The 67,612-nt window shown below is 44.2% G+C and overlaps 3 protein-coding genes and 1 long non-coding RNA gene across 4 annotated transcripts in view; 1 reads left to right on the forward strand and 3 right to left on the reverse strand.

The window, feature by feature from the left end:
• Positions 1 to 528: 528 nt before the first annotated feature.
• On the reverse strand, positions 529 to 8,823 carry LOC139582274 (galectin-3-like). Its single transcript, XM_071412286.1, has 5 exons — positions 8,818 to 8,823; positions 7,837 to 8,577; positions 7,630 to 7,718; positions 7,160 to 7,331; positions 529 to 687 (listed from the first exon to the last, which is right to left on the reverse strand). The coding sequence occupies exons 1-5, from the start codon at positions 8,821 to 8,823 to the stop codon at positions 529 to 531; spliced, it is 1,167 nt and encodes a 388-aa protein (XP_071268387.1).
• A 14,118-nt stretch (positions 8,824 to 22,941) lies between these two features.
• Positions 22,942 to 25,539, reverse strand: LOC139582275 (galectin-3-like). The gene is made up of 5 exons (XM_071412287.1): positions 25,534 to 25,539; positions 24,690 to 25,262; positions 24,133 to 24,221; positions 23,659 to 23,830; positions 22,942 to 23,487 (listed from the first exon to the last, which is right to left on the reverse strand). The coding sequence occupies exons 1-5, from the start codon at positions 25,537 to 25,539 to the stop codon at positions 23,329 to 23,331; spliced, it is 999 nt and encodes a 332-aa protein (XP_071268388.1). The 3' UTR covers positions 22,942 to 23,328.
• Positions 25,540 to 40,549: 15,010 nt separating this feature from the next.
• On the reverse strand, positions 40,550 to 45,641 carry LOC139582352 (uncharacterized). Its single transcript, XR_011676324.1, has 3 exons — positions 45,434 to 45,641; positions 44,542 to 44,680; positions 40,550 to 40,975 (listed from the first exon to the last, which is right to left on the reverse strand). It is a non-coding gene; the product is annotated as an uncharacterized lncRNA (long non-coding RNA).
• Positions 45,642 to 56,292: 10,651 nt separating this feature from the next.
• LOC139582695 (serine/threonine-protein kinase PAK 5-like) overlaps positions 56,293 to 67,612 on the forward strand; it is a 123,286-nt gene continuing 111,966 nt past the window's right edge. Inside the window, exon 1 of the mRNA XM_071412930.1 lies at positions 56,293 to 56,487. The gene's annotated coding sequence lies outside the window, so the exon portion shown is untranslated. The remainder of the gene's footprint in view (positions 56,488 to 67,612) is intronic.

Genomic DNA, 67,612 nt, shown 5'->3' on the forward strand with positions numbered 1-67,612 from the left:
GGTCAAGTCAGTCTTGATATTGCTGATATTGAGGTCTGATACAATAAAAGATGTAAAACTTCATTCAATTTAATGATTTTATTTCATACGATTTTTGTTATTTACTACCCTTGTAGGGCACTGAATGCCCTCATATGGAGACCTTCAGTGAATCAGTGTATTGCACGGTATCTACTGATACCTTGAGTCAGAAAGGCATCATAAGCATAAAGTATGTTTATTTACATAGACGTTCAACAGAAAATAGATATAAAATATTATACACATTTAAATGAAATGGCATTGCTTAGTTCTTAGTCCTTCATACCTTGTAAATTACACACATTTGCAAAAGGATTGTTTTTTTTGTGGAGTTAGTGGGCATTAATGCAGTATTATGTTTGCAGCTCGTCACTATCATAATCATCATCACCATTATCACCATCATCATAAAAAAGTTGCAAAGACTTTAACTGCAGATTGATACCATGTTATGCATGTAGCCTATGCTCAGTGTTGTATAATATAGGGATGTCATGTGTATGGTTGTCATGGTATCGTGTCTACGTTGACAGAGGTGAGGATGACATCATGGAGGATATTGATGCGATCGATCTGGTTGAGTTCTCTGATGCGGTGTTTAAACTGAAACAGCTGAGTTCCGTTCACAGCCACCTTAAACTCGCCGGACGTAACCAAAATCTTAATCTGAAACACAGGACAGACAAACACTGGTGGCCAGATTGTCTTTGCAAAATAACCTGGTTAGATAAAGGTCTGTGAAAGCTACATCTGACCACCTCTTGGACACTCAACTGTACATGGACTCAGCAAAAGCTTTCATCAGAAAAATACAAATGCTTGATGTAGAGGATATCCGACAGTGCTGATCTATAACCCACTTCAACTACTTTATCCCTGTATTCACCATTACTAGTAGAGATAATGAAAAAGACAACTGGCCATTGGTAACATTAATAATAGAGTTGTTAGTCAGTACATAATAAGTTGTTAGTCAGTACAGTATAGGTTAAAGTTGTTAGTCAGTACAGTATAGGTTGTTAGTCAGTACAGTATAGGTTAGAGTTGTTAGTCAGTACAGTATAGGTTAGAGTTGTTAGTCAGTACAGTATAGGTTGTTAGTCAGTACAGTATAGGTTAGAGTTGTTAGTCAGTACAGTATAGGTTGTTAGTCAATACAGTATAGGTTAGAGTTGTTAATCAGTACAGTATAGGTTAGAGTTGTTAGTCAGTACAGTATAGGTTAGAGTTGTTAGTCAGTACAGTATAGGTTGTTAGTCAGTACAGTATAGGTTAGAGTTGTTAGTCAGTACAGTATAGGTTGTTAGTCAGTACAGTATAGGTTAGAGTTGTTAGTCAGTACAGTATAGGTTGTTAGTCAGTATAGGTTAGAGTTGTTAATCAGTACAGTATAGGTTAGAGTTGTTAGTCAGTACAGTATAGGTTGTTAGTCAGTACAGTATAGGTTAGAGTTGTTAGTCAGTACAGTATAGGTTGTTAGTCAATACAGTATAGGTTAGAGTTGTTAATCAGTACAGTATAGGTTAGAGTTGTTAGTCAGTACAGTATAGGTTGTTAGTCAGTACAGTATAGGTTAGAGTTGTTAGTCAGTAAAGTATAGGTTGTTAGTCAATACAGTATAGGTTAGAGTTGTTAATCAGTACAGTATAGGTTAGAGTTGTTAGTCAGTACAGTATAGGTTGTTAGTCAGTACAGTAAAGGTTGTTAGTCAATACAGTATAGGTTAGAGTTGTTAATCAGTACAGTATAGGTTAGAGATGTTAGTCAGTACAGTATAGGTTGTTAGTCAGTACAGTATAGGTTGTTAGTCAGTTCAGTATAGGTTAGAGTTGTTAATCAGTACAGTATAGGTTAGAGTTGGTAATCAGTACAGTATAGGTTGTTAGTCAGTACAGTATAGGTTAGAGTTGTTAGTCAGTACAGTATAGGTTAGAGTTGTTAGTCAGAACAGTATAGGTTAGAGTTGCTAGTCAGTACAGTATAGGTTGTTAGTCAATACAGTATAGGTTAGAGTTGTTAATCAGTACAGTATAGGTTAGAGTTGTTAGTCAGTACAGTATAGGTTAGAGTTGTTAGTCAGTACAGTATAGGTTAGAGTTGTTAGTCAGTACAGTATAGGTTAGAGTTGTTAATCAGTACAGTATAGGTTAGAGTTGCTAGTCAGTACAGTATAGGTTAGAGTTGTTAGTCAGTACAGTATAGGTTGTTAGTCAGTACAGTATAGGTTGTTAGTCAGTACAGTATAGGTTAGAGTTGTTAGTCAATACAGTATAGGTTAGAGTTGCTAATCAGTACAGTATAGGTTAGAGTTGCTAGTCAGTACAGTATAGGTTAGAGTTGCTAGTCAGTACAGTATAGGTTAGAGTTGATAGTCAGTACAGTATAGGTTAGAGTTGTTAGTCAGTACAGTATAGGTTAGAGTTGTTAGTCAGTACAGTATAGGTTGTTAGTCAGTACAGTATAGGTTAGAGTTGTTAGTCAATACAGTATAGGTTAGAGTTGCTAGTCAGTACAGTATAGGTTAGAGTTGTTAGTCAGTACAGTATAGGTTAGAGTTGTTAGTCAGTACAGTATAGGTTAGAGTTGTTAGTCAGTACAGTATAGGTTAGAGTTGTTAGTCAGTACAGTATAGGTTAGAGTTGTTAGTCAGTACAGAATAGGTTAGAGTTGTTAGTCAGTACAGTATAGGTTAGAGTTGTTAGTCAGTACAGTATAGGTTAGAGTTGTTAGTCAGTACAGTATAGGTTAGAGTTGTTAGTCAGTACAGAATAGGTTAGAGTTGTTAGTCAGTACATTATAGGTTGTTAGTCAGTACAGTATAGGTTAGAGTTGTTAGTCAGTACAGTATAGGTTAGAGTTGTTAATCAGTACAGTATAGGTTGTTAGTCAGTACAGTATAGGTTAGAGTTGTTAGTCAATACAGTATAGGTTAGAGTTGCTAGTCAGTACAGTATAGGTTAGAGTTGTTAGTCAGTACAGTATAGGTTAGAGTTGTTAGTCAGTACAGTATAGGTTAGAGTTGTTAGTCAGTACAGTATAGGTTAGAGTTGTTAGTCAGTACAGTATAGGTTAGAGTTGTTAGGCAGTACAGTATAGGTTAGAGTTGTTAGTCAGTACAGAATAGGTTAGAGTTGTTAGTCAGTACAGTATAGGTTAGAGTTGTTAGTCAGTACAGTATAGGTTAGAGTTGTTAGTCAGTACAGTATAGGTTAGAGTTGTTAGTCAGTACAGAATAGGTTAGAGTTGTTAGTCAGTACAGTATAGGTTAGAGTTGTTAGTCAGTACAGTATAGGTTAGAGTTGTTAGTCAGTACAGTATAGGTTAGAGTTGTTAGTCAGTACAGAATAGGTTAGAGTTGTTAGTCAGTACAGTATAGGTTGTTAGTCAGTACAGTATAGGTTAGAGTTGTTAGTCAGTACAGTATAGGTTAGAGTTGTTAGTCAGTACAGTATAGGTTAGAGTTGCTAGTCAGTACAGTATAGGTTAGAGTTGTTAATCAGTACAGTATAGGTTGTTAGTCAGTGCAGTATAGGTTAGAGTTGTTAGTCAGTACAGTATAGGTTAGAGTTGCTAGTCAGTACAGTATAGGTTGTTAGTCAGTACAGTATAGGTTAGAGTTGTTAGTCAGTACAGTATAGGTTAGAGATGTTAGTCAGTACAGTATAGGTTAGAGTTGTTAGTCAGTACAGTATAGGTTGTTAGTCAGTAAAATATAGGTTAGAGTTGCTAGTCAGTACAGTATAGGTTGTTAGTCAGTACAGTATAGGTTAGAGTTGTTAGTCAATACAATATAGGTTAGAGTTGCTAATCAGTACAGTTAGGTTAGAGTTGTTAGTCAGTACAGCATAGGTTAGATGATTTGCTAGTCAGTACAGTATAGGTTAGAGTTGCTAGTCAGTACAGTATAGGTTAGAGTTGCTAGTCAGTACAGTATAGGTTAGAGTTGCTAGTCAGTACAGTATAGGTTAGAGTTGTTAGTCAGTACAGTATAGGTTAGAGTTGTTAGTCAGTACAGTATAGGTTAGAGTTGTTAGTCAGTACAGTATAGGTTGTTAGTCAGTACAGTAAAGGTTGTTAGTCAATACAGTATAGGTTAGAGTTGTTAGTCAGTACAGTATAGGTTAGAGTTGTTAGTCAATACAGTATAGGTTGCTAGTCAGTACAGTATAGGTTGCTAGTCAGTACAGTATAGGTTAGAGTTGTTAGTCAGTACAGTATAGGTTGTTAGTCAGTACAGTATAGGTTAGAGTTGCTAGTCAGTACAGTATAGGTTAGAGTTGTTAGTCAGTACAGTATAGGTTAGAGTTGTTAGTCAGTACAGTATAGGTTAGAGTTGCTAGTCAGTACAGTATAGGTTAGAGTTGCTAGTCAGTACAGTATAGGTTAGAGTTGTTAGTCAGTACAGTATAGGTTAGAGTTGTTAGTCAGTACAGTATAGGTTGTTAGTCAGTACAGTATAGGTTAGAGTTGTTAGTCAGTACAGTATAGGTTAGAGTTGTTAGTCAGTACAGTATAGGTTGCTAGTCAGTACAGTATAGGTTGCTAGTCAGTACAGTATAGGTTAGAGTTGTTAGTCAGTACAGTATAGGTTAGAGTTGCTAGTCAGTACAGTCTAGGTTAGAGTTGTTAGTCAGTACAGTATAGGTTAGAGTTGTTAGTCAGTACAGTATAGGTTGTTAGTCAGTACAGTATAGGTTAGAGTTGTTAGTCAGTACAGTATAGGTTAGAGTTGCTAGTCAGTACAGTATAGGTTGTTAGTCAGTACAGTATAGGTTAGATTTGTTAGTTAGTACAGTATAGGTTGTTAGTCAGTACAGTATAGGTTAGAGTTGTTAGTCAGTACAGTATAGGTTAGAGATGTTAGTCAGTACAGTATAGGTTAGAGATGTTAGTCAGTACAGTATAGGTTGTTAGTCAGTACAGTATAGGTTAGAGTTGTTAGTCAGTACAGTATAGGTTAGAGTTGTTAGTCAGTACAGTATAGGTTGTTAGTCAGTACAGTATAGGTTAGAGTTGTTAGTCAATACAGTATAGGTTAGAGTTGTTTGTCAGTACAGTATAGGTTGTTAGTCAGTACAGTATAGGTTAGAGTTGTTAGTCAGTACAGTATAGGTTGTTAGTCAGTACAGTATAGGTTGTTAGTCAGTACAGTATAGGTTAGAGTTGTTAGTCAGTACAGTATAGGTTAGAGTTGTTAGTCAGTACAGTATAGGTTGTTAGTCAGTACAGTATAGGTTAGAGTTGTTAGTCAGTACAGTATAGGTTAGAGTTGTTAGTCAGTACAGTATAGGTTGCTAGTCAGTACAGTATAGGTTGCTAGTCAGTACAGTATAGGTTAGAGTTGTTAGTCAGTACAGTATAGGTTAGAGATGCTAGTCAGTACAGTATAGGTTAGAGTTGTTAGTCAGTACAGTATAGGTTAGAGTTGTTAGTCAGTACAGTATAGGTTGTTAGTCAGTACAGTATAGGTTAGAGTTGTTAGTCAGTACAGTATAGGTTAGAGTTGCTAGTCAGTACAGTATAGGTTGTTAGTCAGTACAGTATAGGTTAGAGTTGTTAGTTAGTACAGTATAGGTTGTTAGTCAGTACAGTATAGGTTAGAGTTGTTAGTCAGTACAGTATAGGTTAGAGATGTTAGTCAGTACAGTATAGGTTAGAGTTGCTAGTCAGTACAGTCTAGGTTAGAGTTGTTAGTCAGTACAGTATAGGTTAGAGTTGTTAGTCAGTACAGTATAGGTTGTTAGTCAGTACAGTATAGGTTAGAGTTGTTAGTCAGTACAGTATAGGTTAGAGTTGCTAGTCAGTACAGTATAGGTTGTTAGTCAGTACAGTATAGGTTAGATTTGTTAGTTAGTACAGTATAGGTTGTTAGTCAGTACAGTATAGGTTAGAGTTGTTAGTCAGTACAGTATAGGTTAGAGATGTTAGTCAGTACAGTATAGGTTAGAGATGTTAGTCAGTACAGTATAGGTTGTTAGTCAGTACAGTATAGGTTAGAGTTGTTAGTCAGTACAGTATAGGTTAGAGTTGTTAGTCAGTACAGTATAGGTTGTTAGTCAGTACAGTATAGGTTAGAGTTGTTAGTCAATACAGTATAGGTTAGAGTTGTTTGTCAGTACAGTATAGGTTGTTAGTCAGTACAGTATAGGTTAGAGTTGTTAGTCAGTACAGTATAGGTTGTTAGTCAGTACAGTATAGGTTGTTAGTCAGTACAGTATAGGTTAGAGTTGTTAGTCAGTACAGTATAGGTTAGAGTTGTTAGTCAGTACAGTATAGGTTGTTAGTCAGTACAGTATAGGTTAGAGTTGTTAGTCAGTACAGTATAGGTTAGAGTTGTTAGTCAGTACAGTATAGGTTGCTAGTCAGTACAGTATAGGTTGCTAGTCAGTACAGTATAGGTTAGAGTTGTTAGTCAGTACAGTATAGGTTAGAGATGCTAGTCAGTACAGTATAGGTTAGAGTTGTTAGTCAGTACAGTATAGGTTAGAGTTGTTAGTCAGTACAGTATAGGTTGTTAGTCAGTACAGTATAGGTTAGAGTTGTTAGTCAGTACAGTATAGGTTAGAGTTGCTAGTCAGTACAGTATAGGTTGTTAGTCAGTACAGTATAGGTTAGAGTTGTTAGTTAGTACAGTATAGGTTGTTAGTCAGTACAGTATAGGTTAGAGTTGTTAGTCAGTACAGTATAGGTTAGAGATGTTAGTCAGTACAGTATAGGTTAGAGATGTTAGTCAGTACAGTATAGGTTGTTAGTCAGTACAGTATAGGTTAGAGTTGTTAGTCAGTACAGTATAGGTTAGAGTTATTAGTCAGTACAGTATAGGTTGTTAGTCAGTACAGTATAGGTTAGAGTTGTTAGTCAATACAGTATAGGTTAGAGTTGTTTGTCAGTACAGTATAGGTTGTTAGTCAGTACAGTATAGGTTAGAGTTGTTAGTCAGTACAGTATAGGTTGTTAGTCAGTACAGTATAGGTTGTTAGTCAGTACAGTATAGGTTAGAGTTATTAGTCAGTACAGTATAGGTTGTTAGTCAGTACAGTATTGGATAGAGTTGTTTATCAGTACAGTATAGGTTAGAGTTATTAGTCAGTACAGTATAGGTTAGAGTTGCACTGCTATAAAGATTTTTCCCACTGACCTCGAAGGACTGTCCGGCCATGAAGTGGAAGCCTCCCTGTGTGTGCCTCTCCTCCTTCCCCCAATGCTCTCCCACCTTGTGGTTCCTCACCACTGCCTGCTTGCCCCCCTCATTGAACCGAGTGTTGAGGTGGAAGGCGATGTCATTACCTCGCAGGAAGTTCACCGTGAACCTACACAAGTTAGGATAAAAACAGTGTAATTGATCATATTGATAAAAACACAGGTCAAGACATTAGATAGTGAAAAACTACAGTCATCAGGTTAATAGGCCCAGTCTTCCAGGATCGTGATGTATTGAAAGCAGCTGATATTCAATATAGTAAAATGACTTATTACATCAGTTGTATTCAAATAACATACTGGTAATGTGTACTGTACATCCAATGCTTCCACTGGGTATCTCAGGGATCGTATTCATCCCAGTAGACAATAAAGACCCTAGTAGACTATGGTGGTTGATGAACTCACTGCTTAGCCTTTGGTTTGATCTGGCCCATGATGGTGAGCATCATCTTGTCGTAGAGGCCTCTTTGTAGGTTCAGGTTGTAGGGCACATTCTATACACCAACACAACACACAGACATTTAGTATATGGCACTATCTTCACATAAACACAATGATTATGACAATTCCTTTCCTCCATCCACTGACGCTCCTTCCCTCCCTTTCTCTCACCTGTCCAGTTGGTGTCGGATTCCACTGTGTAGCAGGTGTGAAGCCACCTGGGTCCTGATCAGGCCAACTAGACTGTCCACCTGGGTCCTGACCAGGGCCGAATGGCCATCCAGACCCTGGGTTAACGCCTGGGTTAAAGCCTGGGACTGGCCACCCTGGGGTACTGGGCTGGCTGGGGCCCTGGGCCTGGGCTTGAATTGGGGCTGGAGGTTGATAAGGCTGGGGTGCAGGCTGGGGCTGTAATTGGGGAGGCTGGGGCTGGGGTCCAGGCCAGCATGGCTGGCAGGGATGGGTTGGGGCTGGTTGGGTATGTTGTGGTTGAGTACCAGGCCAGTTTTGGGCTGGAGCTGGGGATGGTTTGAATGGTTGAGGACCAGGCCAGTTCCAGTTTTGGGCTGGAGCTGGGGATGGCTGTGATGGCTGTGGCCCAGGCCAGTTTTGGGCCGGACCTGGGGCTTGTTGGGATGGCTGTTGCCCAGGCCAGCAGGGGGTGTTCGGGTGCCCAGGAAAGCAAGACATGGGCTGAGGTTGAGCTGGGGCTGGTTGGGATGATTGAGGACCAGGCCAGCAGGGGATGCTGGGCTGCTCAGGCCAGCAGGATGGGGACTGGGGTTGGGTGGGCTGTTGGCTGGGCTGTGTCGGCCAGACAGGACCCCCTGGTTGCTGTTGACTGGGCCAGATACTGTTGCTTCCCTGGGGGGTAGAACCAGAGGACGGACAGCCACACAGAGCATCAGAGAGCTGGGGGGACAAAATAAGTACACACACATACAGTCAAAGATACACACATTCATACATGCACACTGGCACCGACACGTTTGCACACACTCCCATACACACAGACACAGACAAATAACACAGAATGAGACACATACAGAGACAATTTCCACACAATACTTCAAGACTACTGAGCAAGTTCCTGTCATTGAGTTCTCAGTTGCTAGTTGTCAGTGTAGAGGTTGAAGGAGGGGAGGTACTTACTTCCATTGTATCTGTAAGTAAAGAGAGAACAGCATCACTACGCTTTTTCATCTTCATCAGAAACGGAAGCATTAGAACCCCTAACAAAACACAAATCACTATAGCAACTCACCACTGTTGGATCACAGGTTAAGAAGATTTTCACTTTAGGAACTTGTTTGCTCCAGTTTCATCCCTGATTATACCAGCTGATACTGAGGGACATTAGAGAGGGACAGCTGAACAGTGAATTACCTCAGCCAATTAAAATCGGCTCACTCCCTTGATTATTATAGACCAAGTCCCACACTACTCAGTACTCATACACAGAGTATGACGGTAGAAGGCCATGTCATATGGAACATAATGCATAATAAAGCCCTTCGTAAGGAATGTGTATGGAACTGTGAATCTGTTGTCTGTAATCATTCTGCCACAGTCACACAAGTGTGACTGTCTTCTCTTAGCACAGCAGATTGTACAGATAGCTACTCACCAATAACATCATTACCTGATTACCTGCCCTCAGTCTGTATAGCCTATATGTTGTGCATGGTCTTTATAGACAATACATGATGACTCTGCAATGTGCCTCCTAACCATACATGTTCTAAGTACCCACTATTAAAAGCAACAATTCGGTGTAATACATTTGCTCTGCATATTTCTTTCTTTGTCATTCAGAATGGAATATTCAAGCCATAATGTCTAAGAGTTCTTAGGCCTAGATTAAGTCCGGTCTGCGGTAGATTTGCATTGTGTGATTGACATTTAAAAGCTAATTTTCGATTGCAGAATCCGCGAACACTGAAATATTGCCTTCAAAAGGGGGTTGATGTCTAGATGGGATACAGCTTTTGTCCAATTTAACGTCAAATCAAATGTTATTGGTCACATACACATATTTAGCTGATGTTATTGCGGGTGTGCGAAATGCTTGTAAAGAAAATACTGCAAAGTTGCTTAGGAACTAGAAGCAGAGCTGCCATATCTGTCGGCGCCATCTTAAACAACCATTGTCAACGTTTTTTGTGTGCATTTTAGCTAACCCTAAACCTAACCATTTTCCTGACCTTCATTTAATTCTAGTAACCTGCTATGTTAATTCTTCCAACCTGCTGCGTAAGTTCTCCTAAAACCTGCTAAGAAAAGTCAGTTCTGACAAAAGCTGTATCCCTTCTAGACAGAACCTTCAAAAGGTGCATAGCCCAAAAGGGGTTTGGGATGCAGCTAATGGCAGAAGTGACTTTCAAATCAAATCAAATTTTATTTGTCACATGCTTTGTAAACAAGTGTGGACTAACAGTGAAATGCTTACTTACAGGCCCATCTCAACTATGCAGAGAGAAAGAAAATATAGACGTAATAGAAAAGTAAAACAGGTAATAATAAAAGCAGGCACAATGAGCAACGATAACTTGGCTATATACCACGAATACCAGTACCAAGTCCATGTGCAGGGGTAATTGAGGCAGAGATGTAGGCTATATAGGGAGAACTATGAATAAAGTGACAGAGAGTAAACAGCAGCAGAAACATACAGTGTGTGATGAGTCAAAAAAAGTGAGTGCAAAAAGGGTCAATGCAGATAGTCCGGGTAGCTATATGGTCAACTATTTAGCAGTCTTATGGTTTGGGGGTAGAAGCTGTTCAGGGTCCTGTTGGTTCCAGACATGGTGCATCGGTACCGCTTGTCGTGAGGTAGCATTGCAGCCAGCAGAGAGAACAGTCTATGACTTGGGTGGCTGGAGTATTTGACTATTTGTAGGGCCTTCCTCTGACACTGCCTGGTATAGAGGGAAAGGGGGATACCTAGTCAGTTGTACAACTGAATGCATTCAACTGTAATGTGTCTTCCACGTTTAACCCAACCCCTCTGAATCAGAGAGGTGCGGGGGCTGCGATAATCGACAGCTACGTCATCAGCGCCCGGGGAACAATGGATTAACTGCCTTGTTCAGGGACAGAACGCCACAACAGATTGTTTTCCTTGTCAGCTCGGGGATTCAATCCACCAACCATTCGGTTACTGGGCCAACGCATCTACCCACCAGGCTACCGGTCCTGGATGCCAGGGAGCTCGGCCCCAGTGATGTACCCTCTGTAGGTTCTGTAGCTCCTCGTTGTGGTCCAATGCCAAGCAGTTGCCATACCAACCAACTTTTCGTAGCAGGTTAGGAGAATTTACATGCCAGGTTACGATAATTAACGTTGCAAATTAGGAGAATTAGGTTAAGGTTAGGAAAATAATTAGGGTTAACTAAGATTGTAAAATTCTCCCCAACGTGACTCAAACATGCTACTTTTGACATCTTTGACATTAGCTGCATCCCTTCTAGCCATGACCACCGAAAAGTGGTGATCGGATTGAATCTAGCTTTCCCTCAGTAAGTGGCCTACTTTTGAACATCCCATAGACCAGCAATATGCAGAACATGTCAAATCTGTCTCATATAAAATGTAGGTGGATCATCGTACAATGAATTATCCTATTCAGCCAAAATGTAGGTTAGTGGAAGATACACTCTATAAGCCAGGGCTTTTCACACTGCAAAATGTTGGTTTGCCAAATTACCTCTTTTAGACTGCAGCATAGCTAAGAAACATTTTATACTTTCACACTCTAAAGTGCATAACACCAACCTTAGCCCAGGACTAAATTGGCCCTGCTGTAGAGCAGAGTAAGTACCAGCTTTTGGAGGGGGAAGCAGCAAGCCTATGACAGAGATCAGCCAAAATTGTATTTGAATATTCTATGTTTCATCAACTATGATACCAGACAGTTGGAGCTAGATAGATCAAATTGAACTTTTTTAAAGTGCATTTAAAATTGCAACACACAGTAAAGTAAAACAATAAAATAAGGTAAAAGCTCCCTTGTCAAAGAGAAGTCGAACTCACCAATGGGACAATACAGATTTTCTGGATCTCAGGGACTAACCTGGATAAATGAGAGATATATAAATGAATAAATCGTTACATTACCGGTTGTTGTTGTGTTGTTGAGGTGACAGCTAGATAGCTACAGTAGGAACTCACACACACTCCTTTATGTACTCCTTTATACATTCCCTTATTTATTTGGCCACTCCTTTATTCCCAACTTTCCTCTACTGGGAAAACCACACCCAGGGGAAAAACTCCCTGTCACAACATTTCCCTTATCAAACAATGTTCTTCTTTCTTAATAAGAGTACATCAACATATATAAATGTTCCGTCTTAAATGAAAATCCATCAATCGGATGTAGGATGAAAGACTGGTGACAGGTTGTGAAAATATACTTTAGCAAAATACTGTTGTAGGCCAGCAGACTGATGTAGTATTGTTGAACTGTTGGTTGGTTCATAAATTGACTTGGACATACTTGAACAAATTATGGAAGTTTGCAACATCTAAGGGAGGATTATATAGCATTGTCCCTATAATATAAAAAAAAAACATATCTTCCCTGGTGTTTCTGCTCTGAAACTGTCATGGGTGTTCCTGGAATGCAATAACAGTTTTATTTTCGAGAGAGAGAGCTTGAAAGAGAGATAGAGAGAGAGAGAGAGAAAGAGGGAGAGATGGAAGAGAGAGAGAGAGAGATGGGAGAGAGAGAGAGAGCGAGAGAGAGAGAGAAAGAGAGAGATGGGAGAGAGATGGAAGAGAGAGAGAGAGAGATGGGAGAGAAAGAGAGAGAAAGAGAGAGAGAGAAATGGGAGAGAGGGAGGGAGAGATGGGAGAGGGAGAGAGAGGAGAGAGAGAGAAAGAGAGAGGGAGAGAAAGAGAGAGAGGAGAGATGGGAGAGGGAGAGAGAGATGGGACAGGGAGAGAGAGAGATGGGACAGGGAGAGAGAGAGAGATGGGACAGGAAGGGAGAGAGATGGGACAGGGAGAGAGAGAGATGAGAGAGAGATGGGAGAGAGAGAGAGAGATGGAAGAGGGAGAGAGAGAGATGGGACAGGGAGAGAGAGATGGGACAGGGAGAGAGAGATGGGAGAGAGGAGAGAGAGAGATGGGACAGGGAGAGAGAGAGATGGGACAGGGAGAGAGAGAGATGGGACAGGAAGGGAGAGAGATGGGACAAGGAGAGAGGGAGATGAGAGAGAGATGGGAGAGAGAGATGGAAGAGGGAGAGATGGAAGAGGGAGAGAGAGAGATGGAAGAGGAGGAGAGAACAGTGAGACAAACACAATATTTAAATGTTGCCATAGAAACCAGGGAATCTTGTCTGTGTATGGTTGTGTTGTGTGTGTGTGTGTGCGTACGTGTGTGTGTGTGTGCATGTATGTGTACGTGTGTGTATGCACATGCGTACGTGTGTGGGTGTTACAAGTGAGAAGGGGTAACCAGGTGGTGCCTAACTCTCAAGCCCAAAATGTGTCTACAGGCATTTCCAAACACAACGAACACAGTGTGATGGGCTGCTGTTGGTAACGTGGTTGACTTCATTGCTCAGCAGCCAGTCATGAGACTGTGTCTCACAGACAATAACTACCTCCTTGACATGGTCTCTGTGCCGGGACAGTAATGTTATTACAACAGACAGATACCTTCGCTGTGTCAGACCTGGGGTTGGTTCCCATTGCAGTCAGGGTGAAAGTCTGTCTCACAACATTGAGTCTGTAACACACCATAAGAGGGGCCAGTCTAACAGTTCACCCGGTAACGGTGATAAACATCATCAACTCTGTTAACACTTCTTGCAACTATAGGGGGTGCTGTTCCGCATTAGCATATTTGGGTCTCCAAATTAAACTGCCTCGTGCTAAATTCTTGATCGTACAATATGCATATTATTGTTATTATTGGATAGAAAACACCTTCTAGTTTCTATAGAAGTTGGAATTTTGTCTCTGAGTGGTACAGAACAATATCTACAGCACTTTTCATGACAGGGGTCAGATTTCAGAAATTTTTACCCCTGATCTGGAGTCTGTTTTTAAGGCGACAGTGAATGCTATGAAGAAACCGACACTGCCTACGTCTTCCTCTGGGTGTCTGTACGTCATCACGTTTTGAATGGAGTCTATTGCACAATCCCAGCCATTATAAAACCACAAAACGTGGGATGACCTCTCTCTCTCTCCGCGCGCCACAAGCAAGATGGACTTCGGACCTGCCTCATTCCAAATCGTTATGTAACTAGTTATAGTTCTCCGGTCATGTTTTCAGTCGTTATAGTTGTTAAAAACATCATAATGTAGTTAATTTGAACCGTTTTATAGCAATTTATATCCGTTTAGTGCGATTCTGAGGAATTTATTTGTCGTGCACTTTTTAGCTTTGGAAACGTTTCGGGGTGTCGGTCGTTGGTGGTGGACATTTCGAAGGACAGAGGACATCTATCGACCAAAAGACGTTTATAACATAGAAAGGATACATTGCCCAAGAATCTGATGGAAGATCAGCTCAAAGTAAGCAATATTTAATATGATAAATCGTTTTTCTGTCGAAATATTTTAAACGCATATTTCGCCATTTTGTTTGGTATAGCTTCACTTGGCGAACCCTGTATTGAAAAGTAAGGATAATTTAAAAAATGTAAATCAGCGGTTGCATTAAGAACTAATTTGTCTTTCGATTCCTGTCAACCCTGTATTTTTTAGTCAAGTATATGATTAGCTTTCGATTAAACTAGATCACTCTGAAAGCTGACGTTCCTCATTTTGAGGCTTGAGTTGTGACTATTTCCATTGTATAACTACGGTTTTGTATGGCTAAATATGCACCTTTTCGAACAAACTGTATATGTATGTTGTAAAATGATGTTACAGGAGTGTCATCGGAAGAATTCTGAGAAGGTTAGTGAAAAAATTAATATATTTTGGCGGTGATTACGTTATAGCGCTCTTTGGCTGGAATCGATGCTCTGGTAACGTTTGCACATGTGGTATGCTAACTTATCGATTTATTGTGTTTTCGCTGAAAAACGCTTAGAAAATCTGAAATATGGTCTGAAATCACAAGAACTGGGTCTTTCCATTGCTATGCTTTGTCTATTTTTATGAAATGTTTTATGATGAGTAAATTGGTCATACACGTTGCTCTATCTAGTAATTCTAGTCGATTTGTGATGGTCGGTGCAATTGTAAACTGTGATTTCTACCTGAAATATGCACTTTTTTCTAACAAAAACTATCCTATACCATGAATATGTTATCAGACTGTCATCTGATGGTTTTTTTTATAGGTTATTGGCTATCAATATCTTAGTTGAGCCGAATTGGTGATAGCACCTGAAGGAGTAAGAAACTGATGGAGTTAGAATAGTGGTGTATTTTGCTAACGTGTTTAGCTAATAGATTTACATATTTTGTCTTCCCTGTAAAACATTTTAAAAATCTGAAATGGTGGCTTTATTCACAAGATCTGTATCTTTCATCTGGTGTCTTGGACTTGTGATTTAATGATATTTAGATGCTACTATCTACTTGTGAAGCTATGCTAGCTATGCTAATCAGTGTGTGGGGGGGGTGGGGGGTGATCCCGGACCCGGGGTAGAGGCTCGTGAAAGGTTAATCCATCTCTCAAAGTCAAAGTTTCCCCATCTGCTATGACAGTGTTATGACAGTGGTATAACAGTGTTAAGACAGTGTTATGTAGCCTTTATGACAGAGCATTAGAGTAAAGTGTAGCCTAACCCTCCCAACAAGCAGTAAAGCTATTCCTGGAGATTGTTTATTTTAATAACTGAATGAATCATTAGCTGAAATCAATAGCTCTCCCTGTGCCCAAGAAAGTGAAGGTAACCTGCCTAAATGACTACAGCCCTGTAGCACTCACGTCGGTAGCCACGAAGTGCTTAAAAGGCCGGTCATTGCTCAAATCAACACCATCATCCCGGAAACCCTACACCCACTCCAATTCGCATACCGCCCCAACAGATCCACAAATGCCGCAACTCAATCGCACTCCGCACTGCCCTTTACCACCTGGACAAAAGGAACACCTATGTGAGAATGCTTTTTATTGACTACAGCTTAGCGTTCAACACCATAGTGGCCACAAAGCTCATCACTAAGCTAATGACCCTGAGACTAAACACCTCCCTCTGCAACTGGATCCTGGACTTCCTGACGGGTCGCCCCCAGGTGATAAGGGTAGGTAACAACACATCTGCCCGGCTGACCCCCAAAACGGGGGCCCCTCAGGGGTGCGTGCTTAGTCCCCTCCTGTACTCCTTGTTCACCCACGACTGCGACAACAATGAGACAGCCTATAGGGAGGAGGTCAGAGACCTCACACTGCCAGGACAACAACCTTTCCCTCAACGTGAGGAAGACAAAGGAGATGATCGTGGACTACAGGAAAAGGAGGGCAGAACACGCCATCATTCACATCAATGGGGCTGTAGTGGAGCGGGTCGAGAGTTTGAAACTCCTTGGTGTCCACATCACCAACAAACTATCATGGTCCAAACTCACCAAGAAAGTCATGAAGAGAGCACGACAACACCTTTCCCCCTCAGGAGATTTGGCATGGGTCCCCAGAGCCTCAAAAAGTTCTACAGCTGCACCATCGAGAGCATCCTGAACGGTTGCATCACGGTCGGGTATGGCAACTGCTCGGCATTCGTCCGTAAGGTGCTACAGAGGGTAGTGCGTACAGCCCAGTACATCACTGGCGCCAAGCTTCCTGCCATCCAGGACCTATATACTAGGCGGTGTCAGAGGAAGGCCCCAAAAAAGTGTCAAAGACTACAGTCACCTAAGTCATAGACTGTTCTCACTGTTACCGCATGGCAAGTGGTACCGGAGCTCCTTAACAGCTTCTACCCCCAAGCCATAAGACTACTACTAATCCAATGGCTAACCGGGCTATTTGCATTGAGCCCCCCTGTAACCTGTACACATTGACTCTGTACCGGTACCCTCTGTAACCTGTACACATTGACTCGGTACCGGTACCCTCTGTAACCTGTACACATTGACTCGGTACCGGTATCCGCTGTAACCTGTACACATTGACTCGGTACCGGTACCACCTGTAACCTGTACATATTGACTCGGTACCGGTACCCTCTGTAACCTGTACACATTGACTCGGTACCGGTACCCCCTGTAACCTGTACACATTGACTCTGTACCGGTACCCTCTGTAACCTGTACACATTGACTCGGTACCGGTACCCCCTGTAACCTGTACACATTGACTCGGTACCGGTACCCTCTGTAACCTGTACACATTGACTCGGTACCGGTACCCTCTGTAACCTGTACACATTGACTCGGTACCGGTATCCGCTGTAACCTGTACACATTGACTCGGTACCGGTACCCCCTGTAACCTGTACACATTGACTCGGTACCGGTACCCTCTGTAACCTGTACACATTGACTCGGTACCGGTACCCTCTGTAACCTGTACACATTGACTCGGTACCGGTACCCTCTGTAACCTGTACACATTGACTCGGTACCGGTACCCTCTGTAACCTGTACACATTGACTCGGTACCGGTACCCCCTGTAACCTGTACACATTGACTCTGTACAGGTACCCCCTGTAACCTGTACACATTGACTCGGTACCGGTACCCCCTGTAACCTGTACACATTGACTCGGTACCGGTACCCCCTGTAACCTGTACACATTGACTCTGTACCGGTACCCTCTGTAACCTGTACACATTGACTTGGTACCGGTACCCTCTGTAACCTGTACACATTGACTCTGTACCGGTACCCTCTGTAACCTGTACACATTGACTCGGTACCGGTACCCCCTGTATATAGCTTCATTAGTGTCGTTTTATTATGTTACTTTAAATGTTTTACTTTAGTTTATTTAGTAAATATTTTCTTAACTCCATTTTCTTAAAAACGCATTGTTGGTTAAGGGCTTGTAAGTAAGCATTTCATGGTAATGTCTACACCTGTTGTATTCGGCACATGTGACAAAGACAATTTGATTTCAAATGTAAACAATGTTAATTTAATATGTTCAACTACATATTCATTATCTTCAGCACCACCCCAACATCAAATATGTAAAAATTGTGCGTTTCTATTTTTTGTAGTAAAAACAAATGTCAATGATATCATCGGTGTGCGTTGTGTAATTTTAATCAATTATGAGTAGACATTGCCAACTAATTGTCTACTAATTGGTTGATGATGTCATTGGAAACACTTATCTTCAATCTTCTCTCCATCCATGATTAGATTATCTGTAGGTATCGAAACTCCTTGCACCTATAACCTCTGACCTCTAGCTGTAACCCCTGTACATATGGAAACCTAGCTTGGTACTAGATCTGTTTGTGCTGTCTTGCCACTCGTATGTTGTCACGCCAAACAATGACAATAGGAGTTGGCAAGACAGCACAAACAGATCTGGGATATCCCCTGCACCTAACCTCTGTCGACTAAAATGTGTTTCTCTAATCCAAATCCTAATTCTTGTAAATTATATGGTGTTTAGGGGGAAGGTCATGGTAACTCTCTACTATGTCGTTACGCATGCCTCTATGAAGAGGGAACGCAACACCCTGCTACAACTCAACTCTCCGTGAAGTGAAAGAGGTATGGGACTGTAGGTGTGAGAAAGGACGACAAAAGGCAGAATTGACCGTTTACTAGGACTTTATTCCTTTACACGGTAATATGGGGAAAAGGGGCTGGACAGAACCAAAGCAAAGAAAGTAAATGTCAAAGCCCCCCCTCTCCTACCTAACCTGCCTACCCACTACTTACCTAACTTAGCACCACCTGGTGCACTAACAAAAATACAGGGGGTGGTCCGCCCAGGTCTTACCTAGTGTGCCTAGACAGTGAATATACTACGGGTATATGTATGCCCGCAGGCCTCTTGCCTAAGCACTCCCTAGGTGCCTTCCCCTTCCCCCCTGGGAACAAATGAAACAGAATATTAAACAATCCACTTCACAACAAAACTGAGAAAAAACTAACTCAAGCCATTAAAGAAGCTCTGACAAAGCAACAAACACAGAACATACCAAAGCTGCTACCAACAACAACTAACATAGTACATACTAACGACCAACATGCTATATCCCTCAGCCATCAACCTCCTTTCTCAGCAATGATCTATATCACAATCAATATTTCTGAAATCTCCTCAGCCTGCCAATGATCTCAGCCTGCCAATGATCTCAGCCTGCCAATGATCTCAGCCTGCCAATGATCTCTCTCTTCTGAACAGAACACTGGTTTTTATAGCTTCAGAAGGCATAGGTAATTGGAGACAGCTGCGTCTTGACGAGGGGCGGGGTCAGCTCTCCAATCATCAATTGGGGCCGACCAATCAGCTGCTTGGGGAGAATTTCAGGAAGCCATCTCCTGAAACACACACACTCAAATACAAACTACAACACAGAAACTGGGGAACGTAACATATGTCCATGGTAACAACAACACAACCAACACACAATCCCAACATGCACACTTACTACTTATTCATAGTGATGAAAGTTAACCAACCTGGTTAGATTCTTAAGACTACCCCTGGAGGGCGCTAAATCCTGTCATATGTTCTCTATGTCCCCTATCCTCCAGGCCGGCTCGGTCCTCCCCTCCTGCTCCGTGGCTCGACGACTCATTGCGAGCTCACAGAACAGGGCTCCGGGCAGCCGAGCGGAAATGGAGGAAAACTCGCCTCCCTGCGGACCTGGCATCCTTTCACTCCCTCCTCTCTACATTCTCCTCTTCTGTCTCTGCTGCTAAAGCCAATTTCTACCACTCTAAATTCCAAGCATCTGCCTCTAACCCTAGGAAGCTCTTTGCCACCTTCTCCTCCCTCCTGAATCCTCCTCCCCCTCCTCCCCCCTCCTCCCTCTCTGCGGATGACTTCGTCAACCATTTTGAAAAGAAGGTCGACGACATCCGATCCTCGTTTGCTAAGTCAAACGACACCGCTGGTTCTGCTCACACTGCCCTACCCTGTGCTTTGACCTCTTTCTCCCCTCTCTCTCCAGATGAAATCTCGCGTCTTGTGACGGCCGGCCGCCCAACAACCTGCCCGCTTGACCCTATCCCCTCCTCTCTTCTCCAGACCATTTCCGGAGACCTTCTCCCTTACCTCACCTCGCTCATCAACTCATCCTTGACCGCTGGCTACGTCCCTTCCGTCTTCAAGAGAGCGAGAGTTGCACCCCTTCTGAAAAAACCTACACTCGATCCCTCCGATGTCAATAACTACAGACCAGTATCCCTTCTTTCTTTTCTCTCCAAAACTCTTGAACGTGCCGTCCTTGGCCAGCTCTCCTGCTATCTCTCTCAGAATGACCTTCTTGATCCAAATCAGTCAGGTTTCAAGACTAGTCATTCAACTGAGACTGCTCTTCTCTGTGTCACGGAGGCGCTCCGCACTGCTAAAGCTAATTCTCTCTCCTCTGCTTTCATCCTTCTAGACCTATCGGCTGCCTTTGATACTGTGAACCATCAGATCCTCCTCTCCACCCTCTCCGAGCTGGGCATCTCCGGCAAGGTCCACGCTTGGATTGCGTCCTACCTGACAGGTCGCTCCTACCAGGTGGCGTGGCGAGAATCTGTCTCCGCACCACGTGCTCTCACCACTGGTGTCCCCCAGGGCTCTGTTCTAGGCCCTCTCCTATTCTCGCTATACACCAAGTCACTTGGCTCTGTCATATCCTCACATGGTCTCTCCTATCATTGCTATGCAGACGACACACAATTAATCTTCTCCTTTCCCCCCCTCTGATAACCAGGTGGTGAATCGCATCTCTGCATGTCTGGCAGACATATCAGTGTGGATGACGGATCACCACCTCAAGCTGAACCTCGGCAAGACGGAGCTGCTCTTCCTCCCGGGGAAGGACTGCCCGTTCCATGATCTCGCCATCACGGTTGACAACTCCATTGTGTCCTCCTCCCAGAGTGCTAAGAACCTTGGCGTGATCCTGGACAACACCCTGTCGTTCTCAACTAACATCAAGGCGGTGACCCGTTCCTGTAGGTTCATGCTCTACAACATTCGCAGAGTACGACCCTGCCTCACGCAGGAAGCGGCGCAGGTCCTAATCCAGGCACTTGTCATCTCCCGTCTGGATTACTGCAACTCGCTGTTGGCTGGGCTCCCTGCCTGTGCCATTAAACCCCTACAACTCATCCAGAACGCCGCAGCCCGTCTGGTGTTCAACTTTCCCAAGTTCTCTCACGTCACCCCGCTCCTCCGCTCTCTCCACTGGCTTCCAGTTGAAGCTCGCATCCGCTACAAGACCATGGTGCTTGCCTACGGAGCTGTGAGGGGAACGGCACCTCCGTACCTTCAGGCTCTGATCAGGCCCTACACCCAAACAAGGGCACTGCGTTCATCCACCTCTGGCCTGCTCGCCTCCCTACCTCTGAGGAAGTACAGTTCCCGCTCAGCCCAGTCAAAACTGTTCGCTGCTCTGGCACCCCAATGGTGGAACAAACTCCCTCACGACGCCAGGTCAGCGGAGTCAATCACCACCTTCCGGAGACACCTGAAACCCCACCTCTTTAAGGAATACCTAGGATAGGATAAAGTAATCCTTCTAACCCCCCCCCCCTTAAAAGAGTTAGATGCACTATTGTAAAGTGGTTGTTCCACTGGATATCATAAGGTGAATGCACCAATTTGTAAGTCGCTCTGGATAAGAGCGTCTGCTAAATGACTTAAATGTAAATGTAAATGTAAATATGGAGACCTTCAGTGAAATACAATGACGGCCAGTCCCAAACTGACCCCTAGACTGTAAGCCCTATGTGCTTGGAGACATCTGAGACGATTTGATTGGTATTAGCAACATGGTGAAACTTCCACTTAGCCTATCAGAGAGCAAGTTGGTTACACCAGTCAATTCCTCTTAGAGCTCCACAACTATATCCAGCAGGGTTATTCAACTCTTACCCTACGAGGTCCGGAACCTGCTGGTTTTCTGTTCTACCTGATAATGAATTGCACTCACCTGGTGTGCCAGGTCTAAATCAGTCCCTGATTAGAGGGGAACAATGAAAACAAGCAAGACGTGGCTTCGATGCCCAGAGTTGAGTTTGAGGTGTAGGGCATAGGATCTCGGGGTCGATTTGGTATTGGGCCCATTAGTGCACTTAAAGGTTTGTATAAGAGCACTTCATCTACTGATGTCTTCAGTCAGTCCTTCAACATTAAATATGTTTAATTACATATTACACTGAGCGTACAAAACATTAGGAACACCTTCCTAATATTGAGTTGCACCGCTTTTTCCACAGGGACGCTGGCCCTTGTTGACTCCAATGTTTCCCACAGTTGAGTCAAGTTGGCTGGATGTCCTTTGAGTGGTGGAGCATTCTTGATACACACGGGAAACTGTTAAGCGTGAGAAACCCAACAGAGTTGCAGTTCTTGACACACCCAAACCGGTGCGCCTGGCACCTACTACCATACCCTGTTCAAAGGCACTTAAATATTTTGTCTTCCCCATTCACCCTCTGAATGGCACACATACAATCAATGTCTCAATTGTCTGAAGGCTTAAAAATCCTTCTGTAACCTGTCTCCTCCCCTTCATCTACACTGATTGAAGTAGATTTAACAAATTACATCAATAAGGGATCATAGCTTTCACCTGTATTCACCTGGTCAGTCTGTCATGGAAAGAGGAGGCGTTCATAATGTTTTGTGTACTCAGTGTACATTCAACACATTTTTCTTGCGAAATGCACTAACACCATCAAAACTTTAAATACATACCACAAAATAAAATAACTTTTTCAAAATAGTATAATTTGCCAAAATGCTAAATAAACGAACACCCACAAAACTTAGAATACATGTAACAAAATAGCTGAATCCATCAAAACAGTATAATTTGTCATCATATTATACATTTGATAATGGCTGCAAAAATACTAACTATAGCCATCAATAGATGAGATGGTATGGTATGAGATGGTAATCAAACATCTTATAGAAGTGAGCTATTCTTGTTCTCTGAATTATGACCAAATACTAAAGCAGAAGGAATTTCACTAAAAGGTCAAATCAAATATATGGTTTGGAATTATTTACGTGTTAAATGCTGTGTATGGTAATGCTGTTTTAAATGTTTTATAATACAGCAAACATAAATCAAACGAAGTCTGTCTAAAGTACTCACAACCAAGCAGGTAGTTATGGAACTACTAACCAAACACGTTACTGTCAGATACTAAGGCCTACTGTGTACTGCAAGGCTAGGCTTAGATGTCAAAGACCTCCTAGTAGGAGGTCACAATGTTACTTAGAAGTAACCTAACTTTATTCTCTGCATCGTAAAAATTTAAATATTTTTTTTTGCAACCTTCTCTCTTCTGATGAAAGCAATGTGTTACATTAAAGAACATTGATTAATTTTTTGTCCTACATGCATGCTAAGACCACACGGATTTGCACATGGGGTGGTTATTTTAGTAAGTGGGAATTAATGCGGTATTATGTGTTTACCAGAGAAAGAGCGCAGCTCATCATCATCATCTTTATCTTCATCAGCATCATAAAATAGGTGCAAAGAGTTACTTCTATGTATGTAGCCTATGATGGTTATGGTTTAATGTATATAAGGATGTCATGTGTGTGGTTGTCATGGTATCGTGTCTATGTTGACAGAGGTGAGGATGACATCATGGAGGATGTTGATGCGATCGATCTGGTTGAATTCTCTGACACAGTGTTTAAACTCAAACACCTGAGCTCCGTTTACAGCCACCTTATACTCCTCAAACATAATCAGAATCTTCATCTGCAAGACAGTAGAGGGGGGGAACAGGAGAGAGGGGAGGAGAGGGAGAGCGGATTGAAATAAAGTGTAATTTAGCCGCAGACACCGAAAAGTGTCAATTACAGTTGATTTGTTAGTCAGGACAGTATAGGCTGCAGTAGTAGCACTGTCTAAATGGAAGTTCCCACTGACCTCGAAGGACTGACCGGCCATGAAGGGGAAGCCTCCCTGTGTGTGCCTCTCCTCCTTCCCCCAACGCTCTCCCACCTTGTGGTTCCTCACCACTGCCTGCTTGCCCCCCTCATTGAACCGAGTGTTGAGGTGGAAGGCGATGTCGTTACCTCGCAGGAAGTTCACTGTGAACCTAAACAAGTTAGGATCAATCAAAACAGTTTAATTGATCATATTGATAAAAACACAGGTCAAGACATTAGATAGTGAAAAACTACAGTCATCAGGTTAATAGGCCCAGTCTTCCAGGATCGTGATGTATTGAAAGCAGCTGACATTCAATATAGTAAAATGACTTATTACATCAGTTGTATTCAAATAACATACTGGTAATGTGTACTGTACATCCAATGCTTCCACTGGGTATCTTAGGGATCGTATTCATCCCAGTAGACAATAAAGACCCTAGTAGACTATGGTGGTTGATGAACTCACTGCTTAGCGTTTGGTTTGATCTGGCCCATGATGGTGAGCATCATCTTGTCGTAGAGGCCTCTTTGTAGGTTCAGGTTGTAGGGCACATTCTATACACCAACACAACACACAGACATTTAGTATATGGCACTATCTTCACACCAACACAATGATTATGACAATTTCTTCCCTCCCTCCCTAACTCCATCCCAACATGCATCCAGCCCTTCATTCATCCCTCCATCCATCCCTCCATCCATCCCTCCATCCAGCCCTTCATCCATCTCTCCATCCAGCCCTCCATCCAGCCCTCCATTCATCCCTCCATCCAGCCCTCCATCCAGCCCTCCATCCAGCCCTCCATCCATCCCTCCACCCAGCCCTCCATCCAGCCCTCCACCCAGCCCTCCATCCAGCCCTCTATCCAGCCCTCCATGCAGCTCACCATCCAGCCCACCATCCAGTCCTCTATCCAGCCCTCCATCCAGCTCACCATCCAGCCCTCTATCCAGCCCTCCCGCTTTCTCTCCACTGAGGCTACACTACAGCTTCACCAGACCCTTCTCGTTGTCTCTCACCAGATGTTCAGTTGGTGTCGGGTTCCACTGTGGAGCAGGTTTGAAGCCACCTGGGTCCTGACCAGGACTGAAAGGCCATCCAGACCCGCCAGGGTTAAGGCCTGGGTTTTGACCAGGCCAACCAGACTGACCAGGGCTGAACGGCCATCCAGACCCTGGGTTAAGGGCACTAGACTGGTCGAGGACTTCAGAAGAACCCGGGGCAGGGGCGGGGGCTGGATCTGGAGATTGATAAGGCTGGGGTGCAGGCTGGGGCTGGAGAGCCTGGGCCTGGTACTGGGGTCCAGGCCAGCATGGCTGGCAGGGATGGGCTGGGGCTGGTTGGAGTGGTTGTGGTTGGAGACCAGGCCAGTTTTGGGCTGGAGCTGGGGATGGTTGGGATGGTTGAGGACCAGGCCAGCAGGGGATGCTGGGCTGCTCAGACCAGCAGGATGGGGACTGGGGTTGGGTGTGCTGTTGGCTGGGCTGTGTCGGCCAGACAGGACCCCCTGGTTGCTGTTGACTGGGCCAGATACTGTTGCTTCCCTGGGGGGTGGAACCAGAGGACGGACAGCCACACAGAGCATCAGAGAGCTGGGGGGGACAAGATAAGTACACACACATACACAGTAAGAGACACACATGCACACACACTCATGCACACAAGAAAAACAGGCATACACACACACATTCAGTGCGTATACATAGAGGCCTATTCAGACATGACATTCAAGAATTCAAGAAGTATCCCAGAATACTTTAATAACAGTAAATAATTTAAGAATACTGATCCAGTTACTGCAATAGAGCTGAGTTCTCAGTTGCTAGTTGCCCGTGTAAAGGTTAGAGGACGGGAGCTACTTACTTCCATAGTATCTGTAAGTACCGAGAGGACAGCATCACTACCATTTTTCAACTTCATCAGAAACGGAAGCATCATTCAAGGCTATAATTGAAAAAAGTATCATTAGGAACTCACCACTATCAGATGGCCCCAGTCCCTAAGTCCATGATGCACCATAAAGTCCTCAGTAAGGAGTATGTATGAAACAGTGAATATTTTGCATGTTATCATTCTGCAAAATTCACACAAGCTTAAAACTTCTTTGGGATAGGGGGCAGCATTTTCACTTTTGGATGAATTGGTGCCCATAGTGAACTCCCTCCTACTCTGTCCCAGATGATAATATATGATTATTATTATTACTATTGGATATAAAACAGTTATGTCTGTGAGTATAACAGAACTCATATGAAAGGCAAACTTCCAAACAGGAAGTGAGAATTCTGAGAAGGGTCGATGTGAAAGTCATCGCCTATTCAATTCCCTGTAATATATGGATCTGTTTGCACTTCCTACGCCTTCCACTAGATGTCAACAGTCAGTAGAACGTGGAATGAAGCCTCTAGTGTGATGTGGGGCCGGATGGGAGCTATTTGATTCAGTGGTCTGGCAGAATGCCAGTTCCTGGTCACGCGTGCTAGTCATGGAATGGCCATGTGTGCCATTACTTATACAGACATGAAGAAATGCTCCGGTTGGAACGTTATTGGATATATATGATAACAACATCCTGAAGATTGATTCTCTACTAAGTTTGACCAGTTTATTCGACTTGTAATATAACTTTTTGAAGTTTTCGTCCGACGTTTGCCTACATAAGCGCCAGCGTTTGGACACGTGTACTACACATGCTAGCTAAAGTTGCTAATTGGACATAAGTAATGGACATTATTGAACTAAACAACAATTTATTGTGGAACTAGGATTCCTGGCATTGCATTCTGATGAAGAAAATCAAAGGTAAGGGAATATTTATGATGTAATTTCGTATTTCTGTTGACTCCAACATGGCGGAGAAATTTTGTTAAATCTGAGCGCCGTCTCAGATTATTGCATGGTGTGCTTTTTACTAAAGTAAAAAAAAAAATCTGATACAGCGGTTGCATTAAGAACAAGTGTATCTTTAATTATATGTAAAACATGTATCTTTCATCAAAGTTTATGATGAGTATTTCTGTTATTTGACATGGCTCTCTGTAATTACTCCGGATATTTTGGAGGCATTTCTGAACATGGCGCCAATGTAAACCAAGATTTGTGGATATAAATATGCACATTATCGAACAAAACATAAATGTATTGTGTAACATGATGTCCTATGAGTGTCATCTGATGAAGATTATCAAAGGTTAGTGATTAATTTTATCTCTATTTCTGCTTTTGTGTGACTATCTTTGGCTGGGAAAATGGCTGTGTGTTTTTTGGATTTGGTGGTGATCTAACATAAATATATGTTGTGTTTTCGCTGTAAAACATTTAAAAAATCGGACACGATGGGTAGATTAACAAGATGTTTATCTTTCATTTGTTGTATTGGACTTGTTAATGTGTGAAAGTTACATATTTCTAAAAAATAATTTGAATTTCGCGCGCTGCGGAATGTTGGGGGGGGGGGGGGGGTTCCGCTAGCGGTGTCCACACGTTCTAGGAACGTGTGTCCTAGAAAGGCTAGGGTTGTCCTCTTCTCTTAGCACAGCAGATTAGCACAGCAGATTGTACAGATAGCTGCTCACCAATAACATAAATACCTGATTACCTGCCCTCAGACGAGGAAGCATTGTCTTTACCTTATAGAGTACAGTGGAGGCTGCTGAGAGGAGAACGGCTCATAATAATGGCTGGAAAGGAGCGAATGGAATGACATCAAACACAAGGAAACCATGTGTTTGATGTATTTGATACCATTCCAATCCAGCCATTACCACAAACCTGTCCTCCCGAATTAAGGTGCCACCAACCTCCTGTGATAGAGTACAACATGACTGTAATTATGATACGGATACATAGTATAAGATACTATCTTATAATAGGCCTCCAAACCATAAACACAGTCATGCCCAAATAAGTTGATTACCTGTACACGTGATCTACTATGAGAAGCAACAATTCAGTCTTTCGCTCTGGATATTCCTCATTGCAACTCCCCTCCAAGTCTCCGACCACTACCTTGTATCCTTTTCCCTCTCGCTCTCATCCAACACTTCCCACACTGCCCCTACTCGGATGGTATCGCGCCGTCCCAACCTTCGCTCTCTCTCCCCCGCTACTCTCTCCTCTTCCATCCTATCATCTCTTCCCTCTGCCCAAACCTTCTCCAACCTATCTCCTGATTCTGCCTCCTCAACCCTCCTCTCCTCCCTTTCTGCATCCTTTGACTCTCTATGTCCCCTATCCTCCAGGCCGGCTCGGTCCTCCCCTCCCGCTCCGTGGCTCGACGACTCATTGCGAGCTCACAGAACAGGGCTCCGGGCAGCCGAGCGGAAATGGAGGAAAACTCGCCTCCCTGCGGACCTGGCATCCTTTCACTCCCTCCTCTCTACATTTTCCTCTTCTGTCTCTGCTGCTAAAGCCACTTTCTACCACTCTAAATTCCAAGCATCTGCCTCTAACCCTAGGAAGCTCTTTGCCACCTTCTCCTCCCTCCTGAATCCTCCTCCCCCTCCCCCCCCCTCCTCCCTCTCTGCAGACGACTTCGTCAACCATTTTGAAAAGAAGGTCGACGACATCCGATCCTCGTTTGCTAAGTCAAACGACACCGCTGGTTCTGCTCACACTGCCCTACCCTGTGCTTTGACCTCTTTCTCCCCTCTCTCTCCAGATGAAATCTCGCGTCTTGTGACGGCCGGCCGCCCAACAACCTGCCCGCTTGACCCTATCCCCTCCTCTCTTCTCCAGACCATTTCCGGAGACCTTCTCCCTTACCTCACCTCGCTCATCAACTCATCCTTGACCGCTGGCTACGTCCCTTCCGTCTTCAAGAGAGCGAGAGTTGCACCCCTTCTGAAAAAACCTACACTCGATCCCTCCGATGTCAACAACTACAGACCAGTATCCCTTCTTTCTTTTCTCTCCAAAACTCTTGAACGTGCCGTCCTTGGCCAGCTCTCCTGCTATCTCTCTCAGAATGACCTTCTTGATCCAAATCAGTCAGGTTTCAAGACTAGTCACTCAACTGAGACTGCTCTTCTCTGTATCACGGAGGCGCTCCGCACTGCTAAAGCTAACTCTCTCTCCTCTGCTCTCATCCTTCTAGACCTATCGGCTGCCTTCGATACTGTGAACCATCAGATCCTCCTCTCCACCCTCTCCGAGTTGGGCATCTCCGGCGCGGCCCACGCTTGGATTGCGTCCTACCTGACAGGTCGCTCCTACCAGGTGGCGTGGCGAGAATCTGTCTCCTCACCACGCGCTCTCACCACTGGTGTCCCCCAGGGCTCTGTTCTAGGCCCTCTCCTATTCTCGCTATACACCAAGTCACTTGGCTCTGTCATAACCTCACATGGTCTCTCCTATCACTGCTATGCAGACGACACACAATTAATCTTCTCCTTTCCCCCTTCTGATGACCAGGTGGCGAATCGCATCTCTGCATGTCTGGCAGACATATCAGTGTGGATGACGGATCACCACCTCAAGCTGAACCTCGGCAAGACGGAGCTGCTCTTCCTCCCGGGGAAGGACTGCCCGTTCCATGATCTCGCCATCACGGTTGACAACTCCATTGTGTCCTCCTCCCAGAGCGCTAAGAACCTTGGCGTGATCCTGGACAACACCCTGTCGTTCTCAACTAACATCAAGGCGGTGGCCCGTTCCTGTAGGTTCATGCTCTACAACATCCGCAGAGTACGACCCTGCCTCACACAGGAAGCGGCGCAGGTCCTAATCCAGGCACTTGTCATCTCCCGTCTGGATTACTGCAACTCGCTGTTGGCTGGGCTCCCAGCCTGTGCCATCAAACCCCTACAACTCATCCAGAACGCCGCAGCCCGTCTGGTGTTCAACCTTCCCAAGTTCTCTCACGTCACCCCGCTCCTCCGCTCTCTCCACTGGCTTCCAGTTGAAGCTCGCATCCGCTACAAGACCATGGTGCTTGCCTACGGAGCTGTGAGGGGAACGGCACCTCAGTACCTTCAGGCTCTGATCAGGCCCTACACCCAAACAAGGGCTCTGCGTTCATCCACCTCTGGCCTGCTCGCCTCCCTACCACTGAGGAAGTACAGTTCCCGCTCAGCCCAGTCAAAACTGTTCGCTGCTCTGGCACCCCAATGGTGGAACAAACTCCCTCACGACGCCAGGACAGCGGAGTCAATCACCACCTTCCGGAGACACCTGAAACCCCACCTCTTCAAGGAATACCTAGGATAAAGCAATCCTTCTGCCCCCCCCCCCCTTAAAAGATTTAGATGCACTATTGTAAAGTGGCTGTTCCACTGGATGTCATTAGGTGAATGCACCAATTTGTAAGTCGCTCTGGATAAGAGCGTCTGCTAAATGACTTAAATGTAAATGTAAATGTATAAAAGTTAGCACCAACTTTATGGGGGGCAAGCCCATCACAGAGATCAGAAATCATTTAATTAGAATATCCTATGTCACATCGAATAAGATTCCACAACGCTTGAGTTTGAATAAGTAAATCAAATCAACTTTATTTAAAATCGCTGCACGCTTAAGAGTAAAGCAATAATATAAGGTAAGAGCTCCCTTGACAGATGTCTAACTGACCAATGGGACAATACATATTTTCTGGATCTCAACGGGACTAACCTTGATAAATAAATTAATTAATTCAGAAAATGTTATGTTACCTGTTATTTGCTGCACTCGTCAGATGTAAATAAAATTTAATTAATTCAGAAAATGTTATGTTACCTGTTATTTGCTGCACTCGTCAGATGTAACTGTAGACCCAGTGGGTTGTTGTGATGTTGAGGTGACAGCTAGACAGCTATAGCAGGAACTTGATGTACTCCTTTATACATTCCCTTCTTTATTTGGCCACTCCTTTATTTCCAGAAACTTTTTTATTTTTTAAATGTAACCTTTATTTAACTAGGCAAGTCAGTTAAGACAAATTATTATTTACAATGACCAAAAGGCAAAAGGCATCCTGCGGGGATGGGGGCTGGAATTAAAAATAAAATAAAAATATAGGACAAAACACACATCACGACAAGAGAGACACCACAACACTACATAAAGAGAGACCTAAGACAACAACATAGCATGACTCTACTGGGAAAACCACGCCCAGGGGGGAAAGACTCCCTGTCACAACATTTCCCTTATCAAACAATGTTCTTCATTCTTAAGAGTACATCAACATATATAAATGTTCCGTCTTAAATGAAAATCCATCAATCGGATGTAGGATAAAAGACTGGTGACAGGTTGTGAAAATATACTTTAGCAAAATACTGTTGTGGTGCAGCAGAATGATGTGGTTTTGTTGAACTGTTGGTTGGTTAATAAATTGACTTGGACAAACTTAAAGGAATGATGGAAGTTCAATCTGAAAAAGGTCTATATAAAATATCTAAGGATTGTCATGAGCGTGGCTGGAATGTACCCTTTTTCTCCACCTCCACCAGAACACAGTTAGAGGGAGGAGAGAGACACAGACAAAGAGAGAGAGAGTGCCCACAACACATGACACAAGGTTTAAATGTTGCCATAGAAACCAGGACATCTTGTCTGTGTATGGTTGTTTTGTGTGTGCATGCGTGTGTTGGTGAGGGTGTGTGTACTTGTGTGTGCATCCAGGTGAGTGTGTGTGTGAATGTTAGAGGTGAGAAGGGGAAACCAGTGGGTGTTATTAAGACATGTCCCATGTGTCTCACTCCTACTCAACTCTACTCCTAACCTCACAAACACAGTGTGATGGGCTCTGAGGCTGCTGTTGGTAACGTGGTTGACTTCATTGCCAGTCATGAGACTGTGTCTCACAGACAATAACTAACTCCCTGACATGGTCTCTGTGCCGGGACAGTAATGTTATTACAACAGACAGATACAATACCTCCGCTGTAGCTGTAAACCCGAGAGGAGCTCTGGAGTGGAGTCAGGCTGCCGGTTGGTTCCCTGTCCTGGTGGAAAGTCTGTCTCACTGCATTGAGTCTGTCCCTGATTCCAAATGGCATCCTATTCCCTTTATAGTGCTCTACTTTTGACCAGGGGGTCAGAAGAACCAGTCTAACAGTTCTCCAAACGGTAATGAACGGTAATGAACATCATCAACTCTGTTGATCCATCTCAAAAAGCAAAAGTTTCCCCATCTGTTGTGACAATTTATTTTACCTTTATTTTACCAGGTAAGTTAACTGAGGACACATTCTCATTTACAGCAACGACCTGGGGAATAGTTACAGGGGAGAGGGGGATGAATGAGGCAACAGATCGTTAGAGTAATGTCACGATCGTCTATAGTAGAGAGTGAGGACCAACATGCAGCGCGTGGAAAGTAAGTCATCTTCCTTTTTATTTGAAGAGAACGAACACCAAACGAAACCACTTTACAAAATAACAAAACAGACGAACGTGAAGCTAAACATGAACTAGTGCCTACAAGCAACATAGAACATCGACATAGACAATACCCCACAAACAGCTAAAGCCTATGGTTACCTTAAATATGGCTCCCAATCAGAGACAACAATAACCAGCTGTCTCTAATTGAGAACCCATTCAGGCAACCATAGACTTCCCTAGACAACTACACACAACCATAGACACAGCTAGATACCTATACTAAACATAAACCCAACTACTCTAATAAACCCCCTAAACCTTACAACCACCCTAGACACTACAAAAACACATACACTCCCCATGTCACACCCTGACCTAACTAAAATAATAAATAAAACAAAGAATACTAAGGCCAGGGCGTGACAAGTAAATTGAAGCCTAACCATCCCAGCGAGCAGTAAAGCTGAATGAAATTGATAACTCAAACATAAACAATGTCAAATTAATTGATTATCTCCCAGATTGATCTTGGTCCTAATGGTCAATTCTAATTTGTTTTAATTGACTGTGTTTGATATGTCAATGTGTATTTAATGTGTATATTTTATCTATACTTGCCTATTGATGCGTTCATTTTTGTATTGTGAAGGGCTCATTTGCCAAATAGACTTTAGTCTCAATATGACTTCCCTGTTGAAATAAAGGTAAATAAAACAAATATAATCCTCTCTGTCTGTGATCAGATTATGATCTCTGTAACCTCTTTATGTATGTAGGATATGCATTGTCTCCCGTCAGATGGCGTCATTCTAACGCGACAAGCGTGAGACAATCTTAGGTATTTAAACCCCCTGACACCTAGCTGTAACTTTTACTGTATCTGAAGGTATGGAAGCCCCTTGCACCTTTAACCTCTGACTCCTAGTTGTAACGTTAACCTCTGTCTTTAGCAGGATCGCCCCTAGTTACCACAGCCACAAAGTCATAAACCCTAACCTTAAACCTAACCCTAACCTAACCTTAAACCTAACCGTAACCTTAAACCTAACCCTAACCTTAAACCTAACCCTAACCTTAAACCTAACCCTAACCTTAAACCTAACCCTAACCTTAAACCTAATCGTAACCTTAAACCTAACCCTAACCTTAAACCTAACCCTAACCTTAAACCTAACCCTAACCTTAAACCTAACCCTAACCTTAAACCTAACCCTAACCTTAAACCTAACCCTAACCTTAAACCTAACCGTAACCTTAAACCTAACCTTAAACCTAACCTTAAACCTAACCCTAACCTTAAACCTAACCCTAACCTTAAACCTAACCCTAACCTTAAACCTAACCACACTGCTAAAGTTATGCCTAACCCTAACCTTAAATTAAGACCAAAAAGCAAAAATAAATAAATACATCTATTTTTACGATATAGACAATATTCAAATCAAATCAAATTGTATTAGTAACATGCGCCAAATACAACAGGTGTAGACCTTACAGTGAAATGCTTACTTACGAGCCCCTAACCAACAATGCAATTTAAAAAATATAAAAATACAGATAAGAATAAGAAATAATAAGTAATTAAAGAGCAGCAGTAAAATAACAATAACAATAGCGAGACTATATACAGGGGGGTACCGGTACAGAGTCAATGTGCGGGGGCACATTGGCTTGGGTAGCTAGTGACAACCCTGTAGCAGAAGAGGCTGGTGGGAGGAGCTATTGGAGGACAGGCTCATTGTAATGGCTGGAACGGAACCAATTGAACAGTTTCCATATGCTTGATGTGTTTTATATTGTACCATTAATACCATTCCAGACATTACAAAGAGCCCATCCTCCTATAGCTCCTCCCACCAACCTCCTCTGGTCAGTAGGTATAAAAATGTAGCCTTGTACCAGTTGTCTATGTTGTCACGTCAAACAATGACCATAGTTGGCAAGACAGCACAAACAGATCTGGGATATCCCCTGCACCTAACCTCTGTCGACTAAAATGTGTTTCTCTAATCCAAATCCTAATTCTTGTAGATTATATGGTGTTTAGGGGGAGGGTCATGGTCAAACTAAACTCTCTGATAAACAAATCAACGGTGTCCACAGTAACAACAACACAACAAACAAACAATCCCAACCTGCCACACTCACCATGTTGGTTCCTTTTTAGCTGTAATTTGGGTTGAGAAACATTTCTATGGGATATGAATAGACAGGCTGGGAATCAGAAAAGCCATGGAGTTGGTACTCCTGTATTATTTTACACAGTAGACATTCAACAAAGCTAAGCATTCTGGTATAGTCACTCTATGATATTACACTACTTTGCTAGCAACTGAGATCCTGACGGAATGCACTGTGACCCTGTGGAAAACTGGGTCAATACATTCAAGCGTAGAATAGATAACTCACATGCACTTTTTCGATCTTCATGAATTAAGCAAAACCTACTTTCTGCATGGAAAATGAGACTTGTAGTACATCCACTAAACCACTAGATGGCACTGGCACATTTACTGCAGATAAAAGCATTCTGGGTATAAAGCTAAGTAAATATGCAAATATCTCTGCCAATCAAGAACTTCTACCAGGAGTCACTTAGGCCTGTATCACATGACAACATGACAACCGGTGAGGAATGTTCAGGTTGAACACGTGTTGTCCCTATGGTGGGACAATGCACAGATAAACAGATTGCGATTGCAACATGCTTGAGGTTTTCATGATCTATCTACCTCTGAAAGGACAATACCCATTTTTTTGTGTGGAAAAAATAGAGAGTTACAAAGTAGTCCTCTGATTCAAATAGACATTTGTCAATGAAGAGGAACAACATATTTTCATGGTAATACAGTATGGTATAGATCAATGCTGTTATTGAGTATTGATTTAGCTCTGTGCATGAATTCATGTATTAGTCATTTTCTGGGCTTTGTTTTGAATGAACCACTTGTTTCATTGTCTGTGGCCACCAGAGGGCCAGCCACACAAAGTAAAATACATACGGCATACCTAAACTGGACGCGTGAATCCAAAATGACATTTTCTAATAAAGTTGGGATGAATATATATATGTCATTTGATCATAAATAAATTGGCAAAAAAGCGTGGAATCATATACAGTCTCCTATAACATCTCTTTATGTTGAAAAAAACATATTTTTCAAAAAGATCAGAGAGATCATCAAGTCCCCAGATTGGGGTCTTGGTCGTTTGTATGTAAAGAATGAATAATGAGACCGATGGTGAATCAGAGGCTAATGCACATTAACTACATCCAACAGAAACCTCTCAAACATGCTTCAAATAACTCTTCCCATGTCAGTAAAAGAAACAGACTCCATCAAACGATTCTTAAAACCACTTAAGGTCACTGTGCTTGCCTTGCTTCCTGTCCCTTTGGCAACAGCAGACAGTCCTTCTATCCCCTTTCCCTCCAAGTTAAACTATCTCTCTCTGGGAGAGCTTCCAGCGTTTAGCTCTGGGCAAATGCTGCCCGGGCCATAGGCAGAAATCTAGGATCAGTTTACCCATTCCTAATCCTAACCCTAACCATTAGTAGTAAAAATGCTAAACTGACCCACATTCATGGAAATCCCAACCGTATATGCAGCTCAAATTTTAATGATTGATTGATTTAGGTTTTCAGTATAGTTGTCACTGCAATGATTTTTACTACACTGATTTTTATTACACATCTTTCACCCAACCAGTCATGTCAGATGAGGGTCCAGGGATTACTTCCAGAAAGGGATGGAGAGGGAGGGGGGGGTGGGTGGAGGGAGGAATGGATGAAGGGAGAAGGGCATATGCAGTTTATGAGTATTGGAACAAAGCCCAGGGCTTATCAAGGCCAGAGCTGATCTTCCGAATTTAGGGCCCCGGGTCACCAACCCCCCCCAATATATATATAATTTTATCCCAATTTCTGTTGAGGGACATGGTGCAGAGAGAAAAAGTTTTAAAGCACATTTCCTGCAATTCTACACTTTTTGCTATGAGGTTGAGAGAAAAGTGTGCCGTTTCAGAGCTAATTTCCTGCAATTCTACACATTTTTCTATCATACGCTATCTAAGGGCCCCCAACCTCCAGGGTGCCCGTTCGGTAATCCACCAAGGCTGCTTTGGAGTTGACACACACACACACACACACACACACACACACACACACACACACACACACACACACACACACACACACACACACACACACACACACACACACACACACACACACACACACACACACACACACACACACACAGGGTGCCCGTTCGGTAATCCACCAAGGCCACTTTGGAGTTGACACACCCAATACACACACACACAATACACACACTCAATACACACACATACAGTGCATTCGGAAAGTATTCAGACCCCTTGACTTTTTCCACATTTTGTTACATTACAGCCTTATTCTAAAATTGATTACATTGTTTTTTCCCCCTCATCAATCTACAGACAATACCCCATAATGACAAAGCAAAACAGGTTAAAAAAAATCACATTTACATAAGTATTCAGACTCTTTACTCAGTACTTTGTTGAAGCATCTTTGGCAGCGATTACAGCCTTGAGTCTTCTTGGGTATGACGCTGCAAGCTTGGCACACCTGTATTTGGGAAGTTTCTCCCATTCTCCTCTGCAGATCCTTTCAAGCTCTGTCAGGTTGGATGGGGAGCGTCGCTGCACAGCTACAGTATTTTCTCTCCAGAGATGTTAGATCGGGTTCATGTCCAGGCTCAGGCTGGGCCACTCAAGGACATTCAGAGCCCCAAAGCCACACCTGTGTAGTCTTGGCTGTGTGCTGAGGGTCGTTGTCCTGTTGGAAGGTGAACCTTTGCCCCAGTCTGAGGTCCTGAGCGCTCTGGAGCAGGTTTTCATCAAGGATCCTCTGTACTTTATTCCGTTCATCTTTCCCTCTGTCCTGACTAGTCTCCCAGTCCCTGCGCCTGAAAAACATACCCACAGCAAGATTCTGCCACCACCACGCTTCACCGTAGGGATGGTATTGGCCAGGTGATGAGCGGTGCCTGGTTTCCTCCAGACGTGACGCTTGGCATTCAGGCCAAAGAGTTCAATCTTGGTTTCACCAGACCAGAGAATCTTAATCAATTTTAGAATAAGGCTGTAATGTAACAAAATGTGGAAAAAGTCAAGAGGTCTGAATACTTTCTGAATGCACTGTACACATACACACACAGTCCTTTGGAGCTGGCAGACCCTGCTCCTCCCAGGATTCTCTCTTCTGCCTAACAGCAGCCCACCTCACATTGCCTTTTGTTTAAGCCCTGCCATTGGCTGAGAACAGGGAAGAGAGATTTTACACTCGTGACATCACAAGATCACCTTTAATGGCAATTTAGGTACTTACATGACTTTATGTGACTACACATTTAGGTGAATAGTTAGAAACAAACACACGCACAGGCATGCACGCATCCGGGCGCGCACACACACATGCACACACACACATTATATAGCCATACAGACCACAAGTGACAGGAAGGACCAAGGACATTGTTCTGAGCCCTGATACTTATAGTGCTACCTGCCAAACAACTTCCCATGATCCTGCAGGGCCGTTGATCTCCATCCTCTGGTCGGACCATAATGAGGTCACCACCATGGAGAACACAACACAACAGCGTTTACAACACATACATGCAACACTCACACTGTTGGAAAAGAAAGGAAATGATAGGATAGGATAGAAAATGATAGGATAGGAAATGATAGAATAGGAAATGATAGGATAGGATCGAAAATGATAGGATATGATAAGATAGGAAATCATAAGATAGGATAGGAAATGATAGAATAGGAAATGATAGGATAGGAAATGATAGGATAGGAAATGATAGGATAGGAAAGGATACGATAGAAAATGATAGGATAGGAAATGATAGAATAGGAAATGATAGGATAGGATCGAAAATGATAGGATATGATAAGATAGGAAATCATAAGATAGGATAGGAAATGATAGAATAGGAAATGATAGGATAGGAAATGATAGGATAGGAAATGATAGGATATGATAGGAAATGATAGGATAGGAAATGATAGGATAGGATGGGATGGGAAAGGAAATGATAGGATAGGAAATGATAGGATAGGAAATGATAGGATAGGAAAGGATATGATAGGAAATTATAGGATAGGAAATGGTAGGATAGGAAATTATAGGATAGGATAGTTGAGAATAGAATAGTTACATCTGCTGAGCTCTGCCTCCTTTTCCAGAGCTCTGTGTGTCTTGCCATAGTCTACTGCGCCCAACTGCTCCTCTTCTCACCTCCAGCTACACCTAGCAGGGAGGCCAGGGGCTTGAGGGGGGTGAGAGGGATAGGGAGGTGAGGAAAATAGGGGGTGAGATAGGGAGTGATGGTGGCTTGAGGGGGGTGAGGAATGGGGAGGTGGGGAAATAGGGAGTGATATGGGGAGTGATGGTGGCTTGAGAGGCTGTGAGAGGGCTGGGGCTGATGAGATTGATGAGGCAAAGAAGCACAAGAATACAGTGTCACCTATCCCAACAACCATCTCAGCCAAATCCACTGGCTCCCAGTTCAATACAGGATCATCTTCAAATTGCTCATGCTCACCTACAAAGCACTCAATGGACTGGGGCTCACATACATTTCTGACCTCCTGCACCCCTAATCTCCTGCATCCCTACACTCCTGCACCCCTACTATCCTGCACCCCTAATTTCCTGCACCCCTACACTCCTGCATCCCTACCTTCCTACACCCCTACTCTCCTGCACCCATACCTTCCCGCACCCCTACTCTCCTGCACCCCTACTCTCCTGCACCCCTACACTCCTGCACCCCTACCTTCCTGCACCCCTACTCTCCTGCACCCTTACACTCCTACCTTCCTGCACCCCTACACTCCTGCACCCCTACCTTCCTGCACCCCTACACTCCTACCTTCCTGCACCCCTACACTCCTGCACCCCTACACTCCTACCTTCCTGCACCCCTACACTCCTGCACCCCTACACTCCTACCTTCCTGCACCCCTACACTCCTGCACCCCTACACTCCTACCTTCCTGCACCCCTACACTCCTACCTTCCTGCACCCCTACACTCCTACCTTCCTGCACCCCTACACTCCTACCTTCCTGCACCCCTACACTCCTACCTTCCTGCACCCCTACACTCCTGCACTCCTACCTTCCTGCACCCCTACACTCCTACCTGTTCACTGCACCTCTGACCTTGGTCTCCTCACCCTCCCTAGCACCAGGATACACTCTATGGAAGACCGGGCTTTTAGTAGTGCAGCACTCAAATTCCGGAACTCTCTCCATCTCTATGTCAGAACCTCACAATCCATACACATATTCAAGTCCACAATAAAGACACAACTCTTCACACAGGCTTATCTGGATTCTCTGTTGTCTTAGCTTTTATCCTTTGTCTAGTTCACTTCCATGGTTAGTCTGTCATCATGTTTAGTGTTCTCCCTGGTTAGTCTGTCATCATGTTTATTGTTCTCCATGGTTAGTCTGTCATCATGTTTAGTGTTCTCCATGGTTAGTCTGTCATCATGTTTAGTGTTCTCCCTGGCTAGTCTGTCATCATGTTTAGTGTTCTCCCTGGTTAGTCTGTCATCATGTTTAGTGTTCTCCATGGTTAGTCTGTCATCATGTTTATTGTTCTCCCTGGTTAGTCTGTCATCATGTTTAGTGTTCTCCCTGGTTAGTCTGTCATCATGTTTAGTGCTCTCCCTGGTTAGTCTGTCATCATGTTTAGTGTTCTCCATGGTTAGTCTGTCATCATGTTTATTGTTCTCCCTGGTTAGTCTGTCATCATGTTTAGTGTTCTCCCTGGTTAGTCTGTCATTATGTTTAGTGTTCTCCCTGGTTAGTCTGTCATCATGTTTAGTGCTCTCCCTGGTTAGTCTGTCATCATGTTTAGTGTTCTCCCTGGTTAGTCTGTCATCATGTTAAGTGTTCTCCATGGTTAGTCTGTCATCATGTTTAGTGTTCTCATCTATACATATTTTAATATGTGATTTTATAGCTTTTTATGCTGATTTTCTTGTGTATTAATGACTTTGGGTGTGGTGAAAAGTGCTTAAAGCAAAATGTATATCTATGTACCATCATGCCTGGGCTTTGTTTATCAGGGTGAGAATAGGGTGCGAGGGGGGGGGGGGGGGGGGGGTGCTGTGGGATTATTTAAAATAATCTTTGAAGAGGTAACGTTTCAGATGTTTTCGGCAGAGACTCTGCTGTCCTAGCTTCAGGGGGAAGCTGGTTCAACCAATGTTAGGGCTATGGCGGGCATACATTTTGTCAGCCGGTTATTGTAATGCAAAAGACTGCCTGTCTCACGGTAGTTGACCGTTAATTAACATAAACACGTTTAGCATCTCCAGACCTCAATGTATAAATTGCTCACAAAACACCTTAGGAAAATGTACATTTAAAGAAGTCTACTAAATCATTGTAATATACACCATCACTACAAATCCATTATTTATTTTAGTCAGGTCTAAAGAAAGACCCAAGTGCAGACTGTGTGAAGTAATAATGTTTATTGTAAGAGGGTCAGGTCAAGGCAGGCAGGGGTCGATAATCCAGAGGTGGAGCAAAGGTACAGGACAGCAGGCAGGCTCAGAGACAGGCAGAGTGGTCAGACGGGCGGGTACAGGGTCAGGACAGGCAGAGTGGTCAGACGGGCGGGTACAGGGTCAGGACAGGCAGAGTGGTCAGACGGGCGGGTACAGGGTCAGGACAGGCAGAGTGGTCAGACGGGCGGGTACAGGGTCAGGACAGGCAGAGTGGTCAGACGGGCGGGTACAGGGTCAGGACAGGCAAGGGTCAAAAACCAGGAGGACGAGAAAAAGAGAGGCTGGGAAAAGACAGGCGCTGACAGGAACAAACGCTGGTAAGCTTGACAAACAAGACGAACTGGCACAGACAGACAGAAAACACAGATATAAATACCCAGAGGATAAGTGGGGAAGATGGGCGACACCTGGAAGGGGTGGAGACAAGCACAAGGACAGGTGAAACATCAGGACGTGACAGAACCATTCTGATATGAAGAAAATGTATTTCATAAGAACTGTATGTTATCTGGCTATGTTCCATGCCATAGGCTGTTGGCTTGTTCATTTAGCTGACTAGATACTGTATGTTATCTGGCTATGTTCCATGCCATAGGCTGTTGGCTTGTTCATTTAGCAGACAAGATGCCATTATTTTATATTATGTTATAGTAAGAAGAATATAATTGAACTTAGCTGAATAAAACAGAAAAATATATTTCCCATTTCGGAGCAAGTGTGCATATACTGTAAGTGGCTATGTTGAGCGTAAAAGTGATCAGGTCCTATATGCTAGATTTAGAGTTATTTGGCAACTTTAGTTGTGAATGATACAAACCTTCGAATGACTTAGAAATCAAAACATGTATGGACTGCATGATAGCTGCAGCAAAGACTCAAACTGGACAGTTTTATCTCAATCTCTTCATTCAAAGACTCAATCATGGACACTCAATTACTGACAGTTGTGGCTGCTTTGCGTGATGTATTTTTGTCTCTACCTTCTTGCCCTTTGTGCTGTTGTCTGTGCCCAATAATGTCTGTGCCCTATTTTGTGCTGCTACCATGTTATGCTGCTACCATGTTGTGTTGCTACCATGCTGTGTTGCCATGTGTGGCTGCCATGCTATGTTGTTGTCTTAGGTCTCTCTTTATGTAGTGTTGTGTTGTCTCTTGTCTCTTTGTCCTATATTTTTATTTAATTTATTTTTAATCCCAGCCCCCGTCCCCGCAGGAGGCCTTCGGCCTTTTGGTAGGCCGTCATTGTAAATAAGAATTTGTTCTTAACTGACTTGCCTAGTTAAATAAAGGTGCAATAAAAACTAAATGATGCGACTATAGGCAATTGAGAAAGTTGCATAAAAAGCTTGCGTTCTGTTCTTTGCCTCAGGCTGCACACTGTTCTCTCATCAAGTGATCATATTTTCACCCAGCAGACTATTCTCAATTTAATCGTGTCTTTACCAATATGTCAAATTTGTTTTGATTTAGAATGATCCGTTAATAAATGGGCAGGAACAGCGGCAGGGGGAAAAGACAGGTCATCCATATGCACTAGAATAGGGGATTGAGGCCCGCCGGTTCCTTTTTCAATCAGGTTAGTTCATACCATGCGTTAACCACTGTTTGAGGAGCATTCTAGCTGCGCAAAGGGTCATATTCCACCCAATCTCTGTATCCATGGGCTCTGCAGCTACCCAGTGCTTAATTTGGGAAACCAATACCGCTTTCCCATAGGATTCACGACATGATGCCTGTAAAAACAATTGGGCAATGTTTATACGATCCCCTTTCATACATAGCCCATGTTGCATCTTTCTTGTCGGCATTTGACATTAATACACCCAGTGCTTTAGCCAGGAACTCTGAAAGGTGGGAGGAGTTGGAAACTGATATTGCGTTTAAATTATGTGTCAGATGAAGACGTGGCTGTCTCAGCCTCCAGTATTTATGCTGCAGTAGTTTATGTGTCGGGGGGCTAGGGTCAGTCTGTTTTATCTGGAGTATTTCTCCTGTCTTATCTGGTGTCCTGTGTGAAATTAAGTATGCTCTCTCTAATTCTCTCTTTCTATCTTTCTCTCTCTCAGAGGAGGACCTGAGCCCTAGGACCATGCCTCAGGACTACCTGACCTGATGACTCCTTGCTGTCCCCAGTCCACCTGGCCATGCTGCTGCTCCAGTTTCAACTGTTCTGCCTGCGGCTATGGAACCCTGACCTGTTCACCGGACGTGCTACCTGTCCCAGACCTGCTGTTTTCAACTCTCTAGAGACAGCAGGAGCGGTAGAGATACTCTTAATGATCGGCTATGAAAAGCCAACTGACATTTACTCCTGAGGTGCTGACTTGTGCACCCTCGACAACTACTGTGATTATTATTTGACCATGCTGGTAATTTATGAACATTTGAACATCTTGGCCATGTTCTGTTATAATCTCCACCCGGCACAGCCAGAAGAGGACTGGCCACCCCTCATAGCCTGGTTCCTCTCTAGGTTTCTTCCTAGGTTTTGGCCTTTCTAGGGAGTTTTTCCTAGCCACCGAGCTTCTACACCTGCATTGCTTGCTGTTTGGGGTTTTTGAGTTACTGACGTGATCTTCCTGTCTGGGTTGGCGCCCCCCCTTGGTTTGTGCTGTGGTGGAGATCTTTGTGGGCTATACTCGGCCTTGTCTCAGGATTGTAAGTTGGTGGTTGAAGATATCTCTCTAGTGGTGCGGGGGCTGTGCTTTGGCAAAGTGGGTGGGGTTATATCCTTCCTGTTTGGCCCTGTCCGGGGGTATCATCGGATGGGGCCACAGTGTCTCCTGACCCCTCCTGTCTCAGCCTCCAGTATTTATGCTGCAGTAGTTTATGTGTCGGGGGGCTAGGGTCAGTTGGTTATATCTGGAGTACTTCTCCTGTCTTATCCAGTGTCCTGTGTGAATTTAAGTATGCTCTCTCTAATTCTCTCCTTCTCTCTTTCTTTCTCTCTCTCGGAGGACCTGAGCCCTAGGACCATGCGTCAGGACGACCGGGCATGATGACTCCTTGCTGTCCCCAGTCCACCTGGCCTTGCTGCTGTTCCAGTTTCAACTGTTCTGCCTGCAGTTATGGAACCCTGACCTATCCACCGGACGTGCTACCTGTCCCAGACCTGCTGTTTTCAACTCTTAATGATCGGCTATGAAAAGCCAACTGACATTTATTCCTGATTATTATTTGACCATGCTGGTCATTTATGAACATTTTGAACATCTTGGCCATGTTCTGTTATAATCTCCACCCTGGACACAGCCAGAAGAGGACTGGCCACCCCTCATAGCCTGGTTCCTCTCTAGGTTTCTTCCTAGGTTTTGGCCTTTCTTGGGAGTTTTTCCCAGCCACCGTGCTTCTACACCTGCATTGCTTGCTGTTTGGGGTTTTAGGCTGGGTTTCTGTACAGCACTTTGAGATATTAGCTGATGTACGAAGGGCTATATAAATACATTTGATTTGATTTGATGAAGGGATTCAACTAACATCATGAGCTGACTGATGAACAAAAACATTTCAACTGATGTTTGAGTCCCGCACGCGTGGTGGTGTTGAGAACAGCTTTGGACATCTCAAGGGACGCTGGAGATGCCTGATGAAGCATAATGATGTGGACATTTGCATCATGTCTGACATTATTGTGGCCTGCTGCATCCTGCATAATGTGTGTGAGCTGAACAGAGAGAAGCTCCTGCCAGAGTGGGGAGTTGAACATCAATTGGCAGCCGAGCCTGATCAGCTGACAACGAAGGGGTAAGAAATGATGATGCACATGCAGTTCGTGCAGCCATCTTGTCAACTTTGTAAATTGAGTAGTGAGCTGTTCCCTGATGCATTGTCCCTTACAAAGCAGAGATTAAACCCATTCTGATTTATGCTTATTTCATATGTTTTCTAAACATCTTTTAACAATGAATATAGTGTGATATTTTCTTGTCATTTACTGTTGAACAGTGTACAGCCATAGACTAAGACTCAGTACCAACATAGCCTCCTCCTGTATATTTTCCTCATGGAGTCCAACTACGTTTTCCAGGTAGGGCTGGTCCATGGATTCCAATGCGGGCTGCAAACTTTTCCACCGTCACCTCAGATGCCACCTCAATTTTGGTCTTTGCCCACTGGGAAAAACAAAGTAGATAATGTTAGTAAGATGTCAGGCCTGGTGCAACTAAAAGGCGAGAGGGAAGACTGGAAAATAATTGACTGTCTCATAGGAGCTCAGCAGTTCATTAGAACTGTTCTCATAATCATTCCAGGACGCTCTTGAAAAAGAGATTTCAAATCTTAATGAGCCCTTCCTGGTTAAATAAAGGTTAAATAAAATAAATAATGACATCACTACCCTAAATGACATCAGGGCCCAGATTCACAAAATCTTCTGAAGAAATTTCTTCTTAACTGCCATTTTTTCCTTAACTATAGACTTAAGAAGAAAGTTAAGAAAGTTATTCCTCAATAAAGTTCTTGGAAATGTTCTTAAGGTTTTTCTTCAGTTTCTTCCTAAGAGAAAAGTTAAGAAATGGGATTCTTGAAAATAATGCTTAGGATTTCTTCTTGGAAATGTACTTAACTTTAGGACAGCTAAACCCTTGTCTTCAGACAAATGGATACTTTTGTAAACACAAACGTTTTCTTGCACAACAGACACAGTTGGCTAACGGATATATAAATACAGCAAGAAAACAAATTAAACATGCATTATCTAGCTAGCTAATAATTAACAATACATTACAATATTCTACAAGTGTCAAATAGCTAGCGTTATCTCGTCAATTTGCAAAGAAGAACTTGGCTAACTTAGCTAACATTAACGTCGTTAGCTATGTTGTTGGCTATAATGTCGGGACGTGATGGCTAGCTAAGGTAGCTACCTAATTAACCGGTTGCGGAGTCCCTCTACCACCGTCTCTCCTATCATGGACGACACCTTCTCCTCCAGCAGGTCCACATGAATGGTCTCTCAGCTCCCCTCTTCTTAGCAGCCGACTTGATGCCGGACCACTTCTTTTTATGGCGTCACTGTCCTTCGCCATACCACCGGCGGCAGAGACAGACTCGGCCACTCTAGCCCATCCTCTCTTTTTGGTGTCTGCAGTGACCCCGCAGTTATCAAGTCTCCCCAACAGGAATCTTTTCCTGGCTGCTATTTCCTCCACCATCACTTCATGCTCTTGTTTGCTGAAGTTTTTATTGCGCTTTCCTTGGTTATCCATTTTTGATTTACAGTAGCTAGCGTTAGTCTGGCTATAATGTCTGAAAAATAAAGTTTTTTTGTGTGTATAAAGGGTTCGCGAGCCAACTAAAACATTTTTATTTTCGAGACATAAAGCAAAAAAATGTATGTAATAAAATGTGAATATCAACACTTTATTATAGTGGGCCAAATCCTATCATCCCTGTCACATATGCTTCTTTATTAGTTTCAAGCACGTCACTAATGTCAATGCCACATAAGATATTTACGAAGTTCTTAGGAAAACTATGAATTCCTAGGAACATTTACGAACTGTCTTAAGCAGCTTCTTAAGTTTTTTCGTAAGTAATATTTTGTGAATCCGGCCCCATGACCCTTCTCATTGTGACAGAAACCTCATGAAATCACAACCTTTCTCATGACATCATATTTTTATTTTTATTTTATTTCACCTTTATTTAACCAGGTAGGCTAGTTGAGAACAAGTTCTCATTTGCAACTGCGACCTGGCCAAGATAAAGCATAGCAGTGTGAACAGACAACACAGAGTTACACATGGAGTAAACAATAAACAAGTCAATAACATGGTAGAAAAAAAAAGAGAATCTATATACAATGTGTGCAAAAGGCATGAGGTAGGCAATAAATCGAATAATTACAATTTAGCAGATTAACACTGGAGTGATAAATCATCAGATGATCATGTGCAAGAAGAGATACTGGTGTGCAAAAGAGCAGAAAAGTAAATAAATAAAAGCAGTATGGGGGGTGAGGTAGGTAAATTGGGTGGGTAGTTTACAGATGGACTATGTACAGCTGCAGCGATCGGTTAGCTGCTCGGATAGCAGATTTTTAAAGTTGTTGAGGGAGATAAAAGTCTCCAACTTCAGAGATTTTTGCAATTCGTTCCAGTCGCAGGCAGCAGAGAACTGGAAGGAAAGGCGTCCAAATGAGGTTTTGGCTTTAGGGATGATCAGTGAGATACACCTGCTGGAGCGCGTGCTGCGGGTGGGTGTAGCCATCGTGACCAGTGAACTGAGATAAGGCGGCACTTTACCTAGCATAGCCTTGTAGATGACCTGGAGCCAGTGGGTCTGACGACGAACATGTAGCGAGGGCCAGCCGACTAGGGCATACAGGTCGCAGTGGTGGGTCGTATAAGGTGCTTTAGTAACAAAACGAATGGCACTGTGATAAACTGCATCCAGTTTGCTGAGTAGAGTATTGGAAGCTATTTTGTAGATGACATCGCCGAAGTCGAGGATCGGTAGGATAGTCAGTTTTACTAGGGTAAGTTTGGCGGCGTGAGTGAAGGAGGCTTTGTTGCGGAATAGAAAGCCGATTCTTGATTTGATTTTGGATTGGAGATGTTTGATATGAGTCTGGAAGGAGAGTTTGCAGTCTAGCCAGACACCTAGGTACTTATAGATGTCCACATATTCTAGGTCGGAACCGTCCAGGGTGGTGATGCTAGTCGGGCGTGCGGGTGCAGGCAGCGAACGGTTGAAAAGCATGCATTTGGTTTTACTAGCGTTTAAGAGCAGTTGGAGGCCACGGAAGGAGTGTTGTATGGCATTGAAGCTCGTTTGGAGGTTAGATAGCACAGTGTCCAAGGAAGGGCCGGAAGTATATAGAATGGTGTCGTCTGCGTAGAGGTGGATCAGGGAATCGCCCGCAGCAAGAGCAACATCATTGATGTATACAGAGAAAAGAGTCGGCCCGAGAATTGAACCCTGTGGTACCCCCATAGAGACTGCCAGAGGACCGGACAACATGCCCTCCGATTTGACACACTGAACTCTGTCTGCAAAGTAGTTGGTGAACCAGGCAAGGCAGTCATTAGAAAAACCGAGGCTACTGAGTCTGCCGATAAGAATATGGTGATTGACAGAGTCGAAAGCCTTGGCCAGGTCGATGAAGACGGCTGCACAGTAATGTCTTTTATCGATGGCGGTTATGATATCGTTTAGTACCTTGAGCGTGGCTGAGGTGCACCCGTGACCGGCTCGGAAACCGGATTGCACAGCGGAGAAGGTACGGTGGGATTCGAGATGGTCAGTGATCTGTTTGTTGACTTGGCTTTCGAAGACCTTAGATAGGCAGGGCAGGATGGATATAGGTCTGTAACAGTTTGGGTCCAGGGTGTCTCCCCCTTTGAAGAGGGGGATGACCGCGGCAGCTTTCCAATCCTTGGGGATCTCAGATGATACGAAGGAGAGGTTGAACAGGCTGGTAATAGGGGGTGCGACAATGGCGGCGGACAGTTTCAGAAATAGGGGGTCCAGATTGTCAAGCCCAGCTGATTTGTATGGGTCCAGGTTTTCCAGCTCTTTCAGAACATCTGCTATCTGGATTTGGGTAAAGGAGAAGCTGGGGAGGCTTGGCCGAGTAGCAGCGGGGGGGGCGGGGCTGTTGGCCAAGGTTGGAGTCGCCAGGAGGAAGGCATGGCCAGCCATTGAGAAATGCTTGTTGAAGTCTTCGATTATCACGGATTTATCGGTGGTGACCGTGTTACCTAGCCTCAGTGCAGTGGGCAGCTGGGAGGAGGTGCTCTTGTTCTCCATGGACTTTACAGTATCCCAGAACTTTTTGGAGTTAGAGCTACAGGATGCAAATTTCTGCTTGAAAAAGCTGGCCTTTGCTTTCCTGACTGACTGCGTGTATTGGTTCCTGACTTCCCTGAACAGTTGCATATCGCGGGGGCTCTTCGATGCTATTGCAGTTCGCCACAGGATGTTTTTGTGCTGGTCGAGGGCAGTCAGGTCTGGAGTGAACCAAGGGCTATATCTGTTCTTGGTTCTGCATTTTTTGAACGGAGCATGCTTGTCTAATATGGTGAGGAAGTAACTTTTAAAGAATGACCAGGCATCCTCAACTGACGGGATGAGGTCAATATCCTTCCAGGGTACCCGGGCCAGGTCGATTAGAAAGGCCTGCTCGCAGAAGTGTTTTAGGGAGCGTTTGACAGTGATGAGGGGTGGTCGTTTGACCGCGGACCCGTGGCGGATACAGGCAATGAGGCAGTGATCGCTGAGATCTTGATTGAAGACAGCAGAGGTGTATTTGGAGGGCAGGTTGGTCAGGATAATGTCTATTAGGGTGCCCATGTTTACGGATTTAGGGTTGTACCTGGTGGGTTCCTTGATGATTTGTGTGAGATTGAGGGCATCAAGCTTGGATTGTAGGACTGCCGGGGTGTTAAGCATATCCCAGTTTAGGTCACCTAACAGAACAAACTCTGAAGCTAGATGGGGAGCGATCAATTCACAGATGGTGTCCAGGGCACAGCTGGGAGCTGAGGGGGGTCGGTAGCAGGCGGCAACAGTGAGAGACTTATTTCTGGAGAGATTAATTTTTAAAATTAGAAGTTCGAACTGTTTGGGCATAGACCTGGAAAGTATGACAGAACTTTGCAGGCTATCTCTGCAGTAGATTGCAACTCCTCCCCCTTTGGCAGTTCTATCTTGACGGAAAGTGTTATAGTTGGGTATGGAAATCCCAGAATTTTTGGTGGCCTTCCTAAGCCAGGATTCGGACACGGCAAGGACATCAGGGTTGGCAGAGTGTGCTAAAGCGGTGAGTAAGGCAAACTTAGGGAGGAGGCTTCTGATGTTGACATGCATAAGGCCAAGGCTTTTTCGATCACAGAAGTCAACAAATGAGGGTGACTGGGGACATGCAGGGCCTGGGTTTACCTCCACATCACCCGAGGAACAGAGGAGTAGTAGGATGAGGGTGCGGCTAAAGGCTATCAAAACTGGTCGCCTAGAGCGTTGGGGACAAAGAATAAAAGGAGCAGATTTATGGGCGTGGTAGAATAGATTCTGGGCATAATGTGCAGACAGGGGTATGGTGGGGCGCGGGTACAGCGGAGGCAAGCCCAGGCACTGGGTGATGATAAGAGAGGTTGTATCTCTGGACATGCTGGTCTCAATGGGTGAGGTCACCGCATGTGTGGGGGGTGGGACAAAGGAGGTATCAGAGGTACGGAGAGTGGAACTACAGGGTCCATTGCAAACCAAAACAATGATAATGATAACTAGCCTGAACAACAGTATGCAAGGCATATTGATATTTCTTCTCATTATGACAGCACAACCCCAAAAGCCTTCTGTGACTCCAGAATGTAACTGTGATGAACCAAATGTTTCTCTGTTCTGTAACAATGCTGTAAAAAACACCCTGTATGGAATGAGCACACAACAAACTATCAACACACATTCACTATTTATTGCCCAAATCTATACTTCAAGCAAGACATGAACACCCAACAAGACATGAACACCCAACAAGACATGAACACCCAACAAGACATGAACACCCAACAAGACATGAACACCCAACAGACAGCAAGACATGAACACCCAACAAGACATGAACACCCAACAAGACATGAACACCCAACAGACGGCAAGACATGAACACCCAACAGACGGCAAGACATGAACACCCAACAGACAGCAAGACATGAACACCCAACAAGACATGAACACCCAACAGAAGGCAAGACATGAACACCCAACAGACGGCAAGACATGAACACCCAACAAGACATGAACACCCAACAGACAACATTGAGTCCCAATTCAGAGGCTCATGGGATAGTGAGTCATCATGGCGTCATCAGATGCACCATTTAACATATTGTAGCAGGCTCAAGGGTGTGGGGTTTCCACGTTACCAAGTCAAATAACAAGACAGGCACCAGTAGCGCAATCAGAACGCAAATGGGAAGTTTATTAGGGGTTTTTATACACGGGGAAAGAAGTGGGAATTCACCAATCACCTCGTTTTCCAGGGGTAATCCTCACACTCGGGTTCTCAGCCAATCCAGTCTGGTACACAGAGGAGGGGGGGGGGGTAGTCTGACAGTCCAGGTCACAAGGGGGAAATCACACAGCCACTCACTCTTCGTACCTCTCTTGTCTCTCACCTCCTCTGCCCCTTTGTACAGGCTGCTTCCTCCTTTATCCCCAAGCACTCCCTGGCTTAATGACCCACAGCGTTTCCTCGTTGGGGCAGGAAGTCCATATAAGGCCCAGGGGTGGAGCCAACGGGCTGCCAGATATCTCCCCTCAATAACCACTCCCCTCACCTCTCCCTACCGACTGCCACAATATATACTGCACACACACACATAAAGCCTGTGGCCCTCACGTGCCCTGCAACCCTCAGTAGCTTAACGCACAGCATTGTGTCACAGCTGGTGAGCTGACGTCCTCCTGCGGGGTGTTTTCTTGAGTTCACGTCTATATGTTCTCATGTACTCGTTGAGCCTTGACGGCCAATTATCACACTTGAGAAGATTGCACATGGCATGCGTCCTAATGACATTTCCTGTCTGGGACTTGTGAGTCAAATCAGTCCAATATACACTACCAGTCAAAAGTTTGAACACAACTACTCATTCAAGGGTTTTTCTTTATTTTTACTATTTTCTACATTGTAGAATAATGAAGACATCACAACTATGAAATAACACATATGGAATCATGTAATAACAAAAGTGTTATTCAAATCAAAATATATTTTACATTTTAGATTCTTTGAAGTAGCCACCCTTTGCCTTGATGACAGCTTTGAACACTCTTGAAATTCTCTCAACCAGCTTCATGAGGTAGTCACCTGGAATGCATTTCAATGAACAGGTGTGCCTTGTTAAAAGTTAATTTGTGGAATTTCTTTCCTTAATGCGTTTGAGCCAATCAGTTGTGTTGTAACAAAGTAGGGTTGGTATACAGAAGATAGCCCTATTTGGTAAAAGACCAAGTCCATATTGACTGATCTTCATATCTTAAAGTAATGATGGTCTGTCAATTCTCTTTGCTTATTTGAGCTGTTCTTGCCATAATATGGACTTGGTCTTTTACAAGCGCCAGGCTCGACCAACTGAGCTACAGAGGGTCACATTGACATGGGCAGTAATATGAACAATGTAACACTACGGCGTGAGCTGGGTAAACTGATCCTAGATCTGTGCCTAAGGGACAACTTCAGGGTTCTTTGCAGTTCGCACACCATATGTAGTCCTAGGTGCATGGAGGGACAACCCCTCAATATTAGGAAAATAAACTTCAGCACACTGGTAGGTTGGGTCTATACTGTATGTTACAGGCCTATGCCAGTGTGTTGGGGTCTCTTTTTCTAGCACTGTTTTACTTACCATGTCCTCTCTGTTGTGGGGGCTTCCGTCTCCCATCCAATAGAATTGGTTCCCTCGACAACCATTTAAGGGTGACACTGAAGAGACATAATAAGTGTGCCAGCCACTGCCTGAAATAGGTTTGAACTGGAAACTGGAAAAGTGGAGGGGTGTACATTGACAGGGGCTCACATTCCCTGAGAGAGGTGGGGAGAAGTGGAGGAAGGGAGGATTAAGAGGAAATGGGAGGAGAAGAGAGACAGGAGGGAGAGTAGGAAAGGGAAGAGAGTGGGAGGATGATGCCGACTCACACAGACAAGCACACGCGCGCGCACGCACGCACGCACGCACGCACGCACGCACGCACGCACGCACGCACGCACACACACACACACACACACACACACACACACACACACACACACACACACACACACACACACACACACACACACACTTCCCTCCAGGTGCTGCCAGTGGGAGGCTTGCACTCGTCTCCTCAGACACTAGGACAGCTCCTAACACTGTCAAGTAGCAGGGATGTTACCAAAACATTGTGGTGTAGATATAGGGGGGGACGAACAGTAGAGTGGGGGTCCGGGGGACATTTGAAAATGCATTTCCTGCAATTCTACATAGTTTGACATGACTTACTATGTCTCTCTTGAGGGATATTTTCTAGGGGCATATGGAGGAAAAGACAGTATAAATGGAAGGATAAGTGAAAGACCCAACTGCATTGTTTTGGGGAATAAGCAAATTTCCTGCAATTCTACACATTTTGCCATGGGGCAGAGAGAACGTTTAGCAGTTTTAAAGTAACTGTCCAGTGAAAATCTCACTTTTAAAGGTTCATATTCTGTTATCTCACACCCAAATAATGTTGTTGACTCATCCTACACTCATATTTGTGGCCAAAGCATACAGTGCATTCAGGAATTCAGACCACTTGACTTTTTCCACATTTTGTTACTTTACAGCCTTATTTTAAAATGGATTAAATTAATGTTTTTCCTCATCATTCTACACACAATATCACATAATGACAAAGCAAAGTCAGGTTTTTAGATAATTTTGCTAATTTGTTACAAACAAAAAACAGAAATACCTTATTTATATCAGTATTCAGACTCTTTACTATGATAGTTGAAATTGAGATCAGATGCATCCTGTTTCCAATGATCATCCTTGAGATGTTTCTACAACTTGATTGGAGTCCACCTGTGGTAAATTCAACTGATTGGACATGATTTGGAAAGCACACACCTGTCTATATAAGGTCCCACAGTTGACAGTGCATGTCAGAGCAAAAACCAAGCCATGAGGTTGAAGGAATTGTCTGTAGCGCTCTGAGACAGGATAATATTGAGACACAGATCTGGGGAAAGGTACCAAAGGATTTCTGCAGCATTGAAGGTCCCCAAGAACACAATGGCCTCCATTATTCTTAAATGGAAGAAGTTAGGAGCCATCAAGACTGCCTAGAGCTGGCCACCTGGCCAAACTGAGCAATTGGGGGAGAAGGGCCTTGGTCAGGAAGGTGACCAAGATCCTGATGGTCACTCTGACAGAGCTCCAGAGTTCCTCTGTGGAGATGGGAGAAACTTACAGAAGGACAACCATCTCTGCAGCACTCAACCAATCAGACCTTCATGATAGAGTGGCCAGACGGAAGAGACTCCTCAGTAAAAGGCACATGACAGCCCGCTTGGAGTTTGCCAAAAGGCACGTAAAGAACTCTCAGACCATGAGAAACAAGATTCTCTGGTCTGATGAAACCAAGATTGAACTCTTTGGCCTGAATGCCAAGAGTCACGTCTGGAGGAAACCTGGCACCATCCCTACAGTGAAGCATGGTGGTGGTAGCATCATGCTGTGAGGATGTTTTTCAGTGGCAGGGACTGGGACACTAGTCAGGATTGAGGGAAAGATGAACGGAGCAAAGTACAGAGAGATTCTTGATGAAAACCTACTCCAGAATGCTCAAGACCTCAGACTGAGGTGAAGGTTCACCTTCCAAGAGGATGACCCTCAGCACACAGCCAAGACAATGCAGGAGTGAGTGGCTTCGGGACAAGTCTCTGAATTCCTTGAGTGGCCCAGCCAGAGCCCAGACTTGAACCCGATCTAACCTGTTTTTGCTTTGCATTATGGGGTATTGTGTTTAGATTGATGAGGGGTTAAAAATAAAATAAAAAGTACATTCCGAATGTACTGTAAATTGGAGAAGAAACAACTTCAGAAAACCCATCACAAACTTGTATCTCAAACAGATTGTTTAAAAAATGCTAGCTATTTCCTCATAGAGGATGATGTCAACCTCCTTAGGAGTATGAGCTGGCCAACCAGCGGTCTGCTCACATTAATATTTTTAATGACTGCTATACGCCCATACCATTCTGTTGTTTGGGTACGCCCACACCATTCCAACACAGAAAAGCTGCTATTTAACATACTTAATAACAAAAACATTGTAAGGAAAACTATTTGACTCATATTATAATTAATTATAGGTCATATTTCATAGAAATCTGGAAACACTGGACAGTTACTTTAAAGGTCGACTTTAGGCAAAATGCTTAAATAACAACTTTAAACGGTATAACTGATCAATGCACCACCATATATATGGTCATTTAATGTTTAAGAACAAAAACATTTGATGAATAAGATATTTGGCTACAGAAGTGCCATTTCTTACTGATCTCTACAGCTTCCGTCCAAAAACAAATCCTGTGAAATGATATCAATACAAACTGAAGGAGTTACTGGCTATCTACAAGTGTCTAGCTTATCTAATTAACTGGCTATGTCGGTCACAACGGCCATTTCTGTTTGAAAATTGAGAAAGAGGATAAGTTTAACCGTTTTTTGTGCTCAAAGTCGACCGTTCACCCTATCAATCCTGAGACTCCCGCCAAAAATTCAGCTTTTCATTTATCTGACTTTTATTTATCTGCTGTCCAGACCTTATATTTTGCTTCACAATTAAGTGCTTTACCATTTTCTTTTCAGGACAACCAGGGCTACAAGTAGAGTATCATTTAACATAACCAGTTGCATTCATGAGTTTTATTAACAAAGCAAAAACCTGAAAAAAACTATTGTAAATGAATGCTGTAAGTATAGAAATTGTTTGCATTGTGTTAAATGAAATTCCAACTCGTCAGTGACAACTGTGTGGAGTTTGGAGTTTGTGACAGCAACTATGTGAGCTTATTACTGTCTTATAGACAGCATGTCCCCCCATCTCCCGTGGCGATTTTGCTCATGAATTTCACACACTACAGTAGCAGGGTGAACTCTAGCGGTCTAGTTCAGTTTACTGAGTCCCACAGTTAGAATATGATCAATAGAGATACTGAATTGCCCAATTATCAATCCAATTAAACAATGGCCTATCTGGACTTATAATCAATCACTAAATCTATCCTCCAATAACAGACAACTGGCTAACATGGTTCATAGATAAACAGATGGAAGTCCTACAATTCATCCACCTCACTGATATTATGAGAACAAGTTGATGTTATAGACAGATCAAATAATGTGACCACTGATGCTGACCTTCAAAGTCCCTGATCCTATAATCATACCATCATATCATCATTTCATCCAATCCTGTCATGTAACGGTCATATCAGATCAATGGGTTGCATTGTTTTGTGCTCGTCCTCAGAACTACAACTTGATCAGCCATCGTGGTGGTGTTGGACGCTGGCGTCGCCCCAGTGATGCGCCACCTGCAGCTTGTCAGCTGCGCCACATCAAAGCCAAACACACCATTAGTGTTGTCACTGGTTCACATTCAAACCCATACGTCATAGATGGACCACATTCACCTTTCTATTTTTTTCCCCCCAGTGATGTTGCACATTTGGATATTCTCTCTCCCACTCGCTACCAATCAATTATTCTGACGTAACAAAACACCCATTCCAAATTCAGCCTATTTGTTGGCCTACTAGAAGTCTTTGGAAGGACATGCAAATGCTGAATATGTCATGAACAGCTGCAACGTTGCATAATCAGGTAACCGATAATAGCGTTTGTTAATACATTAACAAAAATAACGTCCAGTTCACTAGCCCATAGACCTATAATAATCTTTGTCACTTTGCTGCACGTTTCACCTCACAGTCCTTCACTGTCTGTCATTCAATCACCTCAAATCTAAAGGAGGCCGTTGCATTGAATATTGTGGACATATCTGACAGAAAATAAAATAACAGCCTACATTATTTTGTTTAAATTGCATTATTACCCCCCTAATATTTTGCGGCCGAATCCTCTTCCAGTTCAACCGCGCGCCGCTCTTAAAACACAGGTGCTCTAATTTCTGACGGTCTCTGCAAGCCCCACTCCCCTCCTCTCCACAACATCCCGGATGTAAGCCTGCACACTCTCTCTCACACACACACACACACAGCGGTCGCTCCACACAGGACTGTACCGCGCAGCTCAGTAGCACCACGGAGCGACATTAACATGGCGCTGGCAGCCACATAACGGTACCCGCCATAATAATCATAATACCTAGACCAAATACAGCGGCGGGACATGTGAGGGCGACAGCCTCAAGACAGCAGGTAGGTGCAATTCTAGTAATCGATAAACGCTTTGCGATGTGCCATTTTGTGAAATATGGTCGCCTCTTGCAGAACACCTCTCTCCCATTCATTAGCCTAGGCTTATAGTCCTACAGTTAAACACCACTGGCACTGACAGCGGTTTGTTCTTCTCCACAAGACTGTCGGGAATAGCCTAAACAAATAAATATGTAGTTGGGAATGAGCGTATGTTATCATGGCTACAGGCTGCAGGGTAGACTACGTGCAACGACCGCTGTCCTTGGTGTTGAAACCGAAATGCTGTCTGCATTTTGTAAATAGATGATAGTCAGTGAAGCAATCAATCAATGGAGTCTTAAGAAAACCGATGCTGGTTTGTTTTTAGGGGGTAATATTCATCAGCAGTGTTTGACATTATCCTTGGTTACAATAAGGATGTTCACCAATAGATGAGAGTACAGTAGGCTGGTACAGTAGACCAGTACAGCAGTCTAGTACAGTAGACTAGTACAGTAGACTAGTACAGTAGACTAGTACAGTAGGCTAGTACAGTAGGCCAGTACAGTAGGCTAGTACAGTAGGCTAGTACAGCAGTCTAGTACAGTAGGCCAGTACAGTAGACTAGTACAGTAGGCCAGTACAGTAGGCTAGTACAGTAGACCAGTACAGCAGTCTAGTACAGTAGACTAGTACAGTAGACTAGTACAGTAGACTAGTACAGTAGGCTGGTACAGTAGACTAGTACAGTAGTATACTACAGTAGGCCAGTCCAGTAGGCTAGTACAGTAGGTCTGTACAGTAGAATAGTACAGCAGTCTAGTACAGTAGGCCAGTACAATAGACCAGTACAGTAGGCTAGTACAGCAGTCTAGTACAGTAGGCCAGTACAGTAGGCTAGTACAGTAGGCCAGTACAGTAGGCTAGTACAGTAGGCTAGTACAGTAGGCCAGTACAGTAGGCTAGTACAGTAGGCTAGTACAGCAGTCTAGTACAGTAGGCCAGTACAGTAGGCTAGTACAGTAGGCCAGTACAGTAGGCTAGTACAGTAGGCTAGTACAGCAGTCTAGTACAGTAGGCCAGTACAGTAGGCTAGTACAGCAGTCTAGTACAGTAGGCCAGTACAGTAGGCTAGTACAGTAGGCCAGTACAGTAGGCTAGTACAGTAGGCTAGTACAGTAGGCCAGTACAGCAGTCTAGTACAGTAGGCCAGTACAGTAGGCTAGTACAGTAGGCCAGTACAGTAGGCTAGTACAGTAGGCTAGTACAGCAGTCTAGTACAGTAGGTTAGTTCAGTAGGATACTACAGTAGGCTAGTACAGTAGTCTAGTACAGTAGTATACTACAGTAGGCCAGTCCAGTAGGCTAGTACAGTAGGTCTGTACAGTAGGCTAGTTCAGTAGACTAGTACAGTAGTCCAGTACAGTAGTCTAGTACAGTAGGCTACTACAGTAGGCTAGTACAGTAGGCTAGTACTATAGGCTAGTTCAGTAGGCTAGTTCAGTAGACTAGTACAGTAGTCCAGTACAGTAGACCAGTACAGTAAGCTAGTGCAGTAGACTAGTACAGTGGACCAGTACAGTAGGCTAGTTTAGTAGGCTAGTACAGTAGGCTAGTACAGTAGGCTAGTTCAGTAGGCTACAGCAGGCTAGTACAGTAGGCTACTACAGTAAACTGGTACAGCAGGCCGGTTCAGTAGGCCAGTACAGTAGGCCAGTACAGTAGGCTAGTACAGTAGGCAAGTACAGTAGACCAGCACAGAGGCTACAGTAGGCGGTTTGGTTGAACAATGGTGAGTTTTAAAGTTCAATTTATCTCCAGGATTATAAGGTGTGTAGAGGAAAATTAAAAGTGGTATGCTGCTGGGGTCTAGCGCTGAGCCAAATCCTTCTACAAGGAACTGGATATACAAAGGAACAGAATATAGCCTATTCCTCCTGAGTGTCATTGGCACATTAGTGCTGTTGCAAATCAAAAAGTAATAAGAATAATGTAATTACATGGTTTTGCTCTTTTTAAATATTTGGCCTCTACATGTTCAGTGTGAGGATATCTCTGAGTGACTGCAGCTATTCTCTTGTGACTGTTTTAAACGGAGGTCCTGTGTCTCATCCTCAGCAGAAAGCCTTGATTCAGTAACACTCCTACCACAGTGGCACCATTCCTACTCACTGTCCCCGTCCCTCTCCCAGTCCCTGTCCCCGTCCCTCTCCTAGTCCCTGTCCCCGTCCCTCTCCCAGTCCCTCTCCCAGTCCCTGTCTCCGTCTGTCCCCAACTGTCCCCGTCCCTCTCCCAGTCCCTGTCCCCAACTGTCCCCAACTGTCCCCAACCCTCAGACAAGGCTAGGCCTTTTGCGGCTCACGGCAACACACACACATACAGTCACAGGTTATCCGGTTGGTGATGTATTCAGCAGCGAGCACAACAGCTTTACATAATGATCAAAGCTTGAGGAGGCTCTGCGTACAGTAGACCTAATAATAACCTTTGAAGTTATAAGAACATTAATTCCACTAATATTAGACTCAAATGCTAGAATAGAGTGGGTCTAGACATAGAAATATAATGCATTCATTCTATAGTATAGGCCTGTTTATGTTTGTCTTGCAGTAGCAGTATATGGGCTTGGAGAGTGAATGACATTGGTAAGGAATGACACAGTATTTGCTATATTTGTCCATATGGCTATACTATACACTCTTAGAAAAAAGGGTTCTTCAAAGGGTATGGGGACAGCCGAAGAACCCTTTCAGGTTCTAGATAGCACCTTTTTTTCTAAGAGTGTACTAGTCCATCATATTGTATTTATGCATGCCTTTAGGATGTGCCTCTGATATACTCATGGACTTCACATTATGATAGACCACTTGTCTAGTCACGTCTTTCACCCTGACTTTGTATGTCTGTAACATCTCTCTCACTGACACTGTTGATAAAGTGGAATGGGAGACGACAGTGGTTTTTCACACAGGTATGTAGTAATCAAGGGACTCTTTAGTTGACGGTTAAATATGTGTGTGCAAGCCCCTGTAAGACTCAGTGGAGGTTTGAACCCAGTGTGTCTCGGAGACTTACAGAGATTGATTCTGATGATGGAAGGAATGACTGGAGGATAATGTAAATTAACTAGACACAGATAGAGAGGAGGAGGAGGAGGAGGAGGAGGAGAGAGTTAGAGGAGGAGAGAGGAGGAGGATGAACAAGAAGAAAGAGAGGAGGAGGAAGAAAAGAGGAAGAGGAGAGATGAGAGAATGATGAGTTGGAAGAAGAGGATGAAGAAGAGGATAGAGAGGATAGAGTCAGAGAGAGAGCGAGAGAGAGAGAGAAACTTCCACAAAGCTGTGAACGATCTGAGAGACAAGGCAAGAAGGGCATTCTATGCCATCAAAAGGAACATAAATTTCAACATACCAATTAGGATCTGGCTAAAAATACTTGAATCAGTCATAGAGCCCATTGCCCTTTATGGTTGTGAGGTCTGGGGTCCGCTCACCAACCAAGATTTCACAAAATGGGGCAAACACCAAATTGAGACTCTGCATGCAGAATTCTGCAAAAATATCCTCCGTGTACAACGCAGAACACCAAATAATGCATGCAGAGCAGAATTAGGCCGATACCCACTAATTATCAAAATCCAGAAAAGAGCCGTTAAATTCTACAACCACCTAAAAGGAAGCGATTCCCAAACCTTCCATAACAAAGCCATCACCTACAGAGAGATGAACCTGGAGAAGAGTCCCCTAAGCAAGCTGGTCCTAGGGCTCTGTTCACAAACACAAACACACCCCACAAAGCCCCAGGACAACAGCACAATTAGACCCAACCAAATCATGAGAAAACAAAAAGATAATTACTTGACACATTGGAAAGAATTAACAAAAAAACAGAGCAAACTAGAATGCTATTTGGCCCTAAACAGAGAGTACACAGTGGCAGAATACCTGACCACTGTGACTGACCCAAACTTAAGGAAAGCTTTGACTATGTACAGACTCAGTGAGCATAGCCTTGCTATTGAGAAAGGCCGCCGTAGGCAGACATGGCTCTCAAGAGAAGACAGGCTATGTGCACACTGCCCACAAAATGAGGTGGAAACCGAGCTGCACTTCCTAACCTCCTGCCCAATGTATGACCATATTAGAGACACATATTTCCCTCAGATCACACAGATCCACAAAGAATTCGAAAACAAATCCAATTTTGATAAACTCCCATATCTACTGGGTGAAATTCCACAGTGTGCCATCACAGCAGCAAGATTTGTGACCTGTTGCCACAAGAAAAGGGCAACCAGTGAAAAACAAACACCATTGTAAATACAACCCATATTTATGCTTACTTATTTTAACTTGTGTGCTTTAACCATTTGTACATTGTTACAACACTGTATATATTTAATATGACACTCGTAATGTCTTTATTGTTTTGAAACTTCTGTATGTGTAATGTTTACTGTTAATTCGTTTTGTTTGTTTCACTTTTGTGTATTGTCTACCTCATTTGCTTTGGCAATGTTAACACATGTTTCCCATGCCAATAAAGCCCCTTGAATTGAATTGAATTGAATTGAGAGAAAGAGAGAGAAAGAAAGAAAGAAAGAGAGAGAGAGGAAAGAGTGAATACCAAAGGCAAGAGTAACACAGAGTAGAGAGGAGGATGACAAAAGCATGAAAAGAGGAGCATAGAGAGAGAGTTGTCTAAAGAGGATAGAGAGAGAGAGGGAGAGAAGAGAGAGAGAGGTGTCTGAAGAAGAGAGAGAGAGGTGTCTAAAGAGGAGAAAGAGAGAGAAGAGAGAGAGGTGTCTAAATAGGAGAAAGAGAGAGGAGAGAGAGAGGTGTCTGAAGAAGAGAGAGAGAGAGGAGAGAGGGGTGTCTAAAGAAGAGAAAGAGAGAGGAGAGAGGGGTGTCTAAAGAGGAGAAAGAGAGAGGAGAGAGGGGTGTCTAAAGAGGAGAGAGAGAGAGGAGAGAGAGAGGTGTCTAAAGAGGAGAAAGAGAGAGAAGAGAGAGAGGTGTCTAAATAGGAGAAAGAGAGAGAGGAGAGAGAGAGGTGTCTGAAGAAGAGAGAGAGAGGTGTCTAAAGAGGAGAAAGAGAGAGAAGAGAGAGGGGTGTCTAAATAGGAGAAAGAGAGAGGAGAGAGAGAGGTGTCTAAAGAAGAGAAAGAGAGAGAAGAGAGAGAGGTGTCTAAAGAGGAGAAAGAGAGAGAGGAGAGAGAGAGGTGTCTAAAGAGGAGAAAGAGAGAGGAGAGAGGGGTGTCTAAAGAGGAGAGAGAGAGAGGAGAGAGAGAGGTGTCTAAAGAAGAGAAAGAGAGAGAAGAGAGAGAGGTGTCTAAATAGGAGAAAGAGAGAGGAGAGAGAGAGGTGTCTAAAGAGGAGAAAGAGAGAGGAGAGAGGGGTGTCTAAAGAGGAGAGAGAGAGAGGAGAGAGGGGTGTCTAAAGAGGAGAGAGAGAGAGGAGAGAGAGAGGTGTCTAAAGAAGAGAAAGAGAGAGAAGAGAGAGAGGTGTCTAAAGAGGAGAAAGAGAGAGAGGAGAGAGAGGTGTCTAAAGAGGAGAAAGAGAGAGAGGAGAGAGAGAGGTGTCTAAATAGGAGAGAGAGGAGAGAGAGGTGTCTAAAGAAGAGATGGAGAGAGAGAGGAGAGAGAGAGGTGTCTGAAGAGGAGATGGAGAGGTGTCTAAAGAGGAGAGAGAGAGGTGTCTGAAGAGGAGAACGGGAGAGAGGTGTCTAAAGAGGAGAAAGAGAGAGAGGAGAGAGAGGTGTCTAAAGAGGAGAAAGAGAGAGAGGAGAGAGAGGTGTCTAAATAGGAGAGAGAGGAGAGAGAGGTGTCTAAAGAAGAGATGGAGAGAGAGAGGAGAGAGAGAGGTGTCTGAAGAGGAGATGGAGAGGTGTCTAAAGAGGAGAGAGAGAGGTGTCTGAAGAGGAGAACGGGAGAGAGGTGTCTAAAGAGGAGAAAGAGAGAGAGGAGAGAGAGAGGTGTCTAAAGAGGAGATAGAGAGAGAGAGGAGAGAGAGAGGTGTCTGAAGAGGAGATGGAGAGGTGTCTAAAGAGGAGAGAGAGAGGTGTCTGAAGAGGAGAACGGGAGAGAGGTGTCTAAAGAGGAGAAAGAGAGGAGAGAAAGAGGTGTCTGAAGAGGAGAGAGAGAGAGAGGAGAGAGAGGAGAGAGAGGTGTCTAAAGAGGAGAGAGAGAGGAGAGAGAGGTGTCTGAAGAGGAGAACGGGAGAGAGGTGTCTAAAGAAGAGATGGAGAGAGAGAGGTGTCTGAAGAGGAGAAAGAGAGAGAGGAGAGAGAGAGGTGTCTAAAGAGGAGATAGAGAGAGAGAGAGGAGAGAGAGAGGTGTCTGAAGAGGAGATGGAGAGGAGAGAGAGAGGTGTCTGGAGAGGAGAAAGTGAGAGAGGAGAGAGAGAGGTGTCTAAAGAGGAGAACGGGAGAGAGGTGTCTAAAGAGGAGAACGGGAGAGAGGTGTCTGGAGAGGAGAAAGTGAGAGAGGAGAGAGAGAGGTGTCTGAAGAGGAGATGGAGAGGTGTCTAAAGAGGAGAGAGAGAGGTGTCTAAAGAGGAGAGGGAGAGGTGTCTAAAGAGGAGAGGGAGAGATGTCTGGAGAGGAGAAAGTGAGAGAGGAGAGAGAGAGAGGTGTCTGAAGAGGAGAACGGGAGAGAGGTGTCTAAAGAGGAGAAAGAGAGGAGAGAAAGAGGTGTCTGAAGAGGAGAGAGAGAGAGAGGAGAGAGAGGAGAGAGAGAGGTGTCTGAAGAGGAGAACGGGAGAGAGGTGTCTAAAGAAGAGATGGAGAGAGAGAGGTGTCTGAAGAGGAGAAAGAGAGAGAGGAGAGAGAGAGGTGTCTAAAGAGGAGATAGAGAGAGAGAGAGGAGAGAGAGAGGTGTCTGAAGAGGAGATGGAGAGGAGAGAGAGAGGTGTCTGGAGAGGAGAAAGTGAGAGAGGAGAGAGAGAGGTGTCTGAAGAGGAGATAGAGAGAGAGAGGAGAGAGAGAGGTGTCTGAAGAGGAGATAGAGAGAGAGAGAGGAGAGAGAGAGGTGTCTGAAGAGGAGATGGAGAGGAGAGAGAGAGGTGTCTGGAGAGGAGAAAGTGAGAGAGGAGAGAGAGAGGTGTCTGAAGAGGAGAACGGGAGAGAGGTGTCTAAAGAGGAGAAAGAGAGAGAGGAGAGAGAGAGGTGTCTGAAGAGGAGAACGGGAGAGAGGTGTCTAAAGAGGAGAAAGAGAGAGAGGAGAGAGAGAGGTGTCTGAAGAGGAGAAAGTGAGAGAGGAGAGAGAGAGGTGTCTGAAGAGGAGAACGGGAGAGAGGTGTCTAAAGAGGAGAGAGAGAGAGGAGAGAGAGAGGTGTCTGAAGAGGAGATGGAGAGGTGTCTAAAGAGGAGAGGGAGAGATGTCTGGAGAGGAGAAAGTGAGAGAGGAGAGAGAGAGGTGTCTGAAGAGGAGAACGGGAGAGAGGTGTCTAAAGAGGAGAAAGAGAGAGAGGAGAGAGAGAGGTGTCTAAAGAGTAGAAAGTGAGAGAGGAGAGAGAGAGGTGTCTGAAGAGAAGAACGGGAGAGAGGTGTCTAAAGAGGAGAGAGAGAGAGAGGAGAGAGAGAGGTGTCTAAAGAGTAGAAAGTGAGAGAGGAGAGGGAGGAGAGAGAGAGGTGTCTGAAGAGGAGAACGGGAGAGAGGTGTCTAAAGAGGAGAGAGAGAGGAGAGAGAGAGAGGTGTCTGGAGAGGAGAAAGTGAGAGAGAAGAGAGAGAGGTGTCTAAAGAGGAAAAAGAGAGAGAGGAGAGAGAGGAGAGAGAGAGGTGTCTGAAGAGGAGAACGGGAGAGAGGTGTCTAAGGAGGAGAAAGTGAGAGAGGGGAGAGAGGTGTCTAAAGAGGAGAAAGAGAGAGAGGAGAGAGAGAGAGGTGTCTGAAGAGGAGAGAGAGCGAGCGAGAGGAGAGAGAGAGCTGTCTACAGAGGAGAAAGAGAGAGAGGAGAGAGAGATGTCTGAAGAAGAGAGAGAGAGGAGAGAGAGTGGTGTCTGAAGAGGAGAGGGAGAGAAGAAAGAGAGGTGTCTAAAGAGGAGAGAGAGAGGAGAGAGGTGTCTGAAGAGGAGAGAGGAGGAGAGAGAGGAGGATGAACAAGAAGAAAGAGAGGAGGAGGAAGAAAAGAGGAAGAGGAAAGATGAGAGAATGATGAGTTGGAAGAAGAGGATGAAGAAGAGGATAGAGAGGATAGAGTCAGAGAGAGAGCGAGAGAGAGAGAGAGAAAGAGAGAGAAAGAAAGAAAGAAAGAGAGAGAGAGGAAAGAGTGAATACCAAAGGCAAGAGTAACACAGAGTAGAGAGGAGGATGACAAAAGCATGAAAAGAGGAGCATAGAGAGAGAGTTGTCTAAAGAGGATAGAGAGAGAGAGGGAGAGAAGAGAGAGAGAGGTGTCTGAAGAAGAGAGAGAGAGGTGTCTAAAGAGGAGAAAGAGAGAGAAGAGAGAGAGGTGTCTAAATAGGAGAAAGAGAGAGGAGAGAGAGAGGTGTCTGAAGAGGAGAAAGAGAGAGGAGAGAGGGGTGTCTAAAGAGGAGAAAGAGAGAGGAGAGAGGGGTGTCTAAAGAGGAGAGAGAGAGAGGAGAGAGAGAGGTGTCTAAAGAAGAGAAAGAGAGAGAAGAGAGAGAGGTGTCTAAAGAGGAGAAAGAGAGAGAGGAGAGAGAGGTGTCTAAAGAGGAGAAAGAGAGAGAGGAGAGAGAGGTGTCTAAATAGGAGAGAGAGGAGAGAGAGGTGTCTAAAGAAGAGATGGAGAGAGAGAGGAGAGAGAGAGGTGTCTGAAGAGGAGATGGAGAGGTGTCTAAAGAGGAGAGAGAGAGGTGTCTGAAGAGGAGAACGGGAGAGAGGTGTCTAAAGAGGAGAAAGAGAGAGAGGAGAGAGAGAGGTGTCTAAAGAGGAGATAGAGAGAGAGGAGAGAGAGGTGTCTAAATAGGAGAGAGAGGAGAGAGAGGTGTCTGAAGAGGAGATGGAGAGGTGTCTAAAGAGGAGAGAGAGAGGTGTCTGAAGAGGAGAACGGGAGAGAGGTGTCTAAAGAGGAGAAAGAGAGGAGAGAAAGAGGTGTCTGAAGAGGAGAGAGAGAGAGAGGAGAGAGAGGAGAGAGAGAGGTGTCTGAAGAGGAGAACGGGAGAGAGGTGTCTAAAGAAGAGATGGAGAGAGAGAGGTGTCTGAAGAGGAGAAAGAGAGAGAGGAGAGAGAGAGGTGTCTATAGAGGAGATAGAGAGAGAGAGAGGAGAGAGAGAGGTGTCTGAAGAGGAGATGGAGAGGAGAGAGAGAGGTGTCTGGAGAGGAGAAAGTGAGAGAGGAGAGAGAGAGGTGTCTAAAGAGGAGAACGGGAGAGAGGTGTCTAAAGAGGAGAACGGGAGAGAGGTGTCTGGAGAGGAGAAAGTGAGAGAGGAGAGAGAGAGGTGTCTGAAGAGGAGATGGAGAGGTGTCTAAAGAGGAGAGAGAGAGGTGTCTAAAGAGGAGAGGGAGAGGTGTCTAAAGAGGAGAGGGAGAGATGTCTGGAGAGGAGAAAGTGAGAGAGGAGAGAGAGAGGTGTCTGAAGAGGAGAACGGGAGAGAGGTGTCTAAAGAGGAGAAAGAGAGGAGAGAAAGAGGTGTCTGAAGAGGAGAGAGAGAGAGAGGAGAGAGAGGAGAGAGAGAGGTGTCTGAAGAGGAGAACGGGAGAGAGGTGTCTAAAGAAGAGATGGAGAGAGAGAGATGTCTGAAGAGGAGAAAGAGAGAGAGGAGAGAGAGAGGTGTCTAAAGAGGAGATAGAGAGAGAGAGAGGAGAGAGAGAGGTGTCTGAAGAGGAGATGGAGAGGAGAGAGAGAGGTGTCTGGAGAGGAGAAAGTGAGAGAGGAGAGAGAGAGGTGTCTGAAGAGGAGATAGAGAGAGAGAGAGGAGAGAGAGAGGTGTCTGAAGAGGAGATAGAGAGAGAGAGAGGAGAGAGAGAGGTGTCTGAAGAGGAGATGGAGAGGAGAGAGAGAGGTGTCTGGAGAGGAGAAAGTGAGAGAGGAGAGAGAGAGGTGTCTGAAGAGGAGAACGGGAGAGAGGTGTCTAAAGAGGAGAAAGAGAGAGAGGAGAGAGAGAGGTGTCTGAAGAGGAGAAAGTGAGAGAGGAGAGAGAGAGGTGTCTGAAGAGGAGAACGGGAGAGAGGTGTCTAAAGAGGAGAGAGAGAGAGGAGAGAGAGAGGTGTCTGAAGAGGAGATGGAGAGGTGTCTAAAGAGGAGAGGGAGAGATGTCTGGAGAGGAGAAAGTGAGAGAGGAGAGAGAGAGGTGTCTGAAGAGGAGAACGGGAGAGAGGTGTCTAAAGAGGAGAAAGAGAGAGAGGAGAGAGAGAGTTGTCTAAAGAGTAGAAAGTGAGAGAGGAGAGAGAGAGGTGTCTGAAGAGGAGAACGGGAGAGAGGTGTCTAAAGAGGAGAGAGAGAGAGAGGAGAGAGAGAGGTGTCTAAAGAGTAGAAAGTGAGAGAGGAGAGGGAGGAGAGAGAGAGGTGTCTGAAGAGGAGAACGGGAGAGAGGTGTCTAAAGAGGAGAGAGAGAGGAGAGAGAGAGAGGTGTCTGGAGAGGAGAAAGTGAGAGAGAAGAGAGAGAGGTGTCTAAAGAGGAAAAAGAGAGAGAGGAGAGAGAGGAGAGAGAGAGGTGTCTGAAGAGGAGAACGGGAGAGAGGTGTCTAAGGAGGAGAAAGTGAGAGAGGGGAGAGAGGTGTCTAAAGAGGAGAAAGAGAGAGAGGAGAGAGAGAGAGGTGTCTGAAGAGGAGAGAGAGCGAGCGAGAGGAGAGAGAGAGCTGTCTACAGAGGAGAAAGAGAGAGAGGAGAGAGAGATGTCTGAAGAAGAGAGAGAGAGGAGAGAGAGTGGTGTCTGAAGAGGAGAGGGAGAGAAGAAAGAGAGGTGTCTAAAGAGGAGAGAGAGAGAGGAGAGAGGTGTCTGAAGAGGAGAGAGAGGAGAGAGAGGTGTCTGAAGAGGAGAGGGAGAGAAGAAAGAGAGGTGTCTAAAGAGGAGAGAGAGAGGAGAGAGGTGTCTGAAGAGGAGAGAGAGGAGAGAGAGGTGTCTGAAGAGGGGGGAGAGAGAGGTGTCTGAAGAAAAGAGAGAGAGGAGAGAGAAAGGTGTCTGAAGATTATAGAGATAGAGGAGAAAGAGGAGAGAGTGAGAGAGCGGTGTCTAAAGGAGAAAGAGAAG

The sequence above is a fragment of the Salvelinus alpinus genome, chromosome 8, assembly GCF_045679555.1.
Source record: "Salvelinus alpinus chromosome 8, SLU_Salpinus.1, whole genome shotgun sequence".
Classification (NCBI taxonomy): domain Eukaryota; kingdom Metazoa; phylum Chordata; class Actinopteri; order Salmoniformes; family Salmonidae; genus Salvelinus; species Salvelinus alpinus.

Excerpts from the sequence above, each read along its gene's own strand:
- LOC139582274 (XM_071412286.1), bottom strand. Across the intron at positions 7,332-7,629 it reads ATCAAACCAAAGGCTAAGCA|GTTCACGGTGAACTTCCTGC; the intron begins GTGAGTTCATCA and ends TAACTTGTGTAG. Across the intron at positions 688-7,159 it reads TGGCCGGACAGTCCTTCGAG|ATTAAGATTTTGGTTACGTC; the intron begins GTCAGTGGGAAA and ends CCTGTGTTTCAG.
- LOC139582275 (XM_071412287.1), bottom strand. Across the intron at positions 24,222-24,689 it reads CGACACCAACTGAACATCTG|AATGTGCCCTACAACCTGAA; the intron begins GTGAGAGACAAC and ends GTTGGTGTATAG. Across the intron at positions 23,488-23,658 it reads TGGCCGGTCAGTCCTTCGAG|ATGAAGATTCTGATTATGTT; the intron begins GTCAGTGGGAAC and ends ACTGTCTTGCAG.